General features: G+C 38.0%; 1 protein-coding gene and 1 non-coding gene across 2 annotated transcripts; one reads left to right on the top strand and one right to left on the bottom strand.

Annotated features, from left to right (window-relative positions):
* The first annotated feature begins 38,942 nt into the window (after window positions 1-38,942).
* LOC141602043 (uncharacterized) lies at window positions 38,943-41,912 on the top strand. The gene has a single exon (XM_074422352.1). The coding sequence runs from the start codon at window positions 38,943-38,945 to the stop codon at window positions 41,910-41,912; it is 2,970 nt and encodes a 989-aa protein (XP_074278453.1).
* Window positions 41,913-70,316: 28,404 nt separating this feature from the next.
* Window positions 70,317-70,422, bottom strand: LOC141603388 (small nucleolar RNA R71). Its single transcript, XR_012525267.1, has one exon. It is a non-coding gene; the product is annotated as a small nucleolar RNA R71 (small nucleolar RNA).
* Between the last annotated feature and the right edge of the window lie 1,667 nt (window positions 70,423-72,089).

Raw genomic sequence — 72,089 nt, 5'->3', positions numbered from 1 at the left:
CTAGGATGATAAGAAGAAGAGAAGCAAGAAGAAGAGGAGGACCTCCGGACTTTGGAGGTGCCTCAAGCTCACACTCTTGAGTGAGTTTAGGGTGTTTGCCTCACACATTGGGGACAAAGTGAAGATTTAAGTGGGGGTTGGACATGAGTTGGTATCATGTATATATTGTGATATATTCAATTCCATGCATTGTACTTCATTAAAAAAAAAACGAAAAAAAAAGAAAATGAAAGAAAAAAAAAAAAGGAAAAACCCGAAAGGGCATCCTAGGCAAAAATGGGAAAGTGGCCGAGGTCGGAGTGAAAACCCGAAAGGGCACTCCGGGCGAAATGAAAAAAATGAGTGCGAGCCACGAGAGTAGAAGTGAGGAAAATGCTAAACCGAAAACCCGCAAGGGTGGGCGGTTTAGGCAAAATGAGAGATTTAGGCAAAATGAAAAATGATTGAAACTCTCAAGTCTTGTCACATATTTTTACTACTTCCTACATGGTGTTGGTGACATAAGTGGAGGTGTCAAAGAAGGCTAAAAGGGTAGGATAGTGATATGCCAAGACTAGAAAGGGGGATTTGGAAGCTTACTTTGTTACTAGTGCTTGGCATACTTGAAGTTTGGGATTGTGTTGACTTGTATTATACTTTGTTGGAAAGTTGTGTTTGGTTGATGAGTTGTTGAGTTGTTGTGAATTGTTGAAGAATGGAGGTGTTTGAGGTTACCAAATTGATAGATAGGAGGGGCTTTAGTGACCATGGTAGCCTTGTATTACCAAGTGGAGTGATAAGGGGGAGTAATAAGGAGGAAGTGTTGAGTTTTGGGAAGGATGAATGGATGAATTGGTGGACTTAGAATCATCTTAGAAGAGGGATGACATAAGGAGGGGGCGTGAGAGAAGAGAGGTTCGAATTAGTAGAATTTGGGTCACTCACTCACTTATTGGAGCTATGAAGGAAAGTGACCATGAGCTTAGTTGAGGGACGACATAAGAAGGAAGAAGTGAGGTGAAGAGAGGGGATTAGGAGTGCCCATACTTCTTAGCCTAGGTGGTGATTAGTTTTATTCTAGTTTGCTCGGGACGAGCAAAGGGCTAAGTGTGGGGTGTTTGATGAGCTCCTATTTCTACTACATTTTGGCATCATTTTGAGCTCATTTGGTAGCGGTTTGTGACGTTTTTGACGTTATTTAGCAAATTCCATATGTTTCACCATTTAGCCTAATTTCAAGTGAAGATTAGGAAGCCGAAAGATCGAGAGAAATTTCCAAGGAAGAGCCAAGAACAAGCTTGAAGAAATGCACCAAGAAAGCCTTCCAAAGGATCAAAGGAAGAACGAAAGGAAGACGGACTCCAGCAGCAAAACCGCACGGTGCGAGTTTCCTGTTCCAAAACTCGCACCGTGCGAGTTTTCTGGGTTTGGTGGCTTTTGTTCCCGTTTTTTACTACGGGCCTTCCCCTTTATTAAGCCCATTGATTACTAGGTTTTGGGGGTTATAAATAGGAAGTTTGCAATTAGGTTAAGCATCTTTTGTTCACTTCAATTAATCAAGGTTGTAATTTGGGAATATTTTCATCTTTTGAATTGGGTTTTAGATCTAATTATGGAGAACTAATCTCCTCTCTTAATCCGACTCAAGGTTTAATCTTTTGGTTGTAAGACTCTTTAATCCTTCTTTTAATTTCATTATCATTGTTAATCCTTTTGTGTTTATTGTTTGAATTTTGGAATCCTTGTTTATATTGAGTAATTAAGTGTGATTTCCTTGTTGCTTAATTAATCAAGTTCCTTAATTTATTGTTGTTGGGATTATTAAGTGTGATTTCCTTGTAATTCCATCTTTGCAACACCTTGTTATTATGCTAATGAATGTGATTTCTTCTTGGCTTAATTAGCAAGTAAAAGATTAACTTGTAATTAGGCATTAATTGTGATTTCATTGTGTCTAATTACCTCTATTGAATCTCTTGTGCTCATATCTTCTTGTTAATTTGACCAATGTATGTGATTTCTACTTGGTAGAATTGATAAGTTGGGTTATTTGATTAAGTGTGATTTCCTTGTCATTTGGCCATTATTTAGGAGATTTAGAAGATTAATCTTCACAATAGAGTGATAATATATAATGGAAGGATTGATTGAAGGGTTTTGTCAACTAAAGTGCCAAACTTTGGGTCGGGTTAAGTCTTTCTCAAATTGATTAATTTCCATCTTTTAAAACTCTTGATTGATTACTTGCTTTGCACTCTTGTTTGAATTTCCTTGCTTTTGTTACAATTGAACTCAACCCAACCCCCCCCCCCCCCCCTTTTTTTATAATTGTTGTTACTTTGTCTTAATTATTCTAATTACTCTTTTAATTTCACTATTGCAAAACCCATCTTCTCTTGGGTTCGATCCCTTGCTTGCTATTTTACTAGTTTATAATTAGTGCTCATTAGTGTGTTTAGTGGTATATAAATTGTTAATTTGGCCGTCTTTTAGTGCGACATTTTAGGCGTGTCAGTGTCCCATACAGTCTGTCTATGTGATCGACTAGTCATCCCATATGACTCTATGGCACTTGAACTTGCCATCAATCGCATCACACTCTAGTCACTTCGAGACGTCACCTCATATAAGTAACTAGGGGCGAATACCATGTCAATCCAGTTCACTTTAATGGGGTTCAATTTGTTCTCAACAGCCGATTTGGATTTAACAAAGTAATGGGCGAGTTTAATAAAACTCAAACGATAAATGCGATTATCACATATGAATAGTTAATATACTATCACTACTTCATATCGCATAATCTTTACTGTATTATTAACACTAGTTTAAATGCAATAAAAGCTTGGCAAACAGATATACCCTATATCCATATATTCCAACTCTGTCAATTGCTATTTCCTTCTATTCAATGTTATTTCTAATAATTTGAATTTATCTCTAAGCATTTGTCTAGTCCTCTTACCAGACTTGGGCTCTTTAACTTGAAAGATGCTCCCACTGTTATCGCATAACTTGTGATAAAGTCATTTGTAGAGGGATTCACTCTTAATCCCTATGTTGATCATTTTATCACAATTTACTTAGATTCCTTTTGTAGAATTTGCAATGATCGAAACTAAAACACTTCTTTAGTTTCTTACTCCTTAGTCAATAAAACAGTCTAGGATTTTGACAAATCCTTTTCAGTTTAGAAACTAAAATTTGTGCAACACTTAACTTAGTTTGTCATCCAAACATATGAACAAGTCTTCAATTGTCCTTTAAGACTTTCACAAGACCATATTATGAATTAACTTGTTATTGACTTATCATGCTTCTAGCATATGGTTCATCACAGCACGTACGTCTGTTGGCATACATGATCGTTCTAATGGCGGAAACATTAGCGATCGATTTCATGTGATCAACAACTTAATAGGTTTAGTGAATGACTATGACTCTATCATAGTATTTCCACTTCTATCAACATGAATAGCCTACTTGACCTTGTTGATGTACAGCAGGAATGAAAGATCTTATAGTCATAAGACTCTCTACTCTATGACAATATTCTCTCACATAGATTTAAAAATCTAGAATACTTTGCATCCCATTCCAAGTCTCCCAATCACTCTTGCCAGAAGAGAGCATTGGTACATTATTCTCAATAAGTAATTTGTCTTCAATATATAAGACATGGATGTGGGAAATAATCTGTATACTTCCCTTTAACATGAAGGATTATAACGATATAATAAAGATGATCTATGGTCATAAAATAAAATACATAAGCATAAGTAAAAAGATTTAGAATTAACCTCGGGTCCTTGCAAACTTGGCCTAAGAACAATATCAAAATTGATATTCGCCTATTAGTTGCACCCAAGACGATCTAAAATATACCCTTTGATTATGCTAGAAATCAATCTAAAATTTTCTGTAAAATTTTATTGTCTTTGTGTTTTTTTTGTGATGAGAAAGAGGAGGCTAGGTCAGAAAAAGAATTAGGTTAGAAATAATTCTCCACCTTTCTTTTTATATAGACCGAAATCCGAAATCAATTAGGAAAGATTTATATCTCCTAATTTCGGCCAATGTGATCCGAAATAAGGAATTAAATTTCCTTATTTTTGGTCTTTCCAAAAATATATAAAGTGTGTTAAATTGTCATCTAGTGAGGATCGAACCCATGACCTCTTGGCTTGTGTACCCTCACTATTACCACTATGACACATTCAACTTGTTGATATTAAATACAACTGATTATATTTAATTGCGAATTAACAGATTAATTCGTCCAAACTAACCTTATATATATATTAAATTTAAATATAACTTATTATATTTAATTTACGAATTGACAGTTAATTCGTCTCAACTTAATATTATTTAATTTTCATTAAATAATTATCTCATCAACACATTGACTAACTTTTTAGTCATTTTGGGCATCAATGTAATTATATTTCTATAACCACATTTCTCAAATACGTCCTATAGGTGTGACCTTTAGGGACCAGATTGATCACCGCACATCTCGTATGATAATAACGTCAAACTTTCTAGCAAGCCAACCGTTATTAGGTAAATGTTAATCAACTGATTAAATATACGAAGTATACCCTTGTGAACCTGTAAGAGATTTACAAATGTTATCACACTAATTTGTGGAGGACACCAGCTCCAACAAACTCCCACTTGTCCTCACAAGTGTATGTGCGATAACCGATTCTCATATCCTTTAAAATTTCTCCCACTCAATGTAAAACAATTTACAAATCCGAATTCACAAAGGTCGTATTTTACAAGCGATCAGTATCAAGAGTGGTTTTCCCGACTAGAGAGTAACTTAACTGATAAACGAATCAACATTCGAGCTTGGCCATGCATTTCAGTTACAACTCCTCGAGTGGCCCTGAGATATAACTATACCTGATAAGGGATGGATATTTTCCTCAACTCAAATCTTGCAGATGTAAGCACAGTATGAAATGACCCATAAAAAATCTACTTAGCCCCGGTTACGGTAGACCGTGAGAAAGAAACCAAAGTCACCCAAAAACTGCCTTAATCTCAAGAGACAGTTGATAGTCAAAAGAATCGACTCTAGGTACACAATAGATGTCCTATCCACGACCTGACACCGAATGTTACAGAACATTTAGGACTCCATTACGTTGTCACAAATAAAAATTTCTCCTACGAGGTATCGTCATAATCTCGTATCTGTGATCGATTAGTCAACCGTTTAACTTATGGCTCGTTGAACCCACCATCAATCGACTGCACAATATAATAGCCGGAGTTATCAGCTCACATTGGCGATTACGGACAAAAACAAATATAATGTAATTCATTCACTTTGTATGCGTTCAATGTTGTCAAGACAATCCACATGAAAAACAAAATATTATATATATAAAACGATGAAGTTATAAATAATATATGAAAAAGATAATGTATCAAATCCATAATCAAGTACTACAACTTAGGAACATGTTTGATTCCCATGGAATTAACATGCCCTACTTGCTTATCATAATTCAACGGTTTGGTGAGAGGATCCGCGATGTTATCATCCGTCGCAATCTTGTCAATCACTATCTCTTCTTGCTCCACCTAATCACGGATCAGGTGAGCCTTCCGTAGTACATGTCTAGATTTGTTGCTAGACTTTGGCTCCTTAGCCTGGAAGATGGCACCTCTATTATCACAATAGATGGTGATCGGGTCATTCGAACTAGGAACTACCGAAAGCCCTTGTAAGAATTGACGCATCCATATCGCTTCCTTTGCTGCCTCCGAAGCGGCATAGTACTCGGATTCAGTAGTAGAATCTGCTATAACACTCTGTTTGGAACTCTTCCAGCTGACCGCAGCACCATTAAGAGTGAAGACGAACCCGGACTAAGATTTTGAATCGTCTCGATCCGTTTGGAAGCTAGCATCTGCGTAACCGGTTGCGCATAGCTTAGTATCGCCTCCATAAGTCAATACCCAATCCTTAGTCCTCCGTAGGTACTTGAGGATATTTTTTACTGCTATCCAGTGTGTTTCACCTGGAGTCTTTTGGTACCGACTCGTCATACTCAATGCATATGCCACGTCTGGACGTGTGCATATCATGGCATACATGATCGATCCTATTGCATAAGGAACTCGACTCATGCGCTCAATACCTTCAGCCGTCGTGGGTGACTGAGACTTGCTCAACTGCATCCCAGTCGTCATAGGAAGGTTCCCCTTCTTGGAGTTGGTCATGCTGAACCTCTCAAGAACCTTATCTAGATAAGACTCCTGACTAAGTGATAACGTCCGTCGTGATCTATCTCGGTAGATACGGATTCCCAAAATACGCTGTGCCTCACCCAGATCTTTCATCTGGAAATGGTTCTTCAACCATTCTTTAACCGAAGAAAGGAGAGGAATGTCATTCCCAATCAAGAGTATGTCATCGACATACAATATCAAGAATACAATCTTGCTCCCACTCGACTTGATATATAAGCATGGTTCTTCGACCGATCGAGTGAAACCATACTCTTTTATCACTTGGTCGAAACGATGATTCCAACTCCGAGAAGCTTGCTTAAGTCCATAAATGGAACGCTTAAGCTTGCATACTTTCTTAGGATGTTTAGGATCTATGAAACCTTCGGGTTGCACCATGTACAACTCTTCCTCCAAATAACCGTTTAAGAAGGCAGTTTTCACATCCATTTGCCAAATCTCATAATCATGAAATGCGGCAATCGCTAAGATTATCTGAATTGAACGTAGCATGACTACAGGTGCAAAAATCTCATCATAATGCAATCCTTGCACTTGAGTGAAACCTTTTGCCACAAGTCGTGCTTTATAGATATCTCGTTGTTGCGCGTCTACGTAACGCTTTATTTTGTAAAGCCATTTGCACTGTAGAGGTTTTACCTTATTAGGTAAATCAACTAGATCCCATACGTTATTCTCATACATGGAGTCCATCTCCGATTGCATGGCTTCGAGCCATAGCTTTGAGTCGGAACAGGCCATAGCACCTTTATAGGTTGCGGGTTCATTACTTTCTAGAAGTAAAACATCATTCTCCTCGACCATACCAATGTATCTGTCCGGAGGATGAGAGTCTCTACCCGACCTCCTAGGTTCCTCAGAATATTAACCGTATCATCGGTTGGAGGTACACTTCCTCCATCTGTTCCTCGGTTGTTGGTTCCGGAAACTCCGACACTCGAAGGTTCTATTACTCGACTTGTTCTCGAGAAATTCTTTCTCTAAAAACGTCGCACTAGCCGCAACAAATACTCGATGTTCGGTTGGCGAATAGAAGTAATGACCAAATGTTCCTTTTGGATAACCTATAAAGTATGTTTTGACCGATCGCGGGCCGAGCTTATCCTCGTGTCTCCACTTGACATAAGCCTCGCAGCCCCAAACCCGAATAAAGGACAAGTTAGGTACCGTTCCTTCCACATTTCATATGGAGTCTTGTCGACGACTTTTTAGACGGACTTCGGTTAAGTATAAGAGCAACGACAAAGAGCATAACCCCATAATGAATCAGGCACTACCGTGTGACTCATCATGGATCGAACCATATCAAGTAAGGTTCAATTTCTCCGTCGGACACACCATTTAATTGAGGTGTTCCAGTGGAGTTAATCGTAGAGCGATTCCACGATCTTTCGGTCTTGATCAAACTCATTTGAAAGATATTCGCCACCCCGATCCGAACGGAGTGCTTTAATCTTTCTACCCAATTGGTTCTCAGTACCTATTCTGGTATTCCTTAAATTTCTCAAAGGACTCACTTTTATGCTTCATTAAGTAGACATATCCGTATCTACTCAAATCATCCGTGAAAGTGATAAAATATCTATAGCCATCTCTAGCGGTAATTGACATAGGTCCACATACGTCCGTATGTATGAGTCCTAATAGGTCACTAGCGCGCATTCCAACACCTTTGAAGGAAATTCGAGTCATCTTGCCAATGAGACATGATTCACACGTGCCATATGCAGAAAATCCGAATGAGGGAATAGTCCCATTATCGACGAGTTTCTTTACGCGTTTCTCATTTATGTGTCCCATTCGACAATGCCATAGATAGGTTTGATCTTTGTCACCAACCTTTAATTTCTTATTATTCATGTGTAATACTTCCGTGGTTTGATCTAAGATATAAATTCCATTCATGGAAACTTCTTTGCCATAAATCATTTCATTAAAAGAGAAAATACAACCATTATCCTGTATTGAAAATGTAAAACTGTCTTTAGCAAGTACGGAAACAGAAATAATGTTCTTAGATAAACTGGGTACATAGTAACAGTTATTTAATGATAACTCAAAACCACTAGGGAGTTGGATTACATATGTTCCCTTCGAGGCAGCAGCTACTCGTGCTCCATTCCCGACTCGCAGGTCCACATCACCTTTTTCGAGAGGTATGATGTTCTTTAGGCCCTGCAAATGATTACACAGATGAGAACCACAACCAGTATCTAGTACCCAAGTTCCGAAACTTGCGTGGTTAATCTCAATCATATGAATATAAGATGACATACCAACAGGAGCGACACGGCCTGCTTTGATGTCCTCACGGTAGGCGGGACAGTTCCTCCTCCAATGTCCAGTCTTGTGACAATGGTGGCACTCTATGTCACCGCCCTTGCTCTTTGTCTTGCCCTGTGAGCCACTAGTCTCACCGGGCGCACTCTTACCGTTTCCTGGCTTTTTAAACTTTGGCTTACCTACAGCTAGGTCGCCATGAGCCTTGCCCTTACCTTTACTCTTGTTGTGAATCGTGAGAACATCCTGCTTCATGCTCCCACTCAATTTCATATCCTTCTCGGTCTGTACGAGAAGGGAGTGTAGCTCATGAGGACTCTTTTTCAAGTCATTCATGTAGTAGTTCGCCCTGAAAAGGGCAAAACCATCGTGAAGAGAATGAAGCATTCGGTCAATGACAATGCTCTCACTGATTCTACAATTCAGTGACTCCAGTTTCTCGACATTCTCAATCATGTGAAGAATGTGTGGGCTAACCGGTTGGCCCTTCTTGAGTTTCGCATCAAAGAAGCGACAAGTATGCTCATATGTGATGATTCTCGGTGCCTTTGAGAACCCATTAGTGAGCGTGGTGAAAATCTTGTTTGCACCTTGGGCAATGAAGCGTCTCTGCAAATTGGTTTCCATTGCAAAGATGAGTACGTTCTTTATCGCACCTGCTTCCATAATGAAATCACTATAAGCGAGTGACTCGTTGGCTCCTGCATTTGGGCCTGGGTTGACCGGTATTGGCTCGATTAAATACCGAGCTTACCGTCGCAGCGGCGACATTCCGTAGTGCCGCCTCCCGTCCGCAAAAATTGGACCCATCATTCTTCAGTCGAGTGGACTGATTCATTTGGTCCATGAACATTTTAAGCCAGGACGAACGATCTAGTGTGGCACTAGGCATTGGGATTGCGTTATTTCCAGCCATTTGTTGTAACAGTATTATTGATAATTAGCGTGTTCTACACTACGAAAGAAGAATAAAATAATAAGCATGAATCGTTTTTATTTTAAGTCTAATGAACTAATGTCATAACGCGAAGACTCAAAGACATTTATACAATTGACCTCCCTCAAGAATTATATAAATGACCCCAAGACTCAATTCTCTGTAAATTGATAAGCTAACCTTTTAGCTAATTCTACCGTTAGAATTCTTGGTCGATAAATTTCTGTAAATTCTATCTATAGTCCATCATAATCACGAGAAACTCTTCGGACTATGATGTTGAGGTAAACTAAGTCAACACAACTACTTACCCAACGTAGAAGGGGTCATATTAGGCCTACCGGCGAAGAAGGGACTCATAGATGTTTGCCCTTATAAAGACTAATCTCAATTTCCGTTTTAGAGGAAGATCCCATCAACTTTTTAATTCATTTTAAGTGAACTATAATCTAGCATGCGAGAATGATTTAAACTAAGGTGATGGCTTAAAGACTGTGACATCTGCATGTCCATGAAAACTAACATACAACCTATATGAGTCAATTTTCATGCATTTTAGTAGTTGGTGGTTTGGTTTTAGGCGGAATATGATGCAATTACTAGCATGTGAATGAAAAGCAATATAATGAAAAAACGTAAAAAAAACAGTAAAAGTCCTAGTGTGGCCTATCCTATCAAAATGAACAATAAATACAAGTTTGGAATCCATCCTTGGACCCGAGAAGCTTGTCTTGATGTTCCATCTTGATCCATGTAGCGGGAGTGAGCTTGAATCTTCATCTTTAGTCTTCTTTGAAATTACAATAATTAAAATTACATAATTGACCTATTAATTACATTCTAATTTCAAAACCCAAAACTAAAATAAAGGAGATTCGAGATCTCATAATTACATAAAAATTATGTTTCCTTCATTACGAAAACATAATTGACTAAGGCCACACTAAGTATTACAAATTACAACCGATTGCAAAATTAAATACGTAAATAAAATTCATTCATTCGATTCATTCAACATAATTAAAAGCATCAACTAAAAATAAATTAAACATACATAATACAATAAATAAATTATGTTGATTAATTTATCCAAACCACCTATTTAAATTAAATTAAGTGACAATTCCGCAATTTAATCACATTAATTTCAAACTTAATCCATATTATACTTGTAATATGAATTCTATCCGTCAAAAATTTTAAACTGCTTTAAGATAACTCGTTATCATTAAATTGTGAACCGATTCACAATAACTAATTGGCCAAAATAAAGAAAAATAAAATCCAATTCTCTAAATTTTACTCGGCCAAAAAAAACGAAAAGTCCTTTTTTTTTTTTATTTGACACGGCTGAAAAAAATAAAAAAAATAACTCCTTTCCTATTCTAATTCGGTAAATAGGAAAAACAAGGGAAAAAAAACTTTCCAAAAATAATTCTCTATATTTTTTTTCGGCAAAAGGCAAAAAAAAACTTTCCTAAAATTTTTTTTTTCTTTTTCACGGTTTACCAAAAATAAAATTAACATAAAAAAATATTTTTTTTTTCTTCTCGGTAAACCCTAAAAAAAAAACAGCCTACCTTTTTTTTTTCCTTTTGCGGCAATTATGCCCTAAATCCAGATTTGATGAACAATTGTTTACCTTTGCTATTAGAACATGATTAGCATATGAAATAATAAACATGATTAATTTATATGCCAAAAACTATATAACAAAAACAATCTTTTAATCATATACGTGACGATTCCATTTGATTTTAACTTAATCTGCATTAAATCAAAAACTACCAATTCTTCATATGATAATTTTAACTGATTATAAACTATAATATAAAAAATAGAATGGAAGAACTATCATGAAACGAAAAAAAACCGCACAAAAACGGCATAAAAATTTCGATCCTAAAAAAACCGAAACCCTAAATTTTTTTTTTCTTCTCGAAAATCTGATCGTTTACATACAAATTTTATGAAAATCATCAAAATTAAAATCACAACCTAGTGCTCTGATACCACTTGTGGGAAATAATCTGTATACTTCCCTTTAACATGAAGGATTATAACGATATAATAAAGATGATCTATGGTCATAAAATAAAATACATAAGCATAAGTAAAAAGATTTAGAATTAACCTCGGGTCCTTGCAAAATTGGCCTAAGAACAATATCAAAATTGATATTCGTCTATTAGTTGCACCCAAGACGATCTAAAATATACCCTTTGATTATGCTAGAAATCAATCTAAAATTTTCTGTAAAATTTTATTGTCTTTGTGTTTTTTTTTTTTTGTGATGAGAAAGAGGAGGCTAGGTCAGAAAAAGAATTAGGTTAGAAATAATTCTCCACCTTTCTTTTTATATAGACCGAAATCCGAAATCAATTAGGAAAGATTTATATCTCCTAATTTCGGCCAATGTGATCCGAAATAAGGAATTAAATTTCCTTATTTTTGGTCTTTCCAAAAATATATAAAGTGTGTTAAATTGTCATTTAGTGAGGATCGAACCCATGACCTCTTGGCTTGTGTACCCTCACTATTACCACTATGACACATTCAACTTGTTGATATTAAATACAACTGATTATATTTAATTGCGAATTAACAGATTAATTCGTCCAAACTAACCTTATATATATTAAATTTAAATATAACTTATTATATTTAATTTACGAATTGACATGATTAATTAAATCTCAACTTAATATTATTTAATTTTCATTAAATAATTATCTCATCAACACATTGACTAACTTTTTAGTCATTTTGGGCATCAATGTAATTATATTTCTATAACCACATTTCTCAAATACGTCCTATAGGTGTGACCTTTAGGGACCAGTTGATCACCGCCATCTGTATGATAATAACGTCAAACTTTCTAGCAAGCCAACCGTTATTAGGTAAACGTTAATCAACTGATTAAATATACGAAGTATACCCTTGTGAACCTGTAAGAGATTTACAAATGTTATCACACTAATTTGTGGAGGACACCAGCTCCAACAATGGAAACATAATTCTGGCTCTCACTTAACTTCATGTATAATCATGATTCTTCAATCATGTGAATGAAATAATTCACTATTATCACATGAAAACTATAATCCTTTAATGCTTGCTTAAGACCATCCTAGGTTCACTTAAGAAAGCTACGCATAAGATGTTAGGACACTTAAATCTTTATCTAAGGTTTTGTGTTTCAAACACTTCCTTCTCTAAATTCCCATTTTAGAAAAGCGAATTTTATTTGCTATTCTTCATTAGAATGAAATGCGGCAATTCCTAACACAATTTATCTTGATCAACATCTTCATGTAAATCTTATGCATTTGTGTACTCTGAAGCTCTATTTACCTTTAAAGAGACCCTCACTTTAAAGTAAATCTACTCATGAGTAAAAAATTTCGGATTGTAATGCTATGGATCGTATGTAACAAGGTCATGATACTATCACTTTCACAAAGTAATATTTTAACCAATAAGGCATGTGCGATAAACTCCCATTGAACTATGCTCCCATTCTATCTTCATAGACTATATTTCAACTACACTCCCACTCTATAATTCTATTACTTTCACAAAGTAACATTATAAAATATGTTTGTAACGATCCAATCTACTCCCACTCTATCTCTCAGAAATACATCTATCTTCTTGAGAGATAGCTTTGTGAGTTACAAACATATATATGGCGGAATTTTTGTAACACCCGCGAATTTTCCATTTTGGCAAATATAATTTAATTAACCGTTCTATTGTCTTATTTATATTTTAATTATTTAATTTAATTAATTTCATTATTAAACATGATTTTTATAAATATTATATTTTTAAAGCTTAAGTTATACAAAATAAATATTTTGGTCGGACAATAATAATAATAATAATAATAATTCCCGTCTTGAGTTGTAGTGGGCTTGAGACGTCATTTCTAGTAGAAACCGACTCAATTTGAGTTGTTGGGCTTGTTACAACTTATGGGCCTTTTCTCCTTCTCTTTTATTTTCATAAAACCCTCACCTAACACCTCACAACTTCATCTCCCTCATTCTAATTTCTGAAATTCCTCAACAAACACTCCACCATTGTTAAACCCTTTGCTCTCAACCCTAAAATCACCATAACTCACTCAACTCTTCACCAATCTTGTTCCTTTTCGTGCCATTCTCTTCCTTTTCTCATTTCCCTCCTTTCTAAGTAAGAAAGTCACCATCTTTTCCTCTATTTCGAAATCCTCATCTTACAAGGATGTGGATTCTTGACTTAATACCTTTATTTTTGTGTTTAGGGGAGAACTTGGACAACCCGGAGGAGGATAGCTACATCATTGACGAGTCTTTAGAAGATTGAAGTGCAAAAAGGTAACGGTGATGGGTTACTCGACTTTTATGTTAAAATTGTGTGGTTTTATGTAGTTATAATCTCATATGAATGTTAAAAGTTGTATCTTTCATGATTGGTGCTAATTTGGATGTTGAATATCATGCTTGTTTGCAATTCTCACATGTTTGGATGAAAATCTCATGCTACATCTCTTGAATCCGAAATTACCCTTTCACATGCTCAAATACGTTGTTTTTCCGAGTTAGAATCATGCTAGGATACGTAAACAATTGATGGGAAACAATTTTTGTTGGTTTCAAATGGTTTGGAAGTGTTTTGCATTGAACCCGTGTGTTTGTAGTCCCAGCCGGGTGACCGGCGGCCGGTCTACTGACCGGCTGGGAGATTCCTGTAAGTTTTGGACATATTTCAGTAAGCCTGTAGTCCCAGCCGGGTGACCGGCTGGGAGTACACTGAGGATTTTAGGTGATTTTGAGTTTGGCTGTATTCCCAGCCGGGTGACCGGCAGCCGGGTGACCGGCTGGGAGTACACTGAAGGTTTTATGTGTTTTTGGAAATTTGGCTGTATTCCCAGTCGGGTGACCGGCAGCCGGGTGACCGGCAGCCGGGTGACCGGCTGGGAGTGCACTAAAGGTTTTTTTTTTGAGTTTTTGAAATTTGGCTGTAGTCCCAGCCGGGTGACCGGCGGCCGGTCTACTGACCGGCTGGGAGCGCACTGTAAGTTTTATTAAACTTCTGATTTTGGCATGTTGTCCCAGCCGGTGGCCCGGCGGCCGGTACCCCTCCCGGCTGGGAGTCCCCTGTGTGTTCCTTTTCACTTGTAACCTCTAATGATCAATGGTTTATGCATGTATCTTCTTCCTTATCGGTAATTGGTTAATTTAAGACTTATTGACGTTATAATCATGCAACTATTGTTACTCGTATTTGTGACCGGAGTGTGACGGTTTACATTGTGTGACTACTCGACATTCCTCATTTATTTGCCCTCGGACATTGGGTCACGATTAGGTGCCATTGTTTCCGAGTTGGGCTATCTTCCTTCCGCCTCTTCGGACCTTGGGGTACGGCTAGGTACCATTGTTCCGATTTGGGGTTACTCGACCTTGGGGCACGGCTAGGTGTCATGGATCGAGTCTTGGATACGATTTGGGATTGTATGTCGAATCGGGTGTCGTCCATCCCGAGAGTCTGGCCAGATTTAGACTAGGACCGTATTATGATCGTCGTCCTACCAGGAGGTTGGAGTCTAGGGGTTTGTCTTGTTTTGAGTCAATCCTTTGTAAATGTCTTGCTTGTTACGGTCATTGGTGTGTTCTTATATACGAGAGTGCACGTCTTCTATGATTGTTTGTGAGAGTCTTGGTCCTATCGGATACTAGTGGTGAGATGCAAGCCCCTAGTTGCGATATGATCGCCGGGATTGATGTTCCCATCCGTTCTTATGGTGAGATGTAAGCCATAAGTATGAATGTGACATTAGTAGCCACGTCCCGTGCTATGGTTGTTAAGAGGTTTTCAAAGGAATGGCTATTGGTTTCCATCCATGTATTTTCTATTCAATTGATCCGTTGTTTACCTTCTTCATATGATTCGATGCCTAATCTCATATCCATGTTTTGGGTTACCTTGAATGCATGTTTAATATGATGTACCATGCCTATCTCTTTAAGAATGCAATATGCCTATCTCATTATGATTATCGTTTATATTCCCTTGTTCATATTATTCAAGTATGATGCATGATCAATATGTGTAATTAAGTTCTTGCTTATGTGCATTTTGACATATTGTGGCTGGGAGAACCCTGAGTTACTCCCCACTGACTGTGGCGTTCATGTTTACATGAATGACAGGTTTGTGATGCAGATTATGGGGAAGACGTGTGAGCTAGCGAGAACGTTGAACCTTGGACCTTAGTTATAGTTTGCTTAGACTCACCTATCGTTAGACTTGTGTTTATTCGTGGGATATCTTTTCCCCAACGCACTTCGTTTTAAATTGTAAAACTTATTCATCTTACTTTTCATTTTCGTTTGATCACTTATAGTGGATTTCACACTTTAAACTTTAAAGGTTTTAAAAGTCCCTTATTTTCCGCTTAGATTTAATAGTTCTTTTGATGCCTCATCGAGGGGTGTCACAGTTGGTATCAGAGCATGTGTTGCTCCCGACGCACACACGTGTACCCCGAACTTAACCTTGAACTTGACCTTGAATAATGAATGAGAGATGGGTAGGACTAAGGACCTAAGTTGGTAGTCTCTTTGTGCATGCTATTTGTTAAGTGCTAACATGGTTGACTCTTTTGGTGTCTTGAGAAGATGGTACGACCAACCAAGGTGGAGAATACTATCATGGAAGCCCTTACCCTAATTCTTCGGAATCAACGGAATGCCAATGCTCAGGTTAATCATCACCCTATCCGTCGTGGCAAGAGACCCTTTGTGCCCTCATCTTCATCATCATCTAGTAAGAAGAGGTTGGTGCCGAGAGTCCAAGGACAAAGAGTACAAGACCATGGAGGACAAGAGCCAATAGTGCAAGAGTCGAAAGGACAAGTCCCTACATCTACTAGTATGCTTAAGGAGAACCGCAAGTGCTTCAAGTGTGGACAAACTTATCACCCCGGGATTGGATGCTATGCTATGCCCTTGAAGTGTTACCATTGCAAGAAGCCCGGACATCTCTTCAGGAATTGCCCCGAGAAGAAGACTATCCCTCCTCCTCTCCCTCATGCTCCGGAAGCCGAGCCAAGAAGAGTCATTCTTGTCGAGAATCAAGTCGGAACCACCGTTTCTCCTGACACCGTTATGGGTGTGTTTTCTATCCTTGATCCACCTTACCTTACTTTTATCCCGTGATGCTCATCCTTCCTTTCTAAACTCTCTTTTGCTTTACCTTTGAAGCTAGTTTGGTACCCACCCGACCTATTCTTCGTTTTTGTTTCTTCTTCCATAACATCTTTCATATGGATCTCTTTCTCTTGAAGAATGTCTTCACCGTCTTGAAGATACCTCCCTCTCCTCGAGCACCTTGTCATATTCCCTTATCTTTGTGCTTCTATGCCTTTCGCAACCCTTATTCCATATCTTAGGAGTTGTCTTTGTACCTTCTCTCCTTATAATGCCCCTCGTGTATACCTTCATCTTTGCCTTATGGAATGTTAACTTCGGTCGGATAAGTTGGCTTTTGTGGAGTTTGTTTGTGTTTTGACCCTTAACCCCGCTTTGAGAGGTCGTGATGTTAGAAAGACTTAGGTAATGTGATGATAAATACTTAGTGATTCTTATACCTAGTTCCTTGTCCAAGTGAGTATAATTGATTGGTGGATTCTTTGAGTTAGGAATGAGTTGCCTATGTGATTAAAGTTATAGAACTTGGCTTTGTTGTTTATGGTTGGGATTTGAAAGCTTAGTAGGTTGAGCGTCGTCACCTTAGGAGTAAACATGAGATAAATTTATGATAGGATCTTGGAAGAAAACCCATTTTTAGATGTTAATGATTCCGTATAGATTGGTGATGCGATTTGATGTTAGTTGTCCCTTGGGAATTTTGTTGAGAAGTCTTTGTTAATTCTTTCTTTGGTTTTTAAAACTTTGAGGTTGTGTCAAGTACTTGGGATAAATGGGTGCTTTTATACCTGAGTGGTAGATTTGCTTTAGGGAAATTCTAATATGTGATAAGATAGGTGTAAGAGGTATCTAACCGTTTTGTCAACCCTTAAGCGAGCGTTTATTTTACCTTGACACTTGTTTTGGGACTTGGTCGTTTTGTTATAAAGGTTCAATACCCTATTAGGCGTGACCTTGTTAGAGAGAACTTCAAGTCCTAGGAAGCGTGTGGGTTAAGCCTTGAAATCCCCCTTCGTGTCTTTAATCATCTTCCTTCCCTTCGTTCACACCTTGATTAGATTTAATTCTTAAGTATAAAAGTTACTTGTCGTTTCCTTGCCTTGAATACCTCTCTAATTCTAATATCTCTTGTTGGCGTTAACTAGTTATCTTTATTAGTTGACTCGTTTAATCTCACACCTCGCCATGTTCATGTATCCCCTTGAAATTTCCTATCATTTCCTGACCTGGTTATTACTCTTTGTTTCTTTAGTGAAGTGATGGCATTGTTGGCTATGTTGTAGAGTGAGTGAGATGCTCTTTGAGGATCCTTTGTGAACCTTGATTTCGTAAAAATTGGATTAGTGGAACTTGAGTTGAGTTGGGTAGGGAAAATTGTATGACAAACCTATTTACTTTTGGTTGGTGGTCTTTTTATTTGGGAAATGTGATCATCTATGCTTGTGAATTCGGGTGTGAATAAGATTTTGGTTTGGAGTGTTAGAAAGTATAAAGACCTTGAGATGTTGACCTTTGATTGAGGATTTTACCATAGTGAGAACTCCTAGTGGTCGATAGTTGGTTATGTGTATAACTCTTTTAGTAGTTTTGATCTTGTTCCGTGGAAATCGTTTGTAGATGATTTATATTTGAGAGTTATGGAATCGCAAATGTGGTGAAGTACCTTGTTTCATAGAATAGCTTAGATGTAGAGTGACGTAAGTTATCTTGAGTGATCCTTGGAGGTAATATGGTTGTGAGATTTACTTTATTAGGGAGTTTTAGAAGCCGTCTAGGATCGTGTTGTCATTCGAGATTTGACTTTCTGGCGTTTCCTTGTTGTTTAAATTCCTTCCTTCCCTAAGCATAAGTATTTCCGTTCATACCTCTCTCCTTCGCTTCATCGCGCTCCTCCTTTAAATTTGATACTCGTAACTTGTGAAATTCAATCTTTGATAGCCTGGTAGATTCGATTTCAACTCTTCTCCTAGGAAGTTCATCCTATCTCTTTGTTGGTTAAGTTTGAACCCTCTTAGCGTATCTTGTTTTCATGATATCTAAGTTACTTTTCAATTCATAAAATTTCTAAACGTTTCAAACTACCATTTTTGGTTCGTCGTTAAAAGTTTATGTTACTTTTACTAAACCCTACCTATTTTAAGAGTTCAAAAATGAAAATTTGATTTAGTTATCCTTTTGTCCTACGAGTATAACTTCCTTTTATTGATTTTAATTGTTAAACCCGAGTTACTTTTAACTTTGCTCAATTTATAACTAGCTTGAATCTACTTATGATTTCGTTGTCAAGAGTTTAATATTATATTTTCAGGAATTTGACTTCCTTTTGAATTTAGAAATGAAACCTTTATTTCTATTTTGACCCTTGCAAAAGAAAATTTGAGTGAATTGCCTTTTCTTTTGATTTTGACGTTGATCGGATGTTAGAACACGTTATTTGAAACGTTTAATAACTTGTTCTACGCTTGTCGGCGAATGATTTTTGTTTTAAATTTGTCTTTGACTTGGAAAGTTAGCGTTCTTGTGTGCACGACAAGAGCAATTTCGTTCCATGGATGAGACTTATACTTTTGAAAACTCTTCATTTATGTTTTTGAAAGTATTTTGATTTTCGATTTATACAAATGATTTGCTTTTGACCATATCTTCGATTTGGAATGTGATGTTCTTGAATGCGCAACGAGAGCATTTTCGTCCCTTTGATGAGAATTTGGTTATGTCGGAAAATTTTATTTGGGATTTTTGAAAGGATTTCGATTCTTACGATAAGTAACCTTTTAATGTTTTGTTTACCGATTTCAAATTTAGGTTTTATTTTTATATTACTTTTCCTTTCTATTTTCAAGTTTCGAGGACGAAACTTTTTAAAAGTTGGGGTGATTGTAACACCCGCGAATTTTCCATTTTGGCAAATATAATTTAATTAACCGTTCTATTGTCTTATTTATATTTTAATTATTTAATTTAATTAATTTCATTATTAAACATGATTTTTATAAATATTATATTTTTAAAGCTTAAGTTATACAAAATAAATATTTTGGTCGGACAATAATAATAATAATAATAATATTTCCCGTCTTGAGTTGTAGTGGGCTTGAGACGTCATTTCTAGTAGAAACCGACTCAATTTGAGTTGTTGGGCTTGTTACAACTTATGGGCCTTTTCTCCTTCTCTTTTATTTTCATAAAACCCTCACCTAACACCTCACAACTTCATCTCCCTCATTCTAATTTCTGAAATTCCTCAACAAACACTCCACCATTGTTAAACCCTTTGCTCTCAACCCTAAAATCACCATAACTCACTCAACTCTTCACCAATCTTGTTCCTTTTCGCGCCATTCTCTTCCTTTTCTCATTTCCCTCCTTTCTAAGTAAGAAAGTCACCATCTTTTCCTCTATTTCGAAATCCTCATCTTACAAGGATGTGGATTCTTGACTTAATACCTTTATTTTTGTGTTTAGGGGAGAACTTGGACAACCCGGAGGAGGATAGCTACATCATTGACGAGTCTTTAGAAGATTGAAGTGCAAAAAGGTAACGGTGATGGGTTACTCGACTTTTATGTTAAAATTGTGTGGTTTTATGTAGTTATAATCTCATATGAATGTTAAAAGTTGTATCTTTCATGATTGGTGCTAATTTGGATGTTGAATATCATGCTTGTTTGCAATTCTCACATGTTTGGATGAAAATCTCATGCTACATCTCTTGAATCCGAAATTACCCTTTCACATGCTCAAATACGTTGTTTTTCCGAGTTAGAATCATGCTAGGATACGTAAACAATTGATGGGAAACAATTTTTGTTGGTTTCAAATGGTTTGGAAGTGTTTTGCATTGAACCCGTGTGTTTGTAGTCCCAGCCGGGTGACCGGCGGCCGGTCTCTTGACCGGGGGGAGATTCTGTAAGTTTTGGACATATTTCAGTAAGCTCAGTAGTCCCAGTAGGGTGATCGTGGCCGGTTGCCCTCTGACCGGCTGGGAGTACACCGAGGATTTTAGGTGATTTTGAGTTTGGTCAGTATTCCCAGTAGGGTGGACCGCAATGGGTGACCTACTGGGAGTACACTGAAGGTTTTATGTGTTTTTGGAAATTTGGCTGTATTCCCAGTCGGGTGACCGGCAGCCGGGTGACCGGCAGCCGGGTGACCGGCTGGGAGTGCACTAAAGGTTTTTTTTTTGAGTTTTTGAAATTTGGTCAGTAGTCCCACTGGGTGACCCGACGGCCGGTCTCTTGACCGACTACTGGGAGCGCATCGTAAGTTTTATTAAACTTCGATTTTGGCATGTTGTCCCAGCCCGGTGGCTTGGCGGGCGGCCCTCCCTACCGGGAGTCCCCTGTGTGTTCCTTTTCACTTGTAACCTCTAATGATCAATGGTTTATGCATGTATCTTCTTCCTTATCGGTAATTGGTTAATTTAAGACTTATTGACGTTATAATCATGCAACTATTGTTACTCGTATTTGTGACCGGAGTGTGACGGTTTACATTGTGTGACTACTCGACATTCCTCATTTATTTGCCCTCGGACATTGGGTCACGATTAGGTGCCATTGTTTCCGAGTTGGGCTATCTTCCTTCCGCCTCTTCGGACCTTGGGGTACGGCTAGGTACCATTGTTCCGATTTGGGGTTACTCGACCTTGGGGCACGGCTAGGTGTCATGGATCGAGTCTTGGATACGATTTGGGATTGTATGTCGAATCGGGTGTCGTCCATCCCGAGAGTCTGGCCAGATTTAGACTAGGACCGTATTATGATCGTCGTCCTACCGGGAGGTTGGAGTCTAGGGGTTTGTCTTGTTTTGAGTCAATCCTTTGTAAATGTCTTGCTTGTTACGGTCATTGGTGTGTTCTTATATACGAGAGTGCACGTCTTCTATGATTGTTTGTGAGAGTCTTGGTCCTATCGGATACTAGTGGTGAGATGCAAGCCCCTAGTTGCGATATGATCGCCGGGATTGATGTTCCCATCCGTTCTTATGGTGAGATGTAAGCCATAAGTATGAATGTGACATTAGTAGCCACGTCCCGTGCTATGGTTGTTAAGAGGTTTTCAAAGGAATGGCTATTGGTTTCCATCCATGTATTTTCTATTCAATTGATCCGTTGTTTACCTTCTTCATATGATTCGATGCCTAATCTCATATCCATGTTTTGGGTTACCTTGAATGCATGTTTAATATGATGTACCATGCCTATCTCTTTAAGAATGCAATATGCCTATCTCATTATGATTATCGTTTATATTCCCTTGTTCATATTATTCAAGTATGATGCATGATCAATATGTGTAATTAAGTTCTTGCTTATGTGCATTTTGACATATTGTGGCTGGGAGAACCCTGAGTTACTCCCCACTGACTGTGGCGTTCATGTTTACATGAATGACAGGTTTGTGATGCAGATTATGGGGAAGACGTGTGAGCTAGCGAGAACGTTGAACCTTGGACCTTAGTTATAGTTTGCTTAGACTCACCTATCGTTAGACTTGTGTTTATTCGTGGGATATCTTTTCCCCAACGCACTTCGTTTTAAATTGTAAAACTTATTCATCTTACTTTTCATTTTCGTTTGATCACTTATAGTGGATTTCACACTTTAAACTTTAAAGGTTTTAAAAATCCCTTATTTTCCGCTTAGATTTAATAGTTCTTTTGATGCCTCATCGAGGGGTGTCACAATTTTAGGAATTTATCTAGACTATGTATTAGCTTTCAAAAGGCCATCACTAACATGGCAGTTTGATTCATGTAATACACGAGTCTTATCCATGTCATCTGTTTAATACTCTCTATTCTAGGTATCTCATGGTTGACCATCCGTTTAGAATAATGTGTCCGTATGGTATCGTAAATTCCCGACTTTATGAGTTCAATAGCTCATCACAACTTTATAATTGTACTTACATAAGTAAGTTGTTACATTTAGTAACAATGACATAAGGAGAATCAAATTCATAGCTTATGGACATATAATGATCTAATCATCATAATCGTCTATTTTATCAATTTAAATTGTCTATCTAATGTTTCACTATGCAAGTAATTTATGATGATGATTTTAGAACAAGTGATAAAACAAGTGATTTGGGTTGAAAACAAAACCACAAATATCCAAAGCACAACAATTGTTTAAAGGATTACAAACCAATTTCCAAGTCACACAAGGAAATCAAAATAGTTCTAAAAACTTCAAATACATCATAAAATTAAAGACAAAGCAAATTAAAGCCAAGCTTCCATTGATCCATCACCACGGTTGGCTGCTTCAGCTTCCTACACGATCCTCTAGGCTTGCTTCTCCTTGCCTTTGTCCTTTCTAGGAGCCCCTATTTACAATAAAAAGGGTAATCATCACAACTTGTATCATCATACCAAGGTTAAGATTGAAACATTATACCTACTGGAATAACCTTTCCAACTTTGATGTCGCCAAGATATTTGGAACAGTTTCTCTTCCAATGCCCAACACCACAATAGTAGTGGCACTTGTCCCCAAAGGAGGCACTGTACTTGGGCTTGGAGGAGCTTGCTTCATAAGTATTAGCTTTGTTCCTGTTGGGAGTTCGCTTCTTTTCCTTTTTCTCGCCTTTCTTGAAGGTTCCCTTGCTCTTATGATTGACATTGAGCACATATGTGGTGCTGCTAACACTTAGCCCCATGTCCCTTTCGGCTTGCACAAGCATTTTGTGCAACTCATCAAGGGAAACTTTCTTATCTTGCATATTAAAATTCACCCAGAATTGAACATATGCTTTGATTTTGTTGAGGGAATGAAGAATTCGATCAATTACGAGTTCATTGGGAATTTCCACCTTATGCATTTTCAAGGTCTCAACATGCTCCATCAACTTGAGCACATGAGGGCTAACTTTTTGGCCCTCCTTAATGTTGAGGTCAAAGAATGCGGAAGCCTCTTCATATTGTATGACCCTAGGATCTCGTGAAAACATGTTCACTAGCTTCATGTAGATCTCATGAGCGGTGCTAATCTTTATAGCACTTCTTTGGAGTTCGGCCTCCATAGCAAAGATCAACACATTTTTGATCGCGGCCGACTCCTTTTGGTAAACCTCATAGGCTTGCCTAGCGGCGGCGGTGGACCTAGCATTAGGTTCGGTGGGAGATGCCTCGGTAAGGTAACGAAGCTTGTCGTCACCCTCCGCGGCCAAGCGAAGTTGCGCGTCCCAATCAGCGAAATTGGACCCATAATTTTAACTTAAAACGATCCATGAAGGATCGGAGCCATGACACATTGGTGAGCGTGTTGGAGATAGTGGTTGCGGATGTGATTGGAGTTGCCATTGCGATTGATAAAACGATTTTGACTACAAAATACGAAGTGAAGGAGTTAATTAACATCTATCGTTTTGATAATACTCGTAAATATAACTACAAGTATTTAAGCATCTATGTAGTGACCTCCACCTAACTAACATAAATGATTCCGAGATCCAAATTCATATTAATACGGGTACGGTGAGCCGAGTCATCCCTTATTAATATAACTCGGTGGATTAACCTCTTAATCGATTCTACTTTTAGAACTCTCGGTTCATAAAAATTACTCTAATTTTCATCTTTAGCCCGGACCACATGCGACTACGGTCACGAATACTTCCGTTGAGCTCAATCCAAATTTCGATGTAATAACATTTTATTACCCACTTACCCAATGTAACAAGGTTTGTATTACGGTGAAGCAGGCTTAACTCCCTTATGAAATTGGGATTCATGGTTTCTACTATTTGGTAAGGCTATTTCTTAATTATTATATGTGATAGGTCTTGTCAATTTATTATCTATCACGTTTTAAGTGAAATAAAGCGGTGAACTACGATAATTATAATTGACACGGTCGATGACTCGATTTGAAATGCATGTTGTTGTTTATGGCGATTTGACAATGCATGTAACATATTAAAAGAAATGCAAAGCAATAAATAAAATAAATTCCTAGTATGGCCTTCCTAAAATAGAAAATCTAATAATCTATTACATATTCGGAAACCAACTCCTTTGGTCCCTTGAATCTTCAAATGGCACGCTTCCCAAGACACCGTCTTCGTCGGATCACCTTTCCGAATGGCACCTCCTTGAAGATACTCCATAATTACAAATAATAATAAAAATACAAAGCTATTCCTATTATACATTTGTAAAATGGAAAAACTAATGATATAAAAGTGATACGAGATCACATTAAATTACAACCAAATCAATATTCCCTTTCATTACGGGTAATATCGATTAAAACTAAGGCCATACTAAGATAAAATTGTGGGGTAATATCCGTATAAGACCCTTTAAATTTAAGGATTATAACGTAAATTTACATGTGAACTATAGTCATAAAACAAAATACAAGAGAAACGATAAAAGGTAAAGAATCAACCTCGGGTCCTTTGATGCGCGGCGTAAAGAACAGAAATCAACAGAGATTTCCTCCTAATTGTTGCACCCAAGACCGTCTGAGACTATGCCCTTGTGCTAGAAATGCTTTCTAATTGACTTGCAATATTGAGAAAGCTCTTGTGAGGTTTTCACGATGTGAGATCTAGGTTTCAGAGGGAGATGATCTCCAAAACCCTAGTTTTCTGTAAAATGGAATTGTCTAGGTCAAAAGGAGAGGGAGTCTCTCCTTTTGTTTGGTTCGGCCAGCCGTGGGTTTGCATGGGGAAGTGGGCTTCCACTTCCTCTTAATTTTACCTCGTGGACCGGCTCGAAAAACGCTAAATGTATATGACGCGGTTTATTATAAATCGTCATCGGTTATCGGTTATTAAAACATCAACTAATAACACGGGTTAGTTGAAGTATTAATACATGTCCGACAAAGGCGATATTGTATAATTTATTCAATATACATTAATTAAATATAATCGTTTATATTTAATTTACGAATTAACTGTTTAATTCGCCTTAGCCCATTTTATTTAATCCGTATTAAATATAATATCTCAACATCACATTTTGACTAATTACTAGTCAAATAACTCGGACTAACTGGTTAGTCAAAATTGGCATCAACATGACTGTATTTTCATCTTCACACATCTCTCAAACGTATCCTATAGGTGTGACTTTTAGGGACCAGTTGATCACCGCCATCTGTATGACAATAACGTCAAACTTATCTAGCAAGCCAACCGTTATTGATAAACGTGGATCAACTGATAATAATACCAAAAGTATGCCCTTTGATCCTTTTAGAGATTTATAAGTCCTTGCACTAACTGTTAAGGACACCAACCCCAACAAGCTCCCACTTGTCCGTACAAGTTTATGTGCAATGACGTTATCCGCACTAACTGGAGGACACGGCTCCAACAAACTCCCACTTGTCCGTACAAGTGTATGTGCGATAACCGATTCTCATATTCATTTAAAAATTTCTCCCACTCAATGTAAAACAATTTGCAGATCCGGATCCGCAAAGGTCGTATTTTACAATCGATCTGTATCTTGAGTGGTTTCCCCGACTAGAGAGTAACTTAACTGATAAAACGAATCCGTATCCGAGCATGGCCATGCATTTCGATTCTGACTCCTCGAGTGGCCCTGAGAAATATCGAGTACCCGATAAAGGCTGAATATTTCCTTCAACTCGACTCCTTCCGATCTAAGCACAAAGATGAAATGACCCGAGAAAAAAATCTACTTGGCCCCCTGTTACGGATGACCGTGAGAAAGAAACCAAAGTCACCCAAAATCTGTCGTAGTCTCAAGAGACAGTCGATAGTCAAAAGAATCGACTCTTAGGATCACCATGGAGGTCCTATCCACGACCGGGCAGCGAATGTTATAAAACATTTAGGACTCCACGTCGATGTCACAATGGTGTCCTACGAGATATCCGTATAACTCGCCTCTGTGATTGGTCAGTCAACCGGTTGACTTATGGCTCGTTGAACCCACCATCAACCAACGTCACAAAATAATTGCCAGAGTTATCAGCTCATGTGGGCAATTAAGGACCAAAAATATAATGTTTGTTCAGTTCACTTTGTGGTGTTCAAAATTGTCGTACAATTCCACATGAAAAACAAAATATATAAATATCAAAACGATGAGAGGTCGACTGGGAGAAATGAATCTAATCCATAAAAGAGTACTACAACTCAGGAACACGTTTAATTCCCATGGAATTAACGTGCCCTTCATGCTTATCTTGTCGTAATGGTTTAGTGAGAGGATCTGCTATGTTATCATCTGTAGCAATCTTTTCTATCACTACTTCCTTTTGCTCCACGTAATCTCGGATTAGATGAGCTTTCCGTTGTACATGTCTAGACTAGTTGCTAGACTTTGGCTCCTTAGCTTGGAAGATGGCACCACTATTGTCGCAATAGATGGTGATCGGGTCATTCGAACTAGGCACTACAGATAGTCCATGTAAGAATTGACGCATCCATATCGCTTCCTTTGTAGCTTCAGACGCGGCATAGTACTCGAACTCAGTCGTAGAATCTGGTGTAACAGTTTGTTTGGAACTCTTCCACTGATCATAGCGCCATTAAGAGTAAAAACGAATCCAGACTGAGATTTCGAGTCATCTCGATCCGTTTGGAAGCTAGCATCTGCGTAACCGGTTGCGCATAGCTTTTGAAGGCCTCCATAAGTCAATGCCCAATCTTTAGTCCTCCGTAGGTACTTAAGAATGTTCTTGACAGCCAGCCAATGTGATTCACCTGGATGCTGTTGGAATCGACTTGTCATACTCAATGCATATGCCACGTCCGGACGTGTGCATATCATGGCATACATGATTGATCCTATAGCCGAGGCATAAGGAATCCGTGTCATGCGCTCTTTCTCTTCCGGTGTCTCTGGTGCCTGAGACTTGCTCAAATGCACCCCTGGAGCCATAGAAAGAAACCCCTTCTTGGAGTTAGTCATGCTGAATCTCTCTAGGACTTTGTCTATGTAAGACTCCCGACGAGAGATAACATCCGACGTGATCTATCTCGATAGATACGGATGCCCAAAATTCTTTGTGCCTCACCCGCATCTTTCATCCGGAAATGGTTTTTCAACCATACTTTCACCGGTTAAGAGAGGTATGTCATTCCCAATCGAGGAGTATGTCGTCAACATACAATATTAGGAAGACAATCTTGCTCCCACTCGACTTGATATATAGACATGGTTCCTCGACTGATCGAGTGAATCCATTTTCTTTTATCACTTGGTCGAAGCGATGATTCCAACTCCGAGATGCTTGCTTAAGTCCATAAATGGAACGCTTAAGCTTGCACACTTTCTTAGGATTTTGTGGATCGATGAAACCTTCGGGTTGTACCATGTACAACTCTTCCTCCAAAAAGCCGTTTAAGAAGGCGGTTTTCACGTCCATTTGCCAAATTTCATAGTCATGAAAGGCGGCAATCGCTAAGATAATCCGAATGGAACGCAGCATGACTACGGGTGCAAAAATCTCATCGTAGTGCAAACCTGGCACTTGGGTGAAACCTTTAGCAACTAGTCGTGCTTTGTAGATATCTTGTTGACCTTCCACAGAATGCTTTATCTTGTAAAGCCATTTGCATTGAAGGGGACGAACCTTAGCAGGTAAGTCAACAAGATCCCACACGTTGTTCTCATACATGGAGTCCATCTCGGATTGCATGGCCTCAAGCCATAGCTTTGAGTCAGAACTAGTCATGGCACCTTTATAGGTTACGGGTTCACTACTCGTTAAGAGTAGAACGTCATCTATATCATGTTCCTCGACCATACCTATGTATCATGCGGAGGAATAGAGACTCTTCCCGACCTCCTAGGTTCCTCGGAATATTAACCATGCCGGGATTGAAGGAACTGGTTCCTCCAATGGTTGCTCGGTACTTGGTTCTGGAATCTCCGACAGTTCGAAGGTTCTATCACTCTTTGCATTCTCGAGAAATTCTTTCTCTAAGAATATCGCACTAGCCGCAACAAAAACACGTTGTTCGGTTGGCGAATAGAAGTAATGACCAAGTGTTCCTTTAGGATAACCTATAAAGTATGTCTTGACCGATCGCGGGCCGAGCTTATCCTCGTGTCTCCACTTGACATAAGCCTCGCAGCCCCAAACCCGTATAAAGGACAAGTTAGGGACCGTTCCCTTCCATAGTTCATATGGAGTCTTGTCAACAGCTTTAGACGGACTTCGGTTAAGTATTAGAGCGGCTGACAAAAGAGCATAACCCCATAATGAATCAGGTAACACCGTGTGACTCATCATGGATCGAACCATATCAAGAAGTGTTCGATTTCTCCGTTCGGACACACCGTTCAACTGAGGTGTTCCAGTTGGAGTTAACTGTAAGGCAATCCCACAGTCTTTAAGGTGTTGATCAAACTCGTGAGAAAGATACTCGCCACCACGATCTGAACGCAGTGTTTTAATCTTTCTACCCAAAGAGGTTACACCTGTTCGGTATTCTTTGAATTTCTCAAAGGATTCACTTTTGTGCTTCATTAAGTAGACATAGCCATATCTACTTAAATCGTCCGTGAAAGTGATGAAATACCTATAGCCTTCTCGTGCGGTGATTGACATAGGTCCACATACATCCGTGTGTATGAGTCCTAATAGGTCAGCAGCGCGCATTCCAACACCTTTGAAGGAAATCCGAGTCATCTTACCGATGAGACATGATTCACACGTGCCAAATGATTGAAAATCAAAGGCCGAGATAACTCCATTCTTTATGAGCTGTTTTACGCGTTTCTCATTAATGTGTCCCATGCGGCAGTGCCATAGATACGTTTGATCCTTGTCACCAACCTTTAACTTTTTATTCATTACGTGTAATATTTCGCTGGTCTGATCTAAAACATAAATTTCATTCATGGAGACTGCCTTGCCATAAATCATATTGTGTAATGAGAAAATGCAAGAATTATTCTCTATTACAAATGAAAATCCAAGTTTGTCAAGTGCGAGAAACAAAATAATGTTTTTAGAAAGACTAGGTACATAATAGCAAATCATATAATGACAACTCAAATCCGCTAGGAAGTGGATCACATATGTTCCCCTCGAGACGGCAGCCACTCGTGCTCCATTCCCGACACGCAGTCCACCTCACCCTTTACGAGGGGTTCGATGTTTCGAGCCCTGCACATGATTACACAGATGAGAACCACAACCAGTATCAAGTACCCAAGTTCCGTAACTTGCGTGGTTAATCTCAATCATATGAATAAAACTAGTAGAGGAAGAAAACATACCAACAGGTTTAACACGACCTGCCTTTATGTCCTCATGGTATACGGGACATGTACGCCTCCAATGCCCAGTCTTGTGGCAATGGTGACACTCCATGTTACCATCCTTGCTCTTTGTCGCGCCTGATGAGTTGCTCGACTCACCAGGACCACTCTTACCTGAACCCGACTTCTTAAACTTCGCCTTACCTACTGTTAGGTCTGCTTAAGCTTTGCCCTTACCCTTGCCTTTGTTTGACACAACGAGAACATCCTGTTTCATGCTCCCACTGAACTTCATGTCCTTCTCGGTTTGTACGAGAAGGGAGTGCAGTTCATGGGGAGTTTTCTTCAAATCATTCATATAGTAATTCGCTCTAAAGAGCGCAAAACCATCGTGGAGTGAATGAAGCATGCGGTCGATCACAATGTTCTCGCTGATCTTACAATTAAAGGTCTCCAGCTTCTCGACATTCTCAATCATGCTGAGAATGTGTGGGCTAACTGGTTGGCCCTTCTGGAGTCTCGCATCAAAGAAGCGAGTGGTATGCTCATAGGTCACGATTCTCGGTGCTTTCGAGAATTCCTTAGTGAGCGTGGTGAAAATCTTGTTTGCACCATGGGCTATGAAGCGTTTCTGCAAATTGGGTTCCATTGCAAAAATGAGTACGTTTTTAATCGCACCCGCTTCCATACGAAATCATTAAACTTGGTGATTTCAGCAAAGACTCTAGCCGTGGGACCTGGATTTGCCGGGATGGGCTCTAATAGATATTTGAGCTTCCGTCGCCAGCGGCAGCATTCCGTAATGCCGCCTCCCAGTCCGCGAAGTTTGATCCATCATTCTTCGATCGAGTAGACCGATTCATCCGATTCATGAAGATCCGAAGCCGGGACTCACGGTCCAATGTGGCACTTGGCATTGGGTTATCGGTAGAACCACCATTTGTTTTTAGCAGTTTAAAAGTTCGTGTTCTACACTGAAAAAGAAAGAAAAACAAAAACGAAATAAGCAACTCATCGAGGTGATTTAAGTCTATTTAATTTATATTAACGTGTAGACTCAAGCACTTGCATAATTGATCTCCCTCAAGAACAATACAAGTGATCCCAAGACTCAACTTCTTTAAATTGATAAGCCAACTGTTTAGCTAATTCTTCCGTAAGAACTCTTGGTCGATAGATTTCCGTAAATCCTATCTATAGTCCACCATGATCACAGGATCGTACGAGTGACCATAGTGTTGAGATAAAATAGGTCAATCGGTTCCAACTTACCCGACGTAGAAGGGGTCATATTATGCCTACCGACGAAGAAGGGACTCATTGGAGTTTGACCTATAAAGACCGTTCTCAATTTTGGTTTATACGAGGAAGATCCCATCAACTAAATTATAATTCATATTAAGTGAACGAATAACTAGCGTCTGCGTGAATGAATTAATTTGGGTGATGGCTTAAAAAAAACGTGTGACATGAGAATGTCAATGAAAACTAACTCGTGACCTCTATATGTGTCATTTTTCATGCAATAAATAGGTGGTTTGGTTTTTAGGCGGAATATGATGCAGGTTATCGTTGCAAAAATAAATAAATAAAAGAATGCAATACGTAAATAAAATTCCTAGTGTGGCCTATCCTAATAAAAAGAACATAAAACAACTTTGGAATCCACCGTTGGACCCGAGAAGCTTGTCTTGATGTTCCATCTTGATCCATGTAGCGGGAGTGAGCATCCGGTCTCCATCTTTGGTCTTCTCAAAAATTACAATTAAAAATTACAAAATATAAACCTATTTACATTCTAATTAAAAACTGTAATTACAAGTGAAAAAATCCAAAACGGAGATACGAGATCTCAAAATACAACCAAGACCGTGTTCCATCATTACGGTAACACGTTCTACTAAGGCCACACTAAGTTACAACCGTTTGTAAAATAAATAAATACGTAATAAAAAGCATTCACGGCATTCAAAACAGCGATAAAAGAAAATGCATCAACTAAAAACAAATTTATTCGTGACATAATTCCGTAATTATGTTAAATTTATCCAAACCACCTTTTAATGATTAAAATTCATGTGATAAAACCGCTTCTATCAATTTAATTTTAATCTATTACAATCCGTTACTTTAAATACGCTTTAAAATAACTCAATGGTACGTGTGTGAACCGTTTCACAATCATAGCGAGTGTACAATATCCGTATAAAGTACATATTAAGGCCAAAAGAAAATTTAAAGCAAAAAGAATAAATTTTCAAAGCTGCCAGATCAAAAATCCCTCGATCCAGGTACACAAGTGCTCGATCGAGGAACAAAAGAGCTCGATCGACTGAACTGCTAGTCGATCGAGAGGTTGCCAAACAGAAAGTACTCGATCGACAATACTGGAGGTCGATCGAGGGCTTTTATCAGCAAATCTGCTCGATCGAGTACGAGGACTTCTCGATCGAGCAGTGGGGTTTTGAAAGTGGTCGATCGAGTACAGCAAGGACTCGATCGAGTAAAAACAAGACAGAAAAACCACTCGATCGATTTAAAAACTTGCTCGATCGAGTACAAAAATTTCTGGAAAACTTAAAACCCTCGTGAAACAGTTTTGTCGAAACAAAACAAATGCAATTTTGATCAAAAACGCATAAAATCAATTTTATAATCTGACAAAACTTGACATATCATTATAATCTCCGTATAAAATAACAATATGTAAAAGAACAAAACGAAAAAGGTGAAACAACCGTGTAAACATGTCACGGTTTCAAAAAATTTCTGCCGTGTATACAAGGCACGGTTTTTGAGACAAATACAATCGTTTCAAAATCGTTTTATGAAAAATCACAAAGAAAATTTACGTGGCCTCGCTCTGATACCACTTGTGCGGTAATATCCGTATAAGACCCTTTAAATTTAAGGATTATAACGTAAATTTACATGTGAATTATAGTCATAAAACAAAATACAAGAGAAACGATAAAAGGTAAAGAATCAACCTCGGGTCCTTTGATGCGCGGCGTAAAGAACAGAAATCAACAGAGATTTCCTCCTAATTGTTGCACCCAAGACCGTCTGAGACTATGCCCTTGTGCTAGAAATGCTTTCTAATTGACTTGCAATATTGAGAAAGCTCTTGTGAGGTTTTTACGATGTGAGCTCTAGGTTTCAGAGGGAGATGATCTCCAAAACCCTAATTTTCTGTAAAATGGAATTGTCTAGGTCAAAAGGAGAAGGAGTCTCTCCTTTTGTTTGGTTCGGCCAGCCGTGGGTTTGCATGGGGAAGTGGGCTTCCACTTCCTCTTAATTTTACCTCGTGGACCGGCTCGAAAAACGCTAAATGTATATGACGCGGTTTATTATAAATCGTCATCGGTTATCGGTTATTAAAACATCAACTAATAACACGGGTTAGTTGAAGTATTAATACATGTCCGACAAAGGCGATATTGTATAATTTATTCAATATACATTAATTAAATATAATCGTTTATATTTAATTTACGAATTAACTGTTTAATTCGCCTTAGCCCATTTTATTTAATCCGTATTAAATATAATATCTCAACATCACATTTTGACTAATTACTAGTCAAATAACTCGGACTAACTGGTTAGTCAAAATTGGCATCAACATGATCGTATTTTCATCTTTGTCACATCTCTCAAACGTATCCTATAGGTGTGACTTTTAGGGACCAGTTGATCACCGCCATCTGTATGACAATAACGTCAAACTTATCTAGCAAGCCAACCGTTATTGATAAACGTGGATCAACTGATAATAATACCAAAAGTATGCCCTTTGATCCTTTTAGAGATTTATAAGTCCTTGCACTAACTGTTAAGGACACCAACCCCAACAAAAATTACATAATACAAAATTATATAAATAAAAGCAATTCAATAATTGAAATATTCAGCATTATAATATGTACCTATAATGCCAAATGATGTGCCAAATCGCCCTATTTAACTTATGTCGTATATATAACCCGGTTTTATGGAAATGCGTGATAATAACCTTTTATAATCACTAATTAACACTTAAATCACATCTAAGCTCAAGTTAATTATCCTAACACTTTTTTATGACTCAAAAATTAGTCATCACTCAATTTTTGACAATAATTCAACTTGATTTAATATTATGCTCATTTTTTACCTTAAAATCATAATATTTATGAAATAAATCCAAATTAAATTTTAAAAATTTTAAGTATGAATTTTAAATTTTTGAAAATTCTGGAATAATTCCATGACACTCATAATGTCAAAAATCATGGTTAAAATTTTCAAATTAATTTTGAGAAAATATAGTTGCATTTTATCGGTTTTATCTCATAAAACATCTAAAGTATCCAAAAATTAATCCAATCAACTTTAAAACCTTAGATCTGATTAGTGGGATATTTATGCAATCTAAAATAATTTACTCATGCCATGCAAATCGTTTTAGCTATTTATGATAAAATAGTCACTATTTATGGCATTTTTACTCTAAAAATTCATAAATCATGCTAAAAGAGATAAATTAATCTCAAAATTTACATACACTCTGTAAATTATGCATGTGACAATATATTAAAATATCATGGCCTAATTCGAAATTTAACTATTTTTAATCATTTTACCTCTTTTAATCCATTTTTACTCATAAAAATCATAAATCATGCAATATTAATCCAATTAATACGAGATTTTACAAACAACTTGTAAAATATTCATGTGAGGTCATATAAAATTTTTAAGGTCATAGACTTAGTTTAACTATTTTTAGCATCTTAATTCCCATTTTAGTAATAAAAATGTAATAAAATGACCAAAAATCATTAAAATGAGCAATAAATTTCCATAAATCGAAAAAATGACCTAAAAATATTTTAGGACCATAATATATAACATGCATGATAATTTCGTGGCTTATACTTATAAATCACACATTTTTAGTTTTATATGTTAACTTTTTAACTCGGAAAAACATTAACCGATTATGCATGCAACATCCTATGCTCTGATACCACTTGTTAGGTTCATATACCTATTATTAGACTCCTCTAATAGTGAACTAATTAACTTGTTAATTATTTGTTCTTTAGATCTAGTGCATGCATAACAAGAGGAAAGATTTATAAGAAAACAATGTCCCTTACATTGTAAATTTCGGATTTGTGGGCACAAGTAAGGTCTCCTACCTTCATTTGTTCTTGAGCTATAATGAATATAAGGATGATCCTCCAAATACTCCAAGTATAGAAGCCACTCCTTAGTGTTGCACCCAAGACTTACCCTTAAAATAGTATACTAATTAACTAGATTATTATACTAGTACCCTTAAAATGATTCTAATATTGTTACTATTACTATACTAGTAATCTTATTGTGATATTAGAATGGATGAACAAATGATTGTGAATCTCAAAACCTTGTTTTAGAGAGATGGAGAGAATAAGAGTTCTTGCATGTAGGAAAAATATGAATGAATGAGTTAAGTAAAATGAGAACAAAATGTTCTCATATAGAGAGCATGCAACCGGTGGGAAGAGGCCAAGGAAGGCATCTTGTGCCATTTTCTTTTTGTCTTCACAATGCATTAAATGTGTAAGACATGTAAGTGTAGGTGTAAGGCTATAAAGCATATAGCTATAATTATTTATCATAAAATAAATCAACCTCACACCATCACTACTCCCTCTATTCGGTCCATACACATAAAATGGACCACCATTTTATTTTGTCAATTTATAATTTATCACACAATATGTCACATGTAGTATGTAGTATATTATTAATTAATTTAATGCATATTTATCACATAAATATCATTTTACAAATTAATTAAATTACATACAACAAATTGACTAGTGATCCTTGATCACATAAATAAAATGGGTCATATAATTATAATTCATAATATCTTGTAATTATAATTAACCATTCATTCATATCTCTATCGCTTCTCAAACAATAAAAATTTTTAGTAATAAAGCATTTTTATTATTAAAACAAATCTTATTTAATCTCATTACAATAAGATATCAATATTCTCTCTCACAAGTAAATTGTTTAATTTTAAGGAATTGATTACCTTGTATTGTCATACAATTAATCAATTTATCCATTAAGAGAATTGTCCTTTAGGTGTGACGTTAAGGGATCAACTGACCACCACCGTCACACGACAGTAATGTCAAACTCTAGTCAGCCAATCATTACCGATTAATGACGATCAGTTGATTATATAATAAATCATCTCTCACGTATTCTTAATATGAGATTTAATTGTGATATTTAAATCACGTGATCGCACTATTGTTGATGACACATTTTTCAACACCATAAACGTTCAAGCGGGATTCAAGGTAAGCAAGGTCAAGCTCGGTGAAGTGATTTGCTTCTTTTCTTGCAATAAGGGTGTTTGAGACAAACTTATGCCAATACCTTATAACCGGATGGTGGACATAAAGTGAATGACATTCTTTATAAACCGTCAATTCTCGCCTGGATATATCTCTCTATATCGATTTACCATCAAATTCATGAGGCTTTTTGATCCAATGCCTTAGAGGCACAATCCCAAATACATCTCCAAATTCCGATTTGTCCATTGTTATAGACACATTTTCTAATCGGAATTCAATGTAACTCCTATCCTCCACTTTGGAGAATTTTATTGAACTAATGAATTCAAGGGTAAGGGAAGGGTATGTTAACTCGTTCATATAAAAAACTGTGCCTAATCCCATTGATTTGAAGAAGTCTTTGGTTTGTTCTAGGACTCGAAGATTAGTTAAGGCATCTTGGCATACAAACCTTCTAGTTGAGCAACTTCCGGAATAGAGGTTGCTTCCAACTCTGTATAACCCGCTCCTCGAACAACAATTGCCTTTGATACCAAGACCTTTGTCTCTCTGATAGATTAGGAGCACTTGGTGCTTGTCCCTTCCCTTTTGTTCTTGCCATTTGATGAATACTCCTTTGATTAAGATGGAATTTCTTCCAAGCCTTGATGATACTAGTACCAATTAGTCTTGTTAATGCCTTTTTGCTTCCAAATTCAAACCTTAAATCAACCAATTTGCACTTTTTCGAAATACCCAAACCCTAGAGCTGGTTGGGGCAAATTTTGGTTGATTTAATAATTGGTGATGGATTGTTTTAATTTTAGAAAAATCAAGTTTGTGATGGTTGTTTGATGATTTTGGTGGGGGAAATGGTGTTTTTGATGATGAGTTTTGGGTAGAATAGACAGAGAAGGATGTTCTGTGTTTTGATTGTGAAATAGAAGTGAGGAAAGAAGAGGAGTATTCTCGTGATTAAAAACACGTGGCATTGATGGACTCACTCTAGATCTCTGAGGAATCGTGCGAGTTTAACAGCAGCGGGGAAATCTACAGTCGAGCTCGCTCGAGTTGGCTGATAAGGGGCCATCTTTTGTTCTCCTATGCTTCAACTCCCACGAGTTCATGCTGAACTCGTGGGGATCCTCCTTTAACTTTGATTTTTCCCTTTATTTGATCGTCCTAGCATGGACTAGGATCCTCTAGGCTCGATTAGCTTAGAAAAAACACGTCCCCACACTTGATTTCTATTCTCTAATCACAATCAAAATACAATTACAATTAGTAACCCTCCCTCACTTGCTCTCTTGCAATGCAATGAACTTAAATAAATGCGTTATTTATTACATTATGTATCTACAACCGTGGCTCAAAACCTTGAATTAAAGAGTGGATCACAAAGTGTAGGAGGGTAGTTACGACCTTCAGGGTACCTTAAGATACTGTTCTTGTTTCCACACAAAAAATAAGATAAAATATATGTTGATAACCTTACCCGGTATTGACCCGCTGATGACCTGACCAGAGTTGCCATGCGTTGATGACCCTACCTGAAGACAATCCGACGTGAACTGTAACCGACCCGTGACTGACACAACCCATAACCAATCTGAATGACCCGATTGCCACCTTTTCCACGGAAGTGGGAAACCAATTCATCATTACCCGGAATAATACGAGTAAAGTATACAAGAAGGACCCAAAGTATCACAAAAGAATGCTTTTAAGGACCTAAATTATAGTTAGAGAGTTTTAAGGACCTCACCTAACGATTTCTGTTAACTTTTGTTTTCCATCTACAATCTATGTCTACATTATACAAAAAATCAAAAACTACCCATATTAATTAATTAACCTCATCCTCACTCTCTTCTATTTTCGTTAGCAGCTAGTCTTATAGCTAAAGACGGGTCAAATAGCTTGAAAGTGGTGACATTTTTGGCTCCCACCACCCCACTTATTGCTTGTCCTATTAGGAATTTAGTATTGTATTTGACCCGTCTTTAGTTATAGATGGATATGTGCCGTCTATAATGAGATTTTGTGTTTCGTTAGTGGTTCAACATATCTCAACTCTATAATGATTTAATACTTAGTGCCACATAAACCCAGTATCCTGCTACCACATAAGTATAATGCCATAACTTAATTTTTGTGAAATTTGAATCCGTCCATTGCAATGATGTGTTTGGTGTGGTGGACTGCTAGGTTATCGATCATAACGAGTTCACGAAAATGACAAAATGATTTAGTTTCGGACCGAAGCTTGAAAATTACTTGAATTGCATTATTCGAAAGAGCCATGAGCAAGATATCGGTCATATCAAATATGAGTCGGGTTAAAGTGTCAAAAACGGGTTATAGATCGGGACAGGTCGTTAGGGGTAAAAACAGTAAGTACTTAAACAAAACGGGTACATAACACCACTTGTATCAATGGAGCTCATTTTCTCTCCATTTCCAATAAGAGCAAGTCCAATGGTTTAGCATAAGGACTTGCTTGCAATTTCATAAAATTGCAAGCTAGTGGCTAAACCGTTGGAGATAGCCATGTAGAATGGCTTGATTTAAGCAATTAGCCTCATGAAGATTGTAGTTTAAAGTGGCCCACAACTTAAAATCAACCAATAGGAAAATTAGTTACATGTTTTAATTAATTAAATAAAATTTATGAAAGTTAGGTAAACCATTGGAATAATATGGTAGCTTAATGTGGAATCAACCAATACCTTTATGGATCTATATTTATCCTCGAATGTTAATGTGGAGTGGAGAGATCGTTCAGTTTTCGAGGATTTGCTTCAGCCTCTTGATCACTCTTTCTCCCAGGATGATATGGACCGCCTTAGCAGACCTTTTACAGCTAAGGAGGTGCGCACTGCGGTTTTTCAAATGGGTGCACTCAAAGCTCCGGGACCTGATGGTATTCCTGCTGTCTTCTTCCAAAGGTGTTGGTCTATGGTCAAAGGTGATGTTACGAAGGCTATTTTATCCATTCTTAACTCCGGCAGGGTGTTACGGGAACTTAATAGGACCTTTATCACTCTTATTCCAAAAAAAGAGAGCCCGGAAGAAGTTTCGGATTACCGCCCCATTAGTCTTTGTAATGTGACGATGAGGATTGTGACAAAATGTATTGCTAATCGCTTGGCAAGGGTGATGGGTTCCCTGGTCAGCGAAACACAAAATGCTTTTCTCCCAGGCAGGAGCATTAGTGACAATATCCTCGTGGCTCATGAGGCCATTAATAAAATAACGATACACCGGTATGGACGGCAAGCTTTATGTGCTTTTAAAGCGGATATGAGTAAGGCGTACGACCGAGTTAGATGGGATTTCTTGGAAGCGGTCTTGGTGAGGTATGGATTCCCTCAATCATTGATAACGCTTATGATGAATTGCGTTACTTCAGTGAGCTATGAAATTCTGATGAATGGGATCCCACTACCACAATTCAAACCTCAGTGCGGCCTTCGACAAGGTGATCCCCTATCCCCATACCTGTTCATTCTATGCATGGAAGTCCTTTCCCGAAATATTGCACAAGCTAATGAGCTAAGGCTGATTCATGGAATTCAATTAGTTAGGGAAGTGCGACCAATTACACACCTCTTCTTTGCGGATGATTCAATTTTCTTTTTCAAGGATAAAGAGGATACTGTAGCCCATCTGGTGCATATTATCAATGATTACTGTAATGCGTCAGGGCAAAAAATAAATGTGGAAAAATCGGGAATTCTCTTTAGTCAGAATACCACTCTGATTAAGGCCCAGAAGATTATGAAAGCATTCAATATCAAGAAGAATAATGGAATTGGGAAATATCTTGGGATCCCGGCGGAATTTAAAGAGTCTAAGAAAGGGATTTTTGCTGCCATTATTGATCATGTCACCAGACGTATTTCTTCATGGAATGGGATTTTTCTATCACCAGCAGGACGACTTACTCTGATTTCATCGGTTCTATCCAATCTCTCAAACTACTTTCTATCGGTCTTCAAAGTTCCGGTAAGTGTGGCAAAAAAGATTAATTCTATTTTGACACAATTTTGGTGGGCGGGATGTAAGTTGGGGAATAAACTCCACTGGTGTAGCAAAAATTTCCTAAGTTTGCCGAAGAGTGCGGGTGGGCTTGGCATTCGGAATGTTCAATGCCTCAATCAAGCTCTTTTGGCCAAACATGGATGGCGACTTGTATCTCGCGAGAACTCTCTTTTTTGCAGGATTTTCCGACAAAAGATCTTTGGGACAGCAACTTTTCAGCATGGGATACATCCAATCAGGGGTACTGGATGCTCTTGGGGAGTACGTAGCATCCTCCATGGGCTATCTTTTGTGCTGGAGAATATCGGCTGGAAGCCTGGTATCGCCTCGAAGATAAACGTGTGGACGGAAAGGTGGGTGGGGGGAGAAAGGCCGGAACCCAAAAATGAATGGCTAGGTCTCAACACCAGTCACCTTGCTAACTTACAGGTAAGGGATCTTCTACTATCTGATGGTAACTGGAATGAAGGCATCATAAAGAGTCTTTTCACGGAAGAATGGACTATGCGGATATTGGCTATACCGCGTTGTGAAGTAAGACTCAGGGATAAGATTTATTGGCCCCACATGACGTCGGGTGTCTTTACGGTGAAGAGTGCCTACGGAATAATCTTTGAGGATTACATGATCAGAGTAGGAACTGTTAAAGACAAAAGTAGACTCAATGATCGAAGCCGACTCTTTTGTCGGACAATACTTTGGAAGTTGCCAATTCCACAGATGTGGAAGCTTCTCATATGGAAAATTATTACCAATGTTTTACCGACTGGGCATGAATTCTACAAGCGGAGTATTGACGTGGATCCATCATGCGGTATGTGTGGCAGGGGTCAACAGGCTTTGGAAACGCCTGAGCATCTTTTCCACGACTGCGGTTTCTCAAGTCGAATCTGGGCAGGCTCTGATTTAGGCATTCGGGTAGAAGGAGCCGAGGGCGTCTCTATCTCTGATTGGATTTGCAACTGGATCCGCTATTTAGCCAAAAAGGAAGAGGGGATCTATCAAGTGATTTCTTTCGTGGCTACATTATGGGCCTTATGGACTACGCGAAATAGGATCAGATTCCAGGATCAAGATGTCAACTCGCATATTATCACCAATATGATCTATCGGGCTATCCGAGAACGAGTGAACATACTGAGGAAGTCCCTTGATAAAAAAATGGGCCAAGGTAGCAGGAGATCAGATGAGGAAGGGACTCTTCAAGAGGAATCTTTGACTATTCGAGATGGTCACCCGGTGTGTATTCTCGGCATGCCAAACGGATGTGCGGTGATACGGGTGAAGGTAGATGCTAGCTGGAACAGGAATTTTGAGGCGGCCTTCGGGTGGATTGCTTATGATGATATGGGAAGTGAACTGGGACGGAGACAAGTGCGCACGAGAGCGGAATCGGCACTACAGGCTGAAGCCATGGGGGTTCGAGATATAGTACTATGGGCACAAGAGTGGCGACATCTTCATCTGGACATCTCTTCGGACTGCTTGCAACTTATCAACCAATTAGCAGGAGCTGACAAGGATGATCACAGGATTACGGGCATTCTAGAGGACATTCGTTCGTCTTTTAGCTTTTTTCATTGCTTATGTTTTAATTTTATTCCAAGGCGTTTAAATGGCATTGCGCATAATCTTGCGAAGCAAGCCATGAAACTGTGAAACCTTTATTTACAGCTGTCAAAAAAAAAAAAAAAAAAAAAAAATATGGTAGCTTAAAATTGTTATGGCTTAAAATGTGATGTGGATTTATCAAACTAGTAGCAAATAGCCTACCATTGGACTTGCTCTAAAGAAATGGAGAAACAAGTTCCTATCAATGATCCGAATCTAAATTTACGCATAAAGATAAAGGAAAATGAGAGTGAAAGGGGAAATCATTATTTAAAGAGATTGTGAGAGGAAATGGAGAGGATCCATTTCCGCATAAATGGGACAAACCGATTGTTAATCTTAATGCATTCCGTTTTTCTTTTGTGTGTGATACCAAAACCTAATGTAAACCGAGGACCGGACCTAAAAAAATTTTGGTCCGGGTTCATTCGGTCCGATCCATTTTTCGGTCCGGACCTAAAGTTGCTCACCCCTAAATCCTAATTAGGGTAATAACTAATATCAAGACATATCAAGACACGATAATAAAATAGATTAGACAGATAATGGGGTGTTACAAAATTATTAATTCAAAAAACAGTGTACAATGAACATTGAGTGAAATAGTTGACGGCAATCTTTCAATAAAAAGAAATAGTTGGCGGAAAAGTTGGCAGAGGTCCTTATTGCTTCACGGAAATACATTGAGTCCTTATTTCTAGATTATATCAAGGATGCTAGGAATACACGGCGTGTACAAGGCCTTGGTACACGGGTCAATCAGCGCGCGCCACGTGTAAAGGTGAGTCAAAGATTCTTTTTTTGTTTGGAGGGAAACTTGGAGGGAATAATGGGAGGGACTTTTTCGGTTTTGGCGGGAGTAGTATTGGGAATAACCCCAATATTAATTAACACTTATTTTAATCTAATCTTCATAACTAACAACACTTATTTTAATCTAATCTTTATAATTAATGATACTGTCGTTTAGTACCAAAAATAAATACCTAAAACAACTAACAGAAGCTAGTGGAAGTAGGGTCGATCTCCATAGGGAGATGGAAAAATGTATGCTAAACTAAGTCCGTCTGAGTAACTATTTCTTGGGGGTTTTAAAGGTTTGTTATAATCTATGGAGATTAAAAGACGAATAAAGTAAAGAGAAAAACAGTAGAAAGAAACAGCTAGGACAATCGGTTCACCATGATTCTCAAGGAGTCGAGTCTAGGGTCTTAGGTCAAGGCAAATTCGGTCTGCAGGGTAGTGAAAAGGTCCTTTCGGTCCGCTATTCGCCCTAAAACATTACTAACTTAGCTTCCGCCCTCATTAGAATACAATGTTCACTGCAGATCTTACCCCTTCCAATCTTCCGATCTAGGTCAAGGTGTACCAGAGTTAATCATCTAATTGCATCGACTCAAGCAGATAAGTACAATTAATTGCAGTGATTAAGAACACATATCTAATTCACACTAAACCCTAATCACCTTTCATGATCTCCTTAATATCATGGCTCCCCTTTGTCCTAACAAGGGAATTAGCTATGCATAATTATTGAACAAACATCAAAAATACATAAACTATAAGAATTAAACATAATTAATAAACTAAGAAGAGAATAAGAAAAGCAAGGAATTTAAAGGAATGAGAACAATAAAACAAAAATAATTAATTAAGAGTAGAGAATACTGATTACAAGGGAAGAGCAATATAGAATTAGGTTTTCAAGTGTAAAGTTCTAAGAGAGAGTGAGGGAGAGAGAAGTCGAAGAAGAGAAGCAGAGAGAGAGAGAGCCCCGCCCTAATGATTGTCGTCATACTTATTTATTCCTAATTACCAAAGGAAATCTCAAAATTAACTCAAAATCCGCATAAAAGACCAAAGCTCTCGATCGAGTGAAATGAAACCACTCGATCTAGGATGAAACTCGGCAAACCGTTTGATCAAGTAAACAGGGTGCTCGATCGAAGACTTCAAAAGACGGCCATCTCGATCGAGTAAAGGCAGAACTCGATCGAGGAATTCCAAGAGAATAAAGCATTCGATCGACCATTTTAAGTAGCCAAATGGGTCGATCGAGCTATATCAGCATGGGTGGATTTCTTGAACACCTTCCGAGGCCACTTCACGCATCTCCAAGTGACAGATTCCAAGCTCTGATTCCTGCTTTCCTAAATGCATGATATTGGGACAGGTTTAGGATCGATTTCGCTCCTTTCCAGTTCATACCTGCAATAATACAAGATAAACCAAAGTATACTATTCGGGGCATTTGTATCTAGATACCACATAAATAACATAGAAATGCGTGTGAATATGAGGTAAGAACCTTATATAAAATACACGCATCAAATCTCCCCAAACCAAACCTTTGCCTGTCCTCAAGCAAACTATGAATGCAACTAAAGACAACTAATGGAACAACACCAACTCATCAGCTACAAATTGTCCACCCAAACCAATTTAATTGCAACAACTAACAAAGTGGCGATAAGTAAATGCAAATGAGTTAACTCAATGCTTTAAACTATTGAACCATCGACCTTGCAAGACTCATAAATATCGGACTCTCACAAGTCACTCATCACACAAATTAAGCACAAGGTGAGAATATTAGTAAGAGATAGAAAGAAGTAGACATACTCACCTAACTCGACCTATAAGAACATGCATGCAATCTAACATGAATAAAATCTCTGTAACCGTACATACATTCTAACCAACTAATGACCAAGACACTTGCCGAGGACTTATATTTGGGTAAGTGAGGTAATGGGTAAGAAGGGGCTAAAATAAATTTGGAGATGTGGAGCTAATAGCCAAGCTAGCAACAACGGTTCCAAATTTAAAAACTTCCCAACTTTATACTCAATATATATCAATGCAAGACAGTGCCAATTTGCAGCATACAAACTCACTAATCACCATAATATCGTCAACTCCCCATAAAATAAAAATATAACATGGGAGAAAAAATCGCAATATAAAATTTTTCAGCTCATGATTTTTTTCATAATCTTTCTTTTTTTTTCATATTTCTTTTTTCTCAATTTTTCGCAATTTTTTCTTTTCATTACCTTCAACATTTCCGCCAACTTCTCAAAGGAGATATAACCATGTTAGAACACACTTGGTTGATGATGCCAAGTTTCATTGTTATTTAATTATTTGTTTCTTAGTTATAATGTTTAGCATTCGAAGCACTAAATGAATTTCCAAAGATGGTTCAAGAATGATCAAGATGAAATTATGACAAGAAATCCCTTAGACTTAGTCAAATATTATAAACGATTTCAAATGCTTAGTGATTGAAGCAATCAAATGGACTCTCAAAGACGGCTTAACATGATCAAGATGAAGTCAACAAGAAGTCAAGACAATGATATGATCCTAGCATTAGTCGAAAAATGTAAGAGTAAGTGTAATATTCTCATTTACGTCAAGTCGCTGCAAAACCATGCAACAGTGCATTGCATTGTAGTTTCTGATACTACCGTATGGAGGAACTTTTGTTCGAAAAGTTTTAAGTGTCAAAATCTTTACAAATTTCATATTCTCAAAGATTTTACATTTGAATTATCCCAGTTTGAAAACAAATCTGAAAAATCACACTACTACAAATGAGCACTTGGGGCACGGTTAAATTCGTGGCGCAAGTGTTAAATTTCCGTGGCTAAATCATTTGGCCACGGGAATACCTTCCGTGACGCAAGTGGCCGTGGCAAAGAGATAGCCACGGGAAAAACAAGAACGTGGCAACTATTAAATTTTTGGCCACGGATTCTCTCGTGACCAATAACTTCCGTGGCCAAAAAATTTCCCGTGGCCAAAAAACAATTCCCGTGGCAAAAAAAAATTTATATGAAATTAAATAAATAAAATGTTAAATAATTTTTTTTCACGATCGATATTTTATCATATATGGAATTGTGACAATCTCGGTAATGGTTTCGCTAGTTAACTCGACTCATTTAAACGTTCGTTGGTTTCACCGGTCATGCACTCGCGCCCATCAAAGAGGCTTCTCAGGAGGTCACCCATCCCAACACTACTCTCACCTGAGCACGCTTAACTGTAGAGTTCTTTTGATGTGCTACCGAAACTGAAAGTTAACTTTGTTGATATAATTATTACTTTGAATCATTTTAAGTTTATTTGTTTCTTTCAAAATATACCTTTAGTACTATTTAATTACAAAAATGTTACATGATTTACGAATTTTTGCGGGAAAAACATTATTTAGGCCAAAACAATCAAATTTTCGATGTTACCCTCCCGACTAATAATTTTGACGTAATTTTTTTGTCCAACTTAGCAAAACCATTTTCTCTAAAAAGTAAACTTTATCGTGTTTTCCTAACATTTTTTACTTTTATAGTTTATCGACATTCTTATTTTCATTTCTCTTGTACTCATTTTTTCGTATATTTTTTTACGCAAATGCTATTGTATGACCGCCGTACCTACATATGAAAAATTAACCATTTTTTGGTAAAATAATGACCACTTTTTATAACTTAAGGTCTTTTTCCCCCCAAATTGGTCACTATTAACCAAAAAGTAGTCACTTTTTACTAAGAAAACACGAAAAACAGTGTCGTACAACAGAATCGCTTATTTTCTTAAACTAATTTCTCTTTGTTATGATTTATCTTTTTTTTCTTAAATTTTTCACATTATTTGCACATGTGACTTTAAATTATTATAATTTCTATATTTTCGATGTGATGTACTAATTTTCAATGAAAAAAATTTCTCCATATTGAATTTTGGGTAAATTGTGAAAAACTACCAACTTTAGTCATCTTTTTATAATCAATACCAACATAATCAATAATTAGTCATCACTACCAAAATATTAACTTTTTTCTACGATAGGTACCAAGTCGCCTTCTTACTCTAATTGTTTTCCTACTCTAAAGTCGTTTTCATCTATGAGAGAGATTTTGGAAGTGGGTGAGTGGAGATTTTACTTGAATGATGGCTTTTTGGACTTTTTCAAGTAGGTTGAGATTAGATTTTCAGGCGACTTAGTACCGATCGTAGAAAAAAAAGTTAATATTTTGGTATTGATTACTTATTATTGATTATGTTGATACTTATTATGAAAAAAGGTCCTTATATTGATACTGTTTATCAACTAACCCTTGAATTTTTTTTATATTGATAATTTTTTATATTAGGTTGGCGAGTTATTGTCATTGTAAGGGGTTTAGTTGTTTGAGTAAATTTCTAAACAAGAAATAAAATAACGGTTGGACGTAGGCCTCGGAGTAGAGGCTGAACCAATTTTTTAAACATCGTCTTGTTTGCTCATTTACTTTTACGTTTGTTATCCTTATTTTTATATTGTTTATCTCGCAATCTGTCTATTTTACAGTGTTCAATACTGTGTCTTAGACCTGCTGATTGATTCAATATTGTGAACTTAAAACAATTAAGTATCTCAAGTTTCAACTTAAAAGGGATTCACTTAAGATTTTCATTGCTAAGAGTATTCAACTTAAAAAGTACTCACTTTATATCTTCATTGCTAAGTTGAAGAAAAATACTCTTTTATTCATACTTTTCTGGTCTCTGCAACAGTCGACTTTACTGTGACATATACTGAGCTGAATTCGTGTGTATATACTTCTAACTCAAATAGTTCTAAGTATAAACACCTCTATCAATCAAAGTATTGTCCATGTTAGTATATTCTATTGTCCTAGATTTCAAAGAAGCTTAATTCAAGCTTAAAAATTTTAATTGGACACCTAATTCACCCCCTCCCCCTCTTAGGTGTTCTCGTCCTCGACTCTTCAATTGGTATCAGAGCCATGTGCTCTTGTTATTGGTTAATTACCAAAGAGTTGATCCTATAGTCATGGATGAGAAACATACTAAGCATCCTATCTTCATTGGGGATAACTATTCATGGTGGAAAAATTGCATGGAACACTATGTTAAGAGTACGAATTATGAGTGTTGGTTGTTAATCCAAAAAGGGCCCCTTGCTATAACGGTTACTAGTGCTAATGGTACTAGTGCCCCAAAAAGTGAGGATAAGTATGCCGAGGCTGATTATAGAAAGGTCGAGAAAAACTCAAAAGCCATGTCCATTCTTTAAAATGGCATTGGTGAGCAAGAAGTAAACCGGATTTCCGGATTTACCTCGGCCAAAGAAATTTGGGACACCTTAAGCCTTGCTTATGAGGGGACGTCTCAAGTGCATCGTATTGACCTTCTTATACAACAATATAAGATGTTCAATATGATGAAAGACGAGTCAATTAATAGTCTTTTCTTTCGCTTTTCTAGTATTGTTAATGAGCTTAAGAGTCTTGGTAGAAATTTTGAATCTGAGGATATAGTCCGTAAAATCCTTCGAAGTTTAACAGAAATATGGCAACCGAAGGTTACGGCTATTGAGGAGGCGAAAGAGTTATCCACTGTAACGCTCAATGAACTAATGGGCTCACTTATAGCTCATGAGTTAACTCTCATGAAACGTTTTGGTGAAAGCTCTAAAGTAAGAGGGATTGCTCTCAAATCAACCTCAAGTAATGAGGAAGATGATGGAGACGAGAGTTTGCAATGTTCACAAAAAATATGCGGATATAGTTGATGGTCATAATCCTAAGAGGTAAAACAACAATTCTAGTAAGAAACATTTTTCAAAGAAGAGATCTACTTCCATTGTTGGTTGTATTAAATGTGACCAAAAAGGTCACCAAATGAATGAATGTCCAAAGTGGAGTAACATCAAATCTAAAGAAAAATGTTACTTGGCTAAAAAGGAATACAAGAATAAAGTAATGTGTACTGTTTGGGGAATGTCCGATTCCGATGAGGACGAGATCCTTGAGGAAGAATTGGATGCCAAGTTGTGTCTTTCTACTCGTCTTAATAATGATGCCCTTAGGTCTTCAAAAAGAGACACATTCAAATGTCTTATGGCTCATCCCGATGATTCTGATTCCAACTCTGAAGATAAGGTAAATCATCTCAAGACAAAGGTTCGATCCTTCTCCAAAAACAAAGTATGTTTACTCTTAGATAAATTCATTGATAAATGTCGTGTTCAAAACAATAAACTTGAAGCTATGCAAATTGAAATTGAAAACATAGCCAAGGAAAATATTGGTCTAAGAGAGTGTCTAAATGAGCTTTAACAAAATAACATTTCACCTTATTTTGAGAAAGAAGTAAGGAAACTGAAAAGGCAAAATCTGATTCTTGTAAATAAGGTCAAACTGTAGAATGTCACAGAGACACCCACTGTGACATATGATGCTGAAAATAAAAATGAGTCTTACACCGAACATGTTTCTATGTTAACACAAGAACGTGACTCACTTTTAATTGACCTAACCTCTTGTAAAAGCCGTCTTAAAGAACTTGAAAAATCAGGAGAAATGCTACACAATGAAACAAGTCATGCTAATAGTGTCTTTGAAAATGTGCAAACATTAAATCTTGACTATCTTGCCAAAATTGAGATTTTAAACAAAGAGTTAAATGATGCAAAAGAGTTTTACAAAAAAAAGGAAGGAAGTCAAACTATTTTAAAGTTTTTTACAAGTCAGTCGCAACAAAGTGAAAAGAATGATGGACTCGATTTCAAATACAACAGTGACATGCACTGTTGCATTCGAAACCAAGAACCAAGTAAAAAAGATTTCCGAAGAAGAAAACATGATGGATTTCTTGAATATGTTATTTACAAGTATTGTGGCAAGACTGGTCATGAATTTAATGGTTGTACAAAAAGAATAAATGGCATTGAAATAAACATTAAGGTTGTCAAGCAAGTGTGGATCCGAAAAGACTTGGTAAAGGATATGATTCACAAGAAGGGACCCAAATTAATTTGGGTTCCTAAACTAAATGTTTGATTTGTGAAAGGCATTAGTGAGAGGTAGCAGCAATTGGTACTTTGATTGTGGACGGAAGTGAAAGCCAATCCTTCTCACTAGAAGCCTACAAAGGTGGCACCATGACGTTTGACCATAACAAAAGAGGTGAAATTGTTGGTATTGAAAAGTTGGTAAGTCATCGTCACAACGTGTCGAAAAAGTGTTGCTTGTCAAAGGTTTGAAGCACAATCTTCTTAGTGTCTCTTATTTGTGTGATCATTATAATGTTGTTGAATTTCTTGTTAGTGAATGTAGAATTATTGATGCAAAAATAAGGGAACTTGTTCTTGAAGGAAAACATGCCAATGATGTTTACTTGACTAATTTTTGTTCATTGTCCGATCCAATCATGTTTTGTATGTGTGTCTTAAAGAATGACTCGTGACTTTAACATAAACAATTAGGTAATGTAAACGTTAGAACATTGAACATTCTTAGAAAGCTTGACCTTATTGATCACATTCCTAACATTAAAATTCAATTTTAAAGAGATGTATGATGATTGTGCTAGAGTAAAACAAGTAAGTTGCTCCTTGAATCCAAAAATTAATTTTGTTAGTACTTCTAAACCTCTAAAACTCTTTTGTATAGACTTGTATGGAGCAATGTATATTAAAAGTAGAGGTAGAAGTCGGTTGTTGTGCATGTTTGTTGATGAATTTTTATGTTTGGCTACTTTACTTGATCTTTAAAAGATGGAACATTTGATGAATTTCTTATTTGGTTGAAAAATGTCTAAAATAAATTTGATTTTTTTTAGACCCGATCATAGAACGAAGTTTAATAATTAATCATTTGAAACCCATTGTGATGAACATGGTGTTAGCCATAACTTTCTCAACGTAAAACACCTCAACAAAATGAGGTTGTTAAACGTATGAACCGTATCTTGAAAATATGGTTATGACCATGTTTCTAAGTAGTAAGTTGCCAAAGAAGTTATTTTTTAAAGCCATCAACACTTTTATGCTTAATTTATAACCATGTTATGATACGTAAAATTCTTAATAAAACTCCCTACGATTTGCTGAAAAGAAGAAATTCCAATATTCCCTTTTAAGATGTTTTGGCTGCAAATACTTTGTTCAAAAAAATGTGAATGACAACTTGGATAAGTTCGATGTTCATAGTGACGAGGTCGTCTTTATTGGATATTCAGATCATAACATGACTTAAAAAGTGCACAATAAAAGAACCATTAAAATGAAAGAAAGCATTCATTTCATATTTGACGAATCTAGTTCTTTTTGTGTCTAATGAACAGGCTGAAGAAGATTAGGGTGATGATTTCGAAATTGGGATCAATTGTTAAGATATGGATCAAGTGGTGGAAGAGGCTGAGCAACAGTTGGAGCCACTGTTGCCTGAGAATGATGTCCAAAATTTAGGGAGAACTAATCGTCCTCCAACACAAGAAGATGCTAGATCATCCAGGGGGAATGTGGATGGTGAAGAATAGCCCAACCAAATAATAAACGAACCACAATCACCCCCCTCAAATAATCCCCATGCAACAGTCACCTCGACTGTTACACAAGAATAAATCGATTCCTCAAACCCACTTATTCAAAAAAAAAGGAAACACCAAAGCTCACCCTCTCTCAAATCTAACCATTAATCTAAATTTTGGAATAAAAACCAGATCCTTGCTCCAAAACTTTTGTGCCTTTAATGCATTCCTCTCTCAAATTGAACCTGTCAATGTCACAGTAGCACTCACTGTTGCATACTGGGTGACAACCATGAAAGAGGAATTAAATCAATTCGAAAGAAATGAGGTATGTCATCTTACCCCTAGGCCAATATACTGTAATTGGTACAACATTGGTCTTTCGCAATAAGCTTGATGATTTTAGCGAAATCGTAAGGAACAAAGCTAAACTAGTGGTGCAAAGTTTTAACCAATAAGAGGGAATCGATTATGATAAAACCTTTGAACCGGTAGCTAGGCTTGAAGCCATACGTATGCTTATAGCTTTTGCATCTCATGTTGACAAAAACCTTTTCAAATGAATGTAAAAACAGATTTCCTAAATGGATATCTTGAAGAAGAGATTTTATCGAACAACCATCGGGCTTTATAAATAATGAGTTCCATAACCACGTTTTAAAACTTGATAAACCACTTTATGGTTTAAAACAGGCTCTAGAGCCTGATATGATAGCCTTTCAAAGTTTCTATTGGAAAATGTTTTTTTACGTGGTTTGGTTGATAAGACATTGTTTATCAAGTCACAGTGCGATGAACTGTTGCTTGTGCGAGTATATGTCGATGACATTATTTTTTGTGCAACAAATGACGTCCTTTTTAAATACTTTTTGGATCTAATGACTTCTGAATTTGATGACCATGATGAGAGAACTTGGATTTTTCCTTGGTCTTCAAATCAAACAAAGTGAGAAAAGTACAATGATTCATCAACAAAAGTATTTGAAGGAAATGCTAAGTTTGGGTTGACTAATGTTAAACCTTTTGCTACACCAATGGTTTCTAACATCAATCTTGACAAAGACGAAAATGGTAAGAGTGTTAGTGAAATTATGTATCGAGGTATGATTGGTTCATTACTTTATTTAACCGCTAGTCGACCCAACATACAATTTAGTGCATGCTTGTGTTCCTGCTTCCAATCAAGTCCTAAGGAATCACATTTCAAAGACTTAAAAAGGATTTTTGAGTACTTGATTGGAACACAAACCTATATCTTTGATATCCATCTCATTAGGATCTTGATCTTGTAGGTTTTTGCGAGTAGCACGATGGATAGGAAGAGCACATTGAGTATTGACACTTTCTTGGGTCCTTGCCTCATTTCATGGGCCTTCAAGAATCAAGAAGTTATTGCACTATACACGGCTGAAAGTGAATACAACAGTGCAGTACTCTATTGCGCACAAATTCTTTGGGTACGACAACAATTGCATAACTATGGTATTATCTTCGACACAACTTCTATATTTTGTGATAACACTAGTGCAATTAACACCTCAAAGAATCCAATACAACATTCTAAAACTAAACATATTGACATAAGACATCATTTTTACGTGATCAAGTTGTAAAAAGGAATATTTGTCTTAGTTTTTGTAGAACGGAAAATCAATTAGCGGACATTTTTACAAAACCGTTTGAAAGAGAACAATTCGTAAAACTTCGGATGGAAATTGGTTTATTGGGTGATATGTGATTCATATTATTTTATTTTCCTTAATGATTGACTAAAGATGAGGACATACATGTGATTAACCTAGTTGTTAATTAGTTTACTTCATGCAAAAATATGGTTCGAAAAATATGAATAATTTTGCTTGCATTTGAGTTGTTGTTGTTGTTGTTGTTGTTGTTGTTGTTGCATTGAGCCACTCAACCCACATTCAAAAATCAAACATCTCCACCTCCCACATGTCACTAAAACCGTCTGAATCAACAATTCAAAAATGCCTTCAAAACCCTCATCCGACCGAGACCTCAAAATCTTCAAGATTCTTATGACCCAAAAAAAAGAGAAAATTCAAAGAAACAAATGACTTCTCCCATTAAATCCGCTGCCACAAATGAAATGTTGGGAAACACATATGTTGAAGTACCCATTTCCTCTAAGAAACGCAAGGATACTTCTCCTCCCAAAACTAATGCCACAACATGTGTTACTGTGACACGGACGAAAACCACAACTCTAATTGAGGAAGATGACCAGAATATTGGGGTTGAAAATGAAGATGAAATCCATGAAGGTGTTGGTAATTTAAATGAAGATGGTATGTTTAATAATAGTCTTGACCTATTACCCTTACCACATGCTACAAATGAGAAAATCTTTGAAATCCCTTATGATGACTTGGAAGAAAACTAACATGATAAGCTCATTGTCACCAAGCTTTTTCCAAACAAAAGAAAAAGGGGTTCAAGTTCAAAGATTAAAAAAAAAATGTGATGGATGAAGAAGATCTATGCCACTGTCAAGGTAAATGGTGCATCTAATATCCAATCCACAATCATTAATCACCAACTCTTTTCCTAATCCTTGAAACTTGGGTAAGATTCTTGTAGCCATTACTCAATTGGCTAGTGATAACATGTAGTCTCATAAGGAACTTTAGAAAATTCAAACTTGAAATGAAGAATTTTTGGAACTTATGCAAACTTTGAGGGGGAAAGCTCCAAAAAAATTGATGATGCCTTGATTAAACCCATTTCTAACTCTGTTATCCATTACCATAACCCATTTTGGCTTAATGTTTTCCAAATTCTTTTGCAAACCGTACTTATTTTATTTGTTGAACCTTGCCTTGTTTGTTGTTTAACTATGTCAAACTGTGTTCGTCACTATGTTTTGCCCTCCCTTGATGATGTCAAGAGGAGGAAGTAGTTTAATTATGTCTTATGTGTGACCCCTTAACTCTTAGGCTTGCGTTCACCGTAATATATCTTGCGAACTTTATTAGATGTTCTACTTAGACTAAGTATATTGACTCTTTCATGCCTTGATCATGCTTTGTATGTTTTATGTTGAATCCTTAAAGACCGGCTAACCATAGGTTAAGGGGTAACTTCACACATTATTAAAACTTGTCATCATCAAAGGGGAAATTTGGTAGAACGCACTTGGTTGATGATGCCAAGTTTCATTGTTATTTAATTGTTTGATTCTTAGTTATAATATTTAGCATTTGAAGCACTCAATAAATTTCCAAAGATGGTTCAAGAATGATCAAGATGAAGTTATGACAAGAAATCCCTTAGCCTTAGTCAAATGTTGTAAACGATTACAAATGCTTAGTGATTGAAGCAACCAAATGGACTCTCAAAGACGGCTTAACATGATAAAAATGAAGTCAACAAGAAGTCAAGACAATGATATGATCCTAGCATTAGTCAAAAAAATGTAAGAATAAGTGTAACATTCTCATTTACATCAAGTGGCTGCAAAACCATGCAACAGTGCAGTGCACTGTGATTTCTGATACTACCGTATGGAGGAACTTTTGTTCGAAAAGTTTTAAGTGTCAAAATCTTTACAAATTTCATATTCTCAAAGATTTTACATTTGAATTATCCCAATTTGAAAACAAATCTGAAAAATCAATTTGCAAATCTCACATGTTGACTCCTCTAAAGTTGTGCATCTACTTTTACATAAATGGAAAGTTGATTTAGTCAAGTACTAAATCACTCTTCCATTTGTGGTAAGTTGTCACTTGTCAAATGTGTTGAAGTTTTAAAACTGAAATAAGAAGTAAAGCAAGCTGGTTGTTGCACTTACACGCAACACCTAACACTTACAATCAAATAAGGCTAGTTATTTTATTGTGTGATTAATTAATCTTAAAGTATTCACCTTAAGACCACTACTTCCACTATAAATAGAAAGTCTTAGCATCATTTATTTCCCAAGACATTTATGAGCATTAATTGTTAAAACACTTTGCAAAACATCAGCTCTTGTCCTTCAACTTATTTGCTAAACTGTTTTCTATTTTAAAAGTCTTTAATCGTTTTTCAAAAGAGCTGTAAATCTCCATGTATCAGTTCGCTGCAATGTGGCATCTGAACTTGTTCCATGATTCTCGTGTTTAGGTCTTAATTATGATCTCCATGTTCAATAAGTGAACAATTGAGATTCAAAAATTCTATAAACCTATGAGATAGAACTTAAGTCTTGAAGCGGAGTAGCTTTGAGCAAGCGAAAGTCTTAAAGCAGAGTAGCTTCAAGCAAGTGCAACCGCAGTAGGTTGGCGAGTTATTTTCATTGTAAGGGGTTTAGTTGTTTGAGTAAATTTCTAAACAAGAAATAAAATAACGGTTGGACGTAGGCCTCGGAGTAGAGGCTGGACCAATTTTTTAAACATCGTCTTGTTTGCCCATTTACTTTTACGTTTGTTCTCCTTATTTTTATATTGTTTATCTCGCAATCTGTCTGTGTCACAGTGTACAATACTGTCTCAGACCTGCTGATTGATTCAATCTTGTGAATTTAAAACGAATAAGTATCTCAAGTTTTCAACTTAAAAGGGATTCACTTAAGATTTTCATTGCTAAGAGTATTCAACTTAAAAAGTATTCACTTTATATCTTCATTGCTAAGTTGAAGAAAAATACTCTTTCATTCATACTTTTCTGGTCTCTGCAACAGTCGACTTTACTGTGACATATACTGAGCTGAATTCGTGTTTATATACTTCTAACTCAAATAGTTATAAGTATAAACACCTCTATCAATCAAAGTATTGTCCATATCAGTTTAGTGTATTTTACTAGATTTCAAAGAAGCTTAATTCAAGCTTAAAAATTTTAATTGGACACCTAATTCACCCCCTCTCCCTCTTAGGTGTTCTCGTCCTTGACTCTTCAAACCACATTGCAATGAAACATTCCCAAAGGCTACCATTACTAGCTCGGCTAGGGTAGGTAGAATTATAGATTATAGCTATATGGGACAAAATAGGCAATTAGGCTATTTGAAGCTTATGGGTAAAATGAAATAAAGGGGATTGCCTCTCCTAACATGTGTCACCAACCACAGACCCAAATGCATACATGTACTAAGTAGACTGAATTCATGCCTATGCAATTTGATGTTACATGCCTTATAAGGAGTAACTACTTACATTCCTACATGAAACTGGTCATGAATGTCACCAGTTTATCAAGCTCTAAACCTTAGAATGTAAATGTAGCTTGCCAATATAAAAGTCAAGTCTATTCGTTCAAATAAATTTAAACCAAAAACTCGTATATTATGCACACCACCATGCCAACAAAATGTTAAGAATATGCAAGGCAAGGGTAAAAGACTCAAAGTAGCATAAAAGTTCAACATTCCGACTCAACCTAAATGCAAAAGTAAACGTGATTTTTTTTATTTTGAATTTTATACGATTTTTGTGAGATTTTTGTAATTAAAGAAACAATGCATGCGGAAATAGATGAACAGGCAATCTGAAATGCAACAAAACAACATGCAGACACAGATATGGATGCATACCTCCCCAAACCAAACTGTACAATGCCCTCATTGTACCAAAAACAAGGAAAGGAAGGCAAACTGAAGGGAAAAGAAGAATGGGACTCGGAAAACTTACAATATAGGTGTGAAGTAGGGACCTCCCCAAACCGACCATGAACATGGGAGGTCGCAAATAGCCCATTAACGTTGCAGCATGCGAGATATATCAGCAGTACTCGATCGAAAGGGAAGAAGAGCTCGATCGAGTAGAATAGGTGTCAGAAGTTCTCGATCGAAGAGGAGAGGCGCTCGATCGAAAAGGCTGATTTGGCAGGCACTCGACCGAGAAGAGCAGGTGTTCGATCGAGGATAATGATCAGCAAAAACGTTCGATCGAGTAAAAAGAAGCTCTCGATCGAATAGTTCGCGTGTGAGGCCTGCAAAACGCAACAAAGAAACTACGAAACTAACAACACAACTCAAATGTTCAGAAATTGTTTGTAAAACTAGAAGCTAAGCACACAAAACAATTCAAAAAGTTTAAACAAAATTACAACAAAAACAGGCCGGATTGCCTCCCGGATAGCGCAGGTTTAAGAGGTCCCGCACGACCGTCCGACTTTAATTATCTGGCTCATCAGGATTGTCGAAGTAGAGAACTTCAACTCTGCCACCCACGTCATTTGCCTCATGGTAATACTTCACATATTGCCCATTGACTTTAAGCCTGTTGCCCTTGGAACTTTCTAATTCAACGGACCTAAATTTGGTAACACCTGATACCGTCGTTTCACTACCAAAAATAAATACCTAAGTACTACTAACAGAAGTCAGCGGTAAGTAGGGTCGATCTCCACAGGGAGGCGGTCACTATCTACTTGTCAGTTCTAGTCTGTCTGAGGTCACAAGATGGGGGTTTTAATTGTTTGAACTAAACTAATCAAGATTAAAGGAAGAGAATTAAGGATAAGAGGAATTAGCAAGAGAGAGAGAACTAGGATTGTCGGGTCATCAATGAATATCGGTTAATTACAGCTAAGATCACAGATCAGTCAAATGTATCGGTCTAAGGGGCAACGAATATCTCCTTCCGGTCTCAATTCGCCCTAAAATACTATTAGCTTAGCTTCCGCCCTCACTAAAGCCTCCTAATGTTCACTGCAGGTCTCACCTCTTCCAACCTTCCGGTCTAGGTCAAGGCTTACCAAGATTAATTATCTAATTGTGTCGACTCAAGTAGACAAGAACAATTATATGCAGTGATTAACAACATAGACATGATTTTAGCAACAAATTTGCAAACCTAATTAGCAATTAACAACAATTCATTGAATCCCCTAAATCCTAGCAGGAGATTTAGCTATGCATACTAGTAAATAAGGCAAGAGCGAAAGATGAAGAAATAATAAGCATCGCAAATTAAAGAGAGAGTAAAGAGAGGATTATTGATTAAGATCCGGCAAATAGAGAGAAAAGCAGTGTTCAACAGTAAGAAAAGGAAAAGTAATGTGTAAAATTCCCATAAAACCTAATTACCCCTCTCCTATTTATAGGAGAGGGATTTTATTATTCGACCTATAACATAATAAAAAGACAGAGACCGCGTCCAAAGCCCAGCTGCTCGATCGAACAGTTTGAAATGCTTCGAACGAGTAGAATCCAGCAAAAATCACTCGATCGAGTAAACAAGTAACTCGATCGAGGAACACCTAAAAAGCACATTTCGATCGAACATTGAAAGCTTTCGATTGAATCTTCTCATCCTCCAAAAGTGCTCGATCGATCAATAAAGGCTTCGATCGAGTGACTTTCACTCGGCCAACAACATTGCGTCGTTAGTTCCAGCTATGATTTGCCGATTTAGCTTCCGAAATGACTTTGCGCGTCCCAAGACAGCATCGTTTCCGCTCCAAATCCAATTATCCTCTAAATGTAAGCAAAATGGACGATAAAAGGCTTGATTCCGCTACTTTCTGGTCCATTCCTGCAAATAAAGCAAAACAAACCAAAGTAGAATATTCGGGGCATTTCGTAGCATAGAACCACGAGAATCGCATAGAAATACGTGCATAAGAGACTTAAAAAGACTATATAAAATGCACGTATCAACACCAGTCCCCGTATAAGGGCCACTCCACCTCGACTTCAGCTTACCAGGAAACAAGCACAGTTGGGCATTAAACAGCAACACCTTCTGCCCGACATGAAATTCTCGAGGTATAATCCCTTTGTCGTGCCATCTCTTCGTTTTCTCTTTATAAATGCGCGAGCTATCATAGGCATTTAGCCTAAACTCTTCCAGCTCATCTAGCTGCAATAAACGATTCTGACCGCATAACTAAGGATCATAGTTCAACTCACGAATAGCCCACCAAGCCTTAAAATCTAACTCAACAGGTAAATGACAGGCCTTCCCATAAACCAACCAATATGGTGACGCACCAATCGGTGTTTTAAAGGCAGTTCTATAAGCCCATAATGTGTCATCCAATTTAAGACTCCAATCCTTCCGTGATTTAGAAACTACCATAGCCAAAATCTCTTTTAGTTCCCTATTACAGACCTTAACCTGCCCACTAGTTTCGGGATGGTATCCCAAACGACGACGATGTTGAACACCGAATTTAGACAATATAGAAGTAAGTTTCTTTTCCTTAAAGTGCATTCCCCCATCACTAATGACGACCCTAGGGACACCAAATCGGGGAAAAATAATCTTTGTGAACATCTTAATCACAGTCTTGGCATCAAAATTAGGTGAAGCAATCGCTTCCACCCATTTAGACACATAATATACTGCTACCAAAATATACCTGTTACCTTTACTAGATGGGAATGGTCCTTGGAAATCAATGCCCCAGACATCAAAAACCTCGACCTCTAGAATGCCATTTTGTGTCATCTCACGTCTCTTAGATATATTCCCAGAGCGTTGACAAGCATCACAAGCTGAAACAAACACTTTAGCATCGGCAAATAAAGTAGGCCAGTAAAAACCAGACTGAAGTACCTTAGCCACGGTACGCGATGGACCGTGGTGACCACCATAAGAGGATGAATGACAGCCTTCTAAGATTGCTTTGGTCTCCCACTACGGAATACACCGTCTGTAGAGACCGTCTGCACACTCCTTAAATAAATAAGGATCATCCCAAAAGTACTGCTTAGCACTATAAAGAAAACGTTTCTTTTGCTGATAAGAAAGGTCAGGTGGCAGCTCGCCACTGACAACATAGTTAGCCAAATCTGCATACCATGGATCATGGTTAGTGTTAGACAAAATAGCAAATAAGGATTCATCGGGAAAAGAATCATCAATAGGTAAGGAATCCTCTCCCTCCTGCTGCGATAATCGCGAAAGATGATCAGCTACTACATTCTCTGCACCCTTCTTATCTTTGATCTGCAGATCAAATTCATGGAGAAGAAGTATCCATCTTAGCAATAGTGGTTTAGCTTCCTTCTTAGCAAGAAGGTGTCTCAACGCTGTATGGTCAGTAAAAATAGTGACTTCTGACCCTATCAAATAAGAACGAAATTTCTTCAGCGCATAAACCACAACTAACAGCTCCTTTTCATTGGTGGTGTACTTCACTTGAGCTTCCTCCAGAGTTCAGCTCGCATAACAGATTGCACTCAAAGCTTTGTCTTTCCGCTGGCCTAACACTGCTCCTAGTGCATAGTCACTAGCATCGCACATAATTTCAAACGGCAAATCCCAGTTAGGAGGCTGAATAATCGGTGCTGAAATCAAGGCCTGCTTTAACCGGTTAAAAGCAGAAAGACACTCGTCAGTAAATACAAAGGGGGCATCCTTAAGCAACAGCTGTGTAAGTGGTTTAGCAATTTTTGAAAAATCCTTAATGAACCGGCGATAAAAGCCAGCATGACCAAGGAAACTCCTCACTCCTTTAACATTAACGGGAAGAGGTAATTGTTGAATCACTTGCACCTTTGATTTATCAACCTCAATGCCCCTATCAGAAACAAAGTGCCCTAGGATAACTCCCTCGTTGACCATAAAGTGGCACTTCTTCCAGTTAAGCACAAGGTTAACCTCAATGCAGCGCTGTAACACTTCATCAAGGTTAGACAGACAATTAGCAAAATCACTTCTATAGACGCTAAAATCGTCCATAAAGACTTCCATAATATACTCTATATACTTGGAAAATATTCCCATCATGCACCTTTGAAAGGTGGCAGGGGCGTTACACAAACCAAAAGGCATCCTACGATAAGCGAAAACACCCTGAGGACAAGTAAAATTAGTGTCTTCCTGATCATTCGGGTGAATAGGGATCTGAAAGAATCCTGCATCGAGCAGCTTCATTACCTCAGTCATCACAACATCCTGCATCTCCTGATTCAACCTGCGCTGACCCTGTCTGCAAGGCTTGTGATATTCCTCTAGCTCGATTCTGTGCATACAAATATCAAGACTGATGCCCTTGATGTCATCTAATGAATAACCCATTGCCTGCCTATTTTTCTTAAGAACAGGTAACAAAGCGGTCAGCTGATCATCATCCAATTTAGCACTAACAATTATGGGATATTGCTCTTTATCATCTAAAAATGCATATTTAAGATGAGAAGGATGAGGCTTACGCTCAGGCACCTTTACCTCTATAGCGCAGAGAGTATTTATCATTTGTTCCACTCTCTCGCCTTCATCGTCAGTGAGCTCACGCTCATTTATTGTAGCTTCAGGCAAATCCAACACAGCGTCATTGTTCTCTCGGTTATCTGCACACTCATCTAACAACATCAAAGCTTCTAGTGGATCCTAAATCAAGGAATCCGACCAGAACTCATAAACAGACTCGTCAACCATATCAACTGAATAGCAAGTATCCTCTATCATTGGGCGAGCAAGTGTACCAGGTAAACTGAAAGTGATTGCATCATCCCCCACTGCAAGAGTCAAACGCCCTTGTTTGACATCAATAATGGCCCCAGCTGTACATAAGAATGGTCTTCCTAGTATAATTAGGGTCCGAGTATCCTCAGCTATGTCTAAGACAATGAAGTCCAATTGTATAAAGAACTTGCCTACTTTAATTCGCATGTCATCTAGGATACCTATGGGTCGTCTAACAGATCTATCAGCCATCTGTAAGGTTATATTAGTCAATTTAAGGTGACCCATATTAAGTTTCTTGCAGACAGAGTACGGCATGACACTGACACTGGCTCATAAATCACAAAGAGCCTTATCTATCACTTTGTTTCTTATAGTATAGGTAATAGAGAAACTACCCGGGTCTTTCATTTTAGGTGGAGCTTTATTGAGAAGTAAATTACTAGATGATACGTGCATTTTGTATAATCTTTTTAGCCTATTTCAGCACGTATTTCCATGTACTTTTGTACTGTTTATATAGTATTATGCCCCGAATTGGCTACTTTGGTTCGTTTTGTCCATTTTGTAGAAATGAACGTGGAAGTAGTAGAATCGTACAATTTTCGTCCCTTTTCTGCATGCATTTTGAGGAGACGGGATTGTTCAGATTGAGATCTTGCATTGGGATGCGTGGAAGAACGGTCTACGGAGCAGTCGGTCATGAGTTTGAGTTGTTTTGGAGGAAGAACACTTGATCGAGCTGTTTTATTACTCGATCGAGTGGTTTCTGTGGCTGGATATGGTCGATCGAGTAGTTTATTACTCGATCCAACAGAGCTGGAATTAGGAGTTCCTCGATCGAGTAACCATTTTGGTCGATCGAGTAGATATTTTGGAGAAGTACTCGATCGAGTTGTTTCAGACTACTTGATCGAGTGGTTTTGGCTGTCATGGGCTTTAATTGCCCTATCTGTCTTTGTTTCGTTTATTTTATCCGTCTCATGGAATTTCCGTTCCTTGAGACAGTTCTTATTTATTTTCTTTCAGAATTGTGTATGCCCAGGTCAAACAGGTTGGAGTTAGTTTCCGCTGATTCTAAGCCAGAGAGACTGTTTAGGCATAGACTCCGTCTACAAAGAGAATCACGAAAGGAAGCTTTGAGTACTTTCGAACCCGAACTTTAGCATTTCATATTTACAGAAAATCCATCTTTTGAAGAAGACACTTTCAGTTCTGTAAACCAACCAGTAAAGATGCCGAATATTGCTAGTCATTCGGAGCCTAAAGCATCATCTATTCCTAAATGTTTCAATCTCCAGACCGAGGATGGGAAAACTGTAACACCCCCATACTCCAAGTGCCTTACCAGGACTACTCAGGTATAAGGGTACTACCATCTCGGTTGCCCGAGGTACTGAATATCATAAGACAATAAAGAAACGTACTTTTAAAGTAATTATAGATTAAGTGATTACATGTTCAAACCAAAACTAATAAAAGGAATTACAAGGTTCTCATACGGTCTACAGCTAAAACTATCAAAGCCACTAGACTTCGTCTGACATAGCGGAAGACTTCTAACTGCCACGTGATGACTCATCCCAGCTATCCCATACGCGTCATATCACACCTGCTCAATAACTGCTCACCACCCCCGAATGGATCACCACAGTTTTTAAAACATTTAAACGGGGTCAGTACTAATCACACAATTCAATTCATATAACAACAATAAGACAAACAGACACTTAATCACACACACACACACAGAGCCAACCACTTCCAATCATCTCAATCATCGATCGTCCCTTTGGACCCGATACATCGATGGGGGACCGCAGCCGTTCCCACCTAAGCCCCGCTCATCATACGAGCGATAACCCTGTCCCATTAATGTGCACATCCCCTTCCGTGGCGGGTTCCACGAAGGGCGAAACTAGGGCGTGAAGCCACTCCCGCAAGTGACCCCACTCAGCCGAGAACGCATCTCGAGAGCCATAGACAACCAATCACAATCACAATCACAATCACAATCACAATCATCATATCAAACAACTAACTACAGCACATCACCAATATCCCATTATGGGACTAATACTGAGTAGGAAATCCTACCTGGAAAGCACAACAGTCAGACGGTAGCAACAGTGTATCGAAACGCCTCTTCTACGAACCCTCCTCCTATCATATAACACACATAGACCATACATCACATACTACACATAGAAACCCCCAATTCCTAAATTAGGGTTTAACCAAACTTAATTAAACATTATAAAAACTATATTAAAAGCTTACCCTCGACGCAAGGAATCCAACGACACGAAAAGCGACAAGAACTGACCGTCTGAACTCCGGGAATTGCTAAGAATGCGATTAGGAAGATGAAGTGGTTGCTTTCTCTCTTAAACAGGGTTTTAGGTTTTGTAAAAGTGATTTAAAACAATGACGAATATGTTTAAATACCTTAATCGCATAATTAACAAAACCCGAGGAAACTCCCCGTAAAACCGGACACTCGATCGAGTACCCAAGGTACTCGATCGAGTACCCCCTTACTCGATCGAGTACCCCAGCTACTCGATCGAGTACCCAACAGGTCAGAAACTATTTTATTTCGCAACTTGCCCTTACTCGACAGAGTAAGGCCTACTCGATAGAGTACCCCAAGACTTATAAATACGGAGTATTACAGTCTTCCCTCCTTAAAAAGAACTTCGTCCCCGAAGTTCAACCCATACATAAAATAACCATACTGACTCGACCAAGACACAACAACTTAGCTAAGGACTCAAGAACTCGACCGAACATAGAACATGAACTCTTAACACCCACTCCACCAACTATGTTTACTTCCACAACACGACTTACTATACCGTATCTACCACATATATCTCTCACGATACCAACTCCATACATAACCAACTACCATCCTCTAATGCTGCTAGCTCCATAATATCATCAACTATCACATCCAAAACCAAGACACTCATAGACATCAAACGGAATGTTACATTCTACCACCCTTAAAAGGAACTTCGTCCTCGAAGTTTACTCACACTCGTAACCTCATCATCCAACTGTCAATACTAGCGAAATATTTTCACACTCCTAAACATCACGCTACTACAAGCACGGTCATGACCTTTAATAAAATCACCCACAACACGAATCGATCTTTTATTCTACATCAAGACTCAACTTCCGAATATATTACCATATGTACAACCATCAAAATCTGTTTTATCGCATCCTACTCCTCTTAAGACAAATGTTACGTCCTCGTAACTCACTAATACCAAACCATATCTATATCTCATTACCCTCTGTACCACCACATGTCAAAGCTAACCGTCTATAAACCAAACACTCACCATTCTTATATCCAAGGCTCCCATACATAAACATTTCCCATTCCTCAACTCATTCGGCATAGCACCTAACCTATACCATAAATACATAGCAAATCACCATACCCACTCTTCATTATTACTGCCAAACAACATACCTCTCTATGTAAGGCACTTATCTCCCAGAAGCATAACTCACGATCCGCACTCGTTACGTACACGCACACTAGATCCTCAAGTTCTTTCTTTCATTACCGCAAAATTCATACACAACTTAACATGACACTAATTTCCCCAACACCCTACACTCACTGTCTCAACAAAAGATTATGAACTACCTGCCGCTTTCAGATCATTACAACACATGTTCCACGAATCATTTTCCATTACCATGTCTACCGATGTCTCATCTGAAAACAAGATCAAAATTACCGTAACAACCTCTCACAACCGTGTCCCCTCAACAGATTATCACTATCCCATGACAACAACGAAACATATACAACTCTATTTCATATCATACTCTACCTCATTCCCAACTTAACCTGGTAAAGAAAACATGAATAAACAAGACAACTGTCTATCAGCACAAACTGAATCTCGCAGAGAGCAACATCAAACAAAACAACAATCTATGTATAACTGGTATGCACTTTCGAAACTCGAATCATAATCATCCCGCCTACTCCACCACAACCGGTGACGGCATCACAACACCGCCACCAACAGCCACACCGTAGTGCGAAAATATCTGCATCACAGCACTATGTACCGTGCCCGGATCACCACCCGAGGCCCCACAACCCCACCGATAGACATCACAACTGCATACAATTCCCATAAATACTGACTCAGCATAACTTCTCAGACAAGAAAACTTACTCAAATCCACTTTATTAAATCACCACGCAACATATTATATGGATAAACAGATAAGCATCTCATGAACATCATCTCTACCATTTCCTGGAATACACATGTGTTATCAATACACATCAAATTATAACTAGCCATGTCAAATCAATCAAGTTATTACCTTTTTGGATATCATTCAACTAACTTACCGTGTCCAACATATATATTACAGAACATTCATAAAACAACTTTATAATTATCACACCATACCACTTCTTGTGAGGTCGGAACCTCACACAAACATTTACACATATCATAGACCCGTAATCACAACCAACTAGTCAATCCTGACCACGTAAGTCACCACTCGAAAAAGGTTACCTGCCACCCGAGTTTAACTCATATGCCCCTCATAACATATTCCCCCATTCGCACAACCATCACTTCCTGCCAAATATAACCATACCTTTACTATTCAACTAATAGCATCCGCCTCATCTAACCACATCTTATACCCTCTCACAATCATACACAACAATCAGGTCCCTACCAAATCAACCTCTTTAGAATTGCTACTTTTCTAATATACCATTACTCTTAACCATTAGCGATAACACCACAATGTCACCGCTGCTCGTATCTCAAATCTCTTACACTCATATCAAAATAACATGGTTTTTCTCCTATTTTTGGTTAACATTGCAAATAACGAACATCAAGCCCATCCACAAAATTACCTCAATATTATTCCCAGTACTGTCTTATTTGTATTGTCATCCAACTCTCCACCAAATATCTCGTATCGTGCCAATACTCCACCAACTTCTTACTCCCTTAATTCCTCGAAACTCATTATCAATCATGTTGTCCTGAAACTCCTATATAACCTTTAGCTAACATCCTCGTGATACCATCACACCCTTCGATGATTCCTTACCTTTATATCACCTAGCTCCGGTGAACATTTTCCTCGGCTTACTTTTATCCTTCTTTTCTCTTTACACTCAATAATACCAATTAATAGTTCAACTCCTTATTCTTTCTAGCTAACTCTTTAGAAATCTGGTTACCTCTTCGTTGCTCGAAAACTCGAATTCCATTATTTTCTACCGACATCATCTCACTCTTTCTTCCATGGATCTTCTCTTATTATGCTATCACCCATACTTGCCACTAATCTATCCATAGAACCAACGTTTAATGTTCAAACAATTGCATCTCCCTTTTTACATCTCTAGAAATCAGAATTCATTTAATACCGTTAATTACCCAAGGAAATCACACAGTAGTTTCATCTTTTAATAAACCAAACCTCCCAAACTCACTCACTGTCTACAAATACACCTCGCGACATGTCTCCACAAAGTTCACTATATATTACTCTTCTCAACCCCTTTAAACGAACTTTCACTACATAAATCCATAACCCACACGACTCCTAACCATTTCCCTCCATAACTCTTTACACATCTCAAGCTGCCACTATCCACATTCTTACTTTCAATCTTTTCATTCTCACGTTCATTATTCTCACATCATCCCTTGTCTATATTCACTTATTTTTACATTACTCAACACACAATCATATCACTCATCCCGTCTCGCAAAACGTGCGCCATGCCTCAATAAACTATACCAACCTTCCTTTTCTTTTTCCACCATCTATCATAATCACCTATAGCTCATGTCCTCCCCACCGAACTCATACTCATCATAATGCCACTCCTTACATCATAAGATTGGGTAACTTACGCTTCAGGACCAACACATACGTAAAACAATGCATAAAGAAAGTAATACAACACCCTTGAATTAAACATAATATGCAACGAATGTCAAAAGATAAACATATGACCCGAAACACGCATATGACCTGCACAGACCCCACTCGATCGAGTACCAGAACCTACTCGATCGAGTTGAGGCTACTCGATCGAGTGCCCAACATGCTCGATCGAGTGCCCCGACTCCAGAACCCAAACAGACCTTCGATCTCGACTTACTCGACCGAGTAGCCCGGCTACTCGATCGAGTGATTTATACTCGATCGAGTGCCCGAGGTACTCGATCGAGTGCCCAAAAACACGATTCTGGTCAAAATAGCGACAAATACCCACTCGATCGAATCAAACCCACTCGATCGCGTCATGCAGACTCGTGAATACTACCCGAATGTTATCTCACATACCCTAACGTACTATGCATTCATTATTATTTCAACATTATGATTACAACTACGCATTCAAATCTGCGCGACTCCTCATACAATCAACAAAATAATCTACTTCGTGCTATCAAGTGCCACGTTATAAACAACCATCATGCTTTTCATCCAATTCGTTATACAAAATACATGTCATTGAACCTCTATTCTTCATGTTACTACTTACCAAAAGCCAAACATTACCATCTATCATGCTCATATAACATTCAACTTTCAATCATGTATCACCCGCATGTTTTAAATTTTTATAACTTTTCATAACACAAACCACACCCATACACTACAAATCCTATTTCCATGTTGCTAATACAACAACATTACAAATCCACCTCATTACATAAACACTTTCATAATCAAGAAATTCATATCCTTACGAGATTGCCACTTCATCTTTTCCAACGATTCCAACCAACATATAAACCAACTATCATGCAACATGCCTTCAACAAACCATATACAACACAATTAACATACACGTCACACATATACACACGGACTCCACGTTCCCATACCATGTGACTGGCTTAAGTATCATGGGGCCAAGATTTTGAAGTGAGGGCGCCTACCCACCCAAAACCTAGCATCAGCCGGGGCTCCCATTACACGTACACCAGGTTCATTTTATTAGACTCCCTATGTTCATTATGTTCATTTGTTACAGGTTCCAAAATCGTCGCTCTGATACCATTTGTAACACCCCCATACTCCAAGTGCCTTACCAGGACCACTCAGGTATAAGGGTACTACCATCTCGGTTGCTGAGGTACTCAATATCATAAGACAATAAAGAAACGTACTTTTAAAGTAATTATAGATTAAGTGATTACATGTTCAAACCAAAACTAATAAAAGGAATTACAAGGTTCTCATACGGTCTACGACTAAAACTATCAAAGCCACTAGACTTCGTCGACACAAATGAAGACTTCTAACTGCCACGTGATGACTCATCCCAGCTATCCCATACGCGTCATATCACACCTGCTCAATAACTGCTCACCACCCCCGAATGGATCACCACAGTTTTTAAAACATTTAAACGGGGTCAGTACTAATCACACAATTCAATTCATATAACAACAATAAGACAAACAGACAGCTTAACTGTCACACACACACAGAGCCAACCACTTCCAATCATCTCAATCACGATCGTCCCCACCGACCACCTTGCCGATGGGGGACCGCAGCCGTTCCCACCTAAGCCCCGCTCATCATACGAGCGATAACCCTGTCCCATTAATATGCACATCCCCTTCCGTGGCGGGTTCCACGAAGGGCGAAACTAGGGCGTGAAGCCACTCCCGCAAGTGACCCCACTCAGCCGAGAACGCATCTCGAGAGCCATAGACAACCAATCACAATCACAATCACAATCACAATCACAATCACAATCACAATCATCATATCAAACAACTAACTACATCACATCACCAATATCCCATTATGGGACTAATACTGAGTAGGAAATCCTACCTGGAAAGCACAACAGTCAGACGGTAGCAACAGTGTATCGAAACGCCTCTTCTACGAACCCTCCTCCTATCATATAACACACATAGACCATACATCACATACTACACATAGAAACCCCCAATTCCTAAATTAGGGTTTAACCAAACTTAATTAAACATTATAAAAACTATATTAAAAGCTTACCCTCGACGCAAGGAATCCAACGACACGAAAAGCGACAAGAACTGACCGTCTGAACTCCGGGAATTGCTAAGAATGCGATTAGGAAGAAGAAGTGGTTGCTTTCTCTCTTAAACAGGGTTTTAGGTTTTGTAAAAGTGATTTAAAACAATGACGAATATGTTTAAATACCTTAATCGCATAATTAACAAAACCCGAGGAAACTCCCCATAAAACCGGACACTCGATCGAGTACCCAAGGTACTCGATCGAGTACCCCCTTACTCGATCGAGTACCCCAGCTACTCGATCGAGTACCCAACAGGTCAGAAACTATTTTATTTCGCAACTTGCCCTTACTCGACAGAGTAAGGCCTACTCGATAGAGTACCCCAAGACTTATAAATACGGAGTATTACAAAAACTTTTGACATCCGTCCATCCTATATCAATCTGGTGGAGAGAAATCTCTTTAGAGGTGTGGCAGGTGAAGATCCGACGAAGCATATGGAGGTCTTTACGGACTACTGTTCTACTATCCCCGCCACAAAAGGGGTAACTCAAGACAAGATTAAGGAGGTGCTATTTCCTTTTTCTTTGACGGAATCAGCTAGGGAGTGGCTGACTGACTTGGACCGTACAGCCGCGAGGGTCACAGACTGGGAGACCCTTGTTTTTGCTTTTTATAAAAGGTATTTCCCTCCGCAACGCACTAATCAGCTGAGGGAAAAAATCACTAGTTTCAAGCAGGCACTTGATGAAACTTTCTATGAAGCATGGTGCCGTTTCAAGAGGTTGGTGAGGTCTCTTCCTCACCATGGTTTTGATCTGTGGTTTCTGTCCAATCAGTTCTACAATGGGTTGTACGATGATCACAGAGCCATACTTGATACATCATCCAACGGAAGATTCCAAAAGAACACTGATGATGATAAGGGATGGGCCCTTATTGAAGAGATGGCGACCCACTGTGCTGAGTATAGGAACCCGAGGGATGGTATTAGAACAGTTCATGCAGTCGATAAGCAAGTTGTGGCTCAGCTGGAAGCCATGAATGCTAGGTTTGATAAGTTGGAGTTGCATTCTGCTGGGGAGCCTCGGACGGTCCATTTGCTTACTAGATGGGAGACTGTCATATGTGAGAGATGTGGGAGCAACGACAGTCACACTACTGTTGGCTGTCTTACAGAGAAGGAACAGGTCCTTGCTTTTCAACAATACAGGCAAGGAGGGGGTTCCTATTATAATAACAAAGGGGCAGTCCATCCCAATTTGAGGTGGACAAGTCAAAATGTGCTCAATCCTACCCCTCCTCTGTAGCAGCAGCAGCCATATGTCCCTCCTCATAAGGATGAACAAGGCTTTCAGAAGCCTCCTTCCTTTCCTACACCTAATCAAGGTGCATCATCTTCTGGTGGGGTAAGTGAGATAGGTGAGTTGAAGACGATGTTGCAGTCTTTGACAAAGCAGTGGCAGCTGAGTGACCAACAGAAAGATGCATCTATAAAGGCACTTGAAACTCAAGTTGCCCAGTTAGCCGCGAACCAGTCCACAAGGAAACCGAGACATTTACCGTCACAAGCCAATAAAAATTCACATGAGACGGTGAATTTAATTAATTTGAGGAGCGGTTATCCATATGAAGGGCCGAAATCAGACCCGGGGAAGGTAATTACTGCTGATGAACAATGTTCTGTTGAAGAAAAAGAGCTGACGACAAATAAAGTACTCGATCGACTAATTTCTGCGGGTCGATCGAGTAAAAATGCTGAAGAAAGGACTCGATCGAGTGGAATTTCTACTCGATCGAGTGAACAGGAAAAAGAAGAGCTCGATCGAGTAAATAAAACTATTCGATCGAGTGCATTTGCTGAAGATTCTACTCGATCGAATGATATTTTTGGTCGATCGAGTAATGCCGATAAAGGACAAATCGATCGAGAGCCTGCTAGTGCTCGATCGAGTGAAACATCGCCTGAAAGACCTCGTTCGAGAGGAAAGAAGTCTCGATCGAAGGATTTAGAGCTTGATCCGGCTGATACATTGGAAGGAGGAACAAAGGGCTCGAGATACCCATCACGGTGCCTTTCTCGAGGCGTCTGCAGAGTACTAAGGCTTATCAACAATTCGGCAAATTTGCGGAACTCCTGAAAAGATTGCAAGTCACTGTGCTATACGCCGAATTGCTGACACAGGTACCCTCTTACCTTAAATTTATGAAAGATATTTTATCACGTAAGAGGCACATTAACGACCATAAGATGATAGCTTTGACCGAGGTAGGGACGGCCCTAGTACAGAATAAGTTACCTCCCAAACAGTCAGGCCCGGGTAGTTTTTCTATTACGTGTCATATTGGTACCCACTTAATTGATAACGCGTTATGCGATCTTGGCGCTAGCGTGAGTGTCTTACCGTTGTCTCTGGCTAAGAGACTTGGTTTGACCAAGTTTAATTGCACAAATATGACTGTTCAGATGGCCGACCGTAG

Source organism: Silene latifolia, chromosome 9 (genome assembly GCF_048544455.1).
Source record: "Silene latifolia isolate original U9 population chromosome 9, ASM4854445v1, whole genome shotgun sequence".
NCBI classification, from domain to species: Eukaryota; Viridiplantae; Streptophyta; class Magnoliopsida; order Caryophyllales; family Caryophyllaceae; genus Silene; species Silene latifolia.
The sequence above is the reverse complement of the archived record's forward strand: the minus strand, read 5'-3'. Positions and strand labels throughout refer to the sequence as shown.

Coding starts and splice junctions, on each gene's coding strand:
- LOC141602043 (XM_074422352.1), top strand. CDS start 38,943: ATGGATCTATATTTATCCTCGAATGTTAATGTGGAGTGGAGAGATCGT.